This window comes from Stenella coeruleoalba, assembly GCF_951394435.1.
Source record: "Stenella coeruleoalba genome assembly, chromosome: 11".
Taxonomy (NCBI): domain Eukaryota; kingdom Metazoa; phylum Chordata; class Mammalia; order Artiodactyla; family Delphinidae; genus Stenella; species Stenella coeruleoalba.
Genome location: NC_137157.1, coordinates 97,648,453 through 97,717,303, shown reverse-complemented (window position 1 = coordinate 97,717,303; position 68,851 = coordinate 97,648,453). Strand labels below are relative to the sequence as shown.

The 68,851-nt window shown below is 45.2% G+C and overlaps 2 protein-coding genes across 2 annotated transcripts; one reads left to right on the top strand and one right to left on the bottom strand.

Moving 5' to 3' along the window:
* The first annotated feature begins 12,299 nt into the window (after positions 1-12,299).
* On the top strand, positions 12,300-39,950 carry TIGAR (TP53 induced glycolysis regulatory phosphatase). The gene is made up of 6 exons (XM_079937917.1): positions 12,300-12,453; positions 20,711-20,748; positions 24,257-24,378; positions 33,533-33,610; positions 36,927-37,037; positions 37,939-39,950. Exons 1-6 carry the CDS (start codon positions 12,422-12,424, stop codon positions 38,365-38,367), a joined length of 810 nt encoding a protein of 269 aa, XP_079794043.1. The 5' UTR covers positions 12,300-12,421; the 3' UTR covers positions 38,368-39,950.
* A 9,058-nt stretch (positions 39,951-49,008) lies between these two features.
* FGF23 (fibroblast growth factor 23) lies at positions 49,009-56,911 on the bottom strand (the record flags this gene model as incomplete). Its single annotated transcript, XM_079938253.1, has 3 exons — positions 49,009-49,562; positions 50,935-51,038; positions 56,716-56,911. The coding sequence occupies 3 exons, from the start codon at positions 56,909-56,911 to the stop codon at positions 49,128-49,130; spliced, it is 735 nt and encodes a 244-aa protein (XP_079794379.1). The 3' UTR covers positions 49,009-49,127.
* Between the last annotated feature and the right edge of the window lie 11,940 nt (positions 56,912-68,851).

Sequence of the window (68,851 nt, the reverse complement as noted above, 5' to 3'; positions counted from 1 at the left end):
TGGAGCCAAAAGATTACCCCAGACTCTGTCTAAGGCTCTGCAAAGCCACTGCTTCTGTGGGGTCTCGCCACCTCCAGGGGCGCTCTGCCTGGGAAGGGGCAGGGGTTCTGCTCTCCTAACAACCCCGCACACGTATGTCATTTAAAAAAAATCGTATCTTGGGACTTCCCTGGTGGCACAGTGGTTAAGAATCCACCTGCCAATGCAGGGGACACGGGTTCGAGCCCTGGTCCGGGAAGACCCCACATGCCACGGAGCAACTAAGCCCGTGCACCACAACTACTGAGCTGCACTCTAGAGCCCGCGAGCCACAACTACTGAGCCCACGTGCCACAACTACTGAAGCCCGCATGCCTAGAGCCCGTGCTCCATAACAAGAGAAGCCACCGCATTGAGAAGCCCACGCACCAGGACGAAGAGTAGCGTCCGATCGCCACAACTAGAGAAAGCCCGCATGCAGCAAAGAAGACCCAATGCAGCCAAAAAAAAAAAAAAAAAAATCACATCTTTAGTTTGTCCTTATTCCTCAGGGACCCACCAACATCGCTGCTCTCATCATTTCCCCTCCCCCAACAGTCCAGAGAATCTTTCTGGTCCAGGGATCAGGGAAGACCTCATCACAGTCTCTCAAAACTTTGCTCATGTCAAGATTACTTTCTTTATCCTCCAGGAGGTCATTTCCCTGGCTCTCTGTCACCTTCCCTTCCCTGAAAAGGGGACACGGGATAAAGGGCCAAAAATGCAAGGGAAAAATGCTGGAAGAAATACACTGGTACTGTTTCAAAAACTGTATCCTACCATGGATACAATAACCTGAACCCTGCAAGGGCTCCCTGCTGTTCTCAGCAAAGGGTTGCCCAGCAACGGAGGTGTTAACGTGCTGAGGGAGCTCCTGGCTTGTGCAGTTTTCCATTCGTGGCTGGGCTTAACGAGTCTGGATACCCTCTGGATACCTGGGTCAGCACCTTCCTGGAAAGTCTTGACACCTCAGATGTTCTGACAGCAAATCATTCACTTCTGTCTTCCACACATCCCCATAGATCAGAATGAAGAGTCCACAGAAGGTTTGCTTCGGTAGGGCACTTCCTATGGCTTTACCTGCCTCACATCCTACATCTTTCCAGATACTTGGACCAGGAGAACAGGACTCCAGGGTTTTCCTTAGCACTCTGTCAGGTGTCTGGGTGGGGGGGATCCTCCCAATCAATACCCCCCACTGCTTGCTGTCTGTCTGGAGTGTTACTGACAGTGCTGTACATTTATCTGTTACATAAAAATTGTCACAAATATGGTGACAGGGAAAGTCAGGATGCCACAGTGGAGAGGGAATCTCACTTAAGCAAGAAGATCTGTGTTTGAATCCCAGGGCTGCTGCTTGTTAGCTGGGAAACCTTGCTGGTTTATTAAAAAGATTAAATGAGGTAGTCTATGTACAGCGCCTAATACATTGGAAGCTTCAACAAGAATCTGAATACAGTCCTTCCACATCCACAGGTTCAGCCGAAGATTGAAAATGTTTGAGAAAAAATTCCGGAAGTTCCCAAAAGCAAAGTCTGAGTCCGCAGAGCGCCGGCAACTACTTCCATAGCCTTTCCATTGTGTTAGGTATTCCAAGTAAACTAGCGACGATTCAAAGTATACGGGAGGATGTGCACAGGTGACATGCAAATACTGTGCCACCGTATATGAGGGACTTGGACATCCACGGATTGGTATCCGAGGAAGGTCCTGGAAACAATTCCCAGCAGACACTGCCTGCATATGCAAACACATCAAGTACCTTGTTAATGATTTTTAAAGGCGTTCACAATGCACATGTTAATTTTCCAAAAAGGCAGGGGCGGTGGGGGGCAGTGTTTTCCTGTGGATCCTGATGGGGGAGACCGCTCTCATCTACAGCCTATGAAGCGTTTACAACTATGGACGTTGTAAAGGCTCATGAAACCATAAGCACTTACAACTTCCATAGTATCCCCTTCATTCTGCTGCCGTTCTTCCGAACAGCAATGAACCTGGGCTCAGGGGAAGTTCTTTTCCCTGCTAAGTGACAGGCTATAAGGCAAGGCATGAAAAGGGATTATTGGATACATGAATTCAGATAAAAGGGAGGTCCCCAGAAGCAGGCTGACAAGGCCTCCTTCGACTGTCCATCAGCAGAAAAGCTGTCTGGCAGATACGATTTTTTGGAACCAGCAATCATGGGGAACTCTGGGTGACAGATGTCAGATGCTGCCAGAGCGGCTGCCAGAACCAATCTCCCTCCACCTTCAGACCTCAGGCTGATGGAGGACCGGGCGCAGCTGGACCGGCAGCCCCTTCCGGCTCGGATCACTGCTCACATTGTTATTTCTCAGTCGCTGGACAAACAGATGGTTTACCGTGTATTTGTGATTTTTTTTTTGTTGGCCTAGAAATTCTGTTCTTCCATCAGGGTACAGCATGTAATCAATTATGACAGTGGGTGGTGTAAGAAAATCCCTGCCAATAAAAGTCCAAGACCTTCTCTTTTATTAAATTTGCATAAACCACGACAATTTCCAACTTAAAAGCAATAGGAGGAAAAAGCAAAGTCACGGGGTAAGAAATAACTTGGGTAATTGCAAAACCACAATTCTCAGTTGGTCCTGAAGACTCTTGTTAGTTTATACTAATACCTGATGTCTGTTTCGTCTGCCCGTTTTTAGCCTTAAAATCTTCTTGTCTCTCTTCTGATGAGCCTTGACGAGCTTCGTGTTAGAATGGTAACGTAACAATCGTAAGTAAACAGAACAAGTCCCAGGAGCACACACACCCACCGACTCAGACTTCTTTTTGAATATTCAGAGTTTTACTCTAGTAAGTCCTTTTACATTAGAACTTTGGCCTGCCTCAGTATATATGCGTGACCGCATACATACAACAGGATATGCGTTCTCCCCTATCTGCCCTCTGGGTAATTTTCTTTATGAAAAAAATCTTAATTATACGCATACAGCTGAAAAGTTCTTTAACCGTAGAATAGCAGAAGCATTTTTAACGTTATAAATATCACCTAGACAAACCCCTGACACAACCTATACGTTTCTTCTTATCTTGTTATAATGTATGTGTCTTTTCTTATAGCATCAGGCTCACAGTGAATAGTTTTCTATCCTATTGAATAGTTTTTTTTTCCTTTTTTTTTTTTTTTGCCATTTAACCACTTACCGGTATCATTAGGTATTCTTTAGGAACATGATTTCTCTGGATGACAAATACTGATTGGGCTTCTACAACGTGACTGTCACCGTTCCAGGCACTAAAGACGTATAAGAGAACAAGAGGGTCCCTTTCTTCAAAAAAACCTACATTCCCGCAGAGAGAGACAGGCAATAAACCTGTGAAAACAGTAAATAGATGATATAATTTCAGGCCTAAGTGCTCTAAGATAGGGTAACACATAGTGACTGGGCGGGGACTGGAAGGAAGGCCTTAACTTCTGAGTTAAGATCTGAAGGCTAGAAGGAGGTAGGCCATGCAAGTACCTTGGGAAAGGGCTTTGTCGGCAGAAGGAACTGAAAATGCAAAGGCCCTGAGGCAGGAATGAGCATGACGTGGTCCAGGAACAGAGGGAAGCCGTTATGGCTGGAGCTCGGTGAAGAGGGGCCATGAGGAGGGAAATGGGACCAGAAACCCAGAGAGAGGCCAAGTCACCTAGGCCTTGGAGGGGCTGGGACTTCAGTGGCAGTGAGAATCCGTGAGAGAATTTTCCAGCAGGGGGGTGACGTGAGATGATTACAGAGCTATCGCTTTGCTGGCTGGGGAGGGGATGGTTTATGGGGTACAAGGGTGCAGGCAGCAGAGCCATGTGAACAGACTCTCCAGACAAGCTATGTTAACAGTTGTTCACACAAGAGATGATGGAGGGTTGGTGGAGGATGCAGTAAAGCCGTAAGAAGTGGATTCAAGACATAATTTGGTGAGAGAGGCCACAGAAACTTCTTTTTCAGGTTTTAAGTTCCTCCCTCCCTCCCTCCCTTCCTTCCTTCTTTCCTCCCGCCCTTCCTTTTCTTTCTTATTGAAGATTTGAACAACACAATTAACAACACAATTATTTCAGACACATATAGAACTCGGCACCATATAATGAGTGAATCCACATTCTTCACAAACATACATGAAACATTTACACCACAGGACTGGGGACAAATTCATGGAACAAGTCTCTGCAAATTTCAAAGACGTGTATCTTTAAAGAGCTCTCAAGTCCTGGAGATTTAAGACTGTATATATTTTAGTCTTACTATCAGAAAGAGGAAAAACCTTCAGTTTAAAAATATATATTTATAAACAAGAAGAATAGAAATTTCACTGACTCTGAGTAACCAACAGGCCAACGTTTGGTCGCAATAGAATTATTCTCAGCCCCAATTCTATTGTTGAAACCATTTAGATGCCCTGCAAATGGACTCCCACCCTCACTTGCCTCCCCTATCCCACCTTCCAGATAGATCAGGTATTTTCACACTTGGCTTATCCTCAGTGAAGACTGGGATTAGATCTTTATTTGAAAATAAAAGCAAAAGTCCAGCACTCACTGTACTATTGAACGTACAGAAATTTGTGATGACACTGATGGGGAATGTAAGGTTACAGTGAAGAATCAGGATTATGTGAGCAATGGTAGAGGCATTGCCATTTACTGAGATGAGAGGAGTGGGCCGTCTTTGGAGGCAAAAATCAAAGGTTCTGCATGGATAAAGCTAGCTTGAGATGCCTACACTAGAGATCCCAGGGAAGATGCTGAGCAGGTCACTGGATAAATGAATGAGCAGAGGAGAGAGCAGCCAAGGTGGCAGAGTAGGAGGCCCCTGAGCCCACCTCCTCCCAGGGGCACACCAACATTACAACTATTTACAGAGCAACTATTGATGAGGAAGATAGGAAGACTACAGAAAAGATCTTCCACAACTGAAGATTTTAAAAAGGACCCAGAACAAAATGGGTGGGAGGGGCAGAGATGTAGTACAGTCAGGACCTATACACCTGTGAGGGAGTGACCCACAAACCAGAGGATAGTTACAATTGCAGGGGTTCTCCCCAAGGAGCGAGTGGTTTGAGCCCCACATCAGGCTCCCCAGCCCAGCACCAGGAAGACAAGGCCCCAGAATGTTTGGGGACACAGACAGTGGCAGCAGGCATTCTGGGGAGTTTGTTCTACCACGTGGACACGGGCGCTGGCAGCAGGCATTCTGGAATCCTCCCTTGAGTTTATTACCCTTGGGACTCAACCACACCCACCAGCCTGCAGGCAACAGTATTGGGATGCCTCAGGCCAAGCAGCTAGCTAGGCCCAGGACCCCTGGGCCCTGCAGCCAGAGATTCTTGGACCTGGCTCCACCTACCAGCAGGTCAACACAAGCTCTGGAACCCCAGGTCCTACAGCCAGAGACTCTAGGACCTATCTTCCTCAAACTATTCCAAAAAACTGCAGAGGAAGGAATGCTTCTGAACTCATTCTGTGAGGCCAGTATCACCGTGATACCAAAACCAGAAAAAGATATCACAGAAAAAAAAAGAAAATTACAGGCCAATATCACTGAGGAACAGAGATGCAGAAATCCTCAAGAAAATATTGGCAAACTGAATTCGACAATACATTGAAAGGATCATAAACCGTGATCAAGTGGGATTTATCCCAGGGATGCAAGGATAGTTCAATATCCACAAATCAATTGATGTGACACACATTACAAATTGAAGAATAAAAATCATATCATCGTCTCAATAGACGCAGAGAAAGCTTTTGACAAAGTTCAACATCAATTCATGATAAAAACTCTCAACAAAGTGGGTATAGCGGGAACATACCTCAACATTTAATAAAAGCCATATATGATAAGCCCGCATTTAACATCATACTCCAGGGTGAAAAGCTGAAAGCATTTCCTCTAAGATCAGGAAGAAGACAAGAATGCCCACTCTTGACACTTTTATTCAACATAGTATTGAAAACCTTAGCCATAGCAGTCAGACAAGAAAAAGCAATAAAACGAACCCAAGTTGGAAAGGGGAAGGTAAAACTGTCACTGTTTGCAGATGACATGATACTATGCATAGAAAATCCTAAAGACACCACCAAAAAACTACTAGAGATCATTGACGAATTCAGCAGGATACAAAACCAATATACAGAAATCTATTGCATTTCTATACACTAAAGATGAACTATCAGAAAGAGAAATTAAGGAAACAATTCCACTTACCATTGCATCAAAATAAATAAAATAACTAGGAATAAATCTAACTAAGGAGGTAAAAGACCTGTACTCGGAAAACTGTAAGACACTGATGAAGGAAATTGAAGTCAACATAGACAGATGGAAAGATATACTGTGTCCATGGGCTGGAAGAATTAATAGTTAAAATGACCATACTACCCAAAGCAATCTACAGATTCAATGCAATCCATATCAAAATACCAATGGCATTTTTTCACAGATCTGGAAGAAATAATTGTAAAATTTGTATTGAATCACAAAAGACCCTGAATAGCCAAACAATCTTGAGAAAGAAGAACAAAGCTGTGTATTATGCTCCCTGATTTCAAACTATACTACAAAGCATGAGTAATCAAAACAGTATGATCTGGCACAAACACACACACATAGATCAATGGAACAGAACAGAGAGCTCAGAAATGAACCCATACTTATATACACAATTAATCTATGACAAAGGAGGCAAGAATAGACAATGGGAAAAAGACAGCCTCTTCAATAAATGGTGTTGGGTAAACTGAACTGCTACATGCAAAAGCAGCAAACTGGACTGTTCTCTCCCACCATGCACAAGAATAAATTCAAAATGGATTAAATATACAGCTTAATTATATGACCTGAAGCCATAAAACTTCTAGAAGAAAACATAGGCAGTAAGCTCTTTGACATCAGTCTTAGTAATATTTTTAATTTTTTATTATTATTTTTAATGGCATTTATTTGAAACATATTTTTTTAAGTTTATTTATTTATTCTTTTAGGCTGTGCCAGGTCTTATTTGCGACAGGCGGGATCTTCATTGCGGCATGTGGGATCTTTTTTTTAGTTGCAGCGTGCGGACTTCTTAGTTGCGGCATGCAGACTCCTTAGTTGTGGCACGTAAACTCTTAGTTGCGGCATGCATGTGGGATCTAGTTCCCCAACCAGGGATTGAACCTGGGCCCCCTGCAGTGACAGGGTGGAGTCTTACCCACTGGACCACCAGGGAAGTCCCATATTTTTTAGATATGTCTCCTCAGGAAAGGGAAACAAAAACAAAAATAAACAAATAGGATTACATCAAACTAAAAAGCTTTTGCACAGCAAAGGAAACTATAAACAAAATGAAAAAGGACATCTACTGAATGGGAAAAAGATATTTGCCAATGATATATCCGATAGTGGGTTAATGTCCAAAATACAGAAAGAACTCATACAACTCAACATCAAAAAAAAAAAAAAAAAACCAACCCAAACAACCTGATTAAAATGTGCAGAGTATCTGAATAGACATTTTTTCCAAAGAAGACATATAGGCCCATGGAAAGATGCTCAACATCACTAATAATCAGGGAAATGCAAATCAAAACCACAATGAGATATCACCTCACACCTGTCAGAATGGCTATTATCAAAAACACGAAGTGTTGACGAGGGTGTGGAGAAAAGGGAACCCTCCTACACTGTTAGTGTGATGTAAATTGGTGCAGCCACTATGGAGAACAGTATGGAGGTTCCTCAAAAGACTACAAATAAAACCACCATATGATCCAGCAATTCCACTGCTGGGTATATATCTGAAGAAAATGAAACCACTAATTTGAAAAGATACATGCACCCCAATGTTCATAGCAGCACTGTTTACAATAGGCAAAATATGGAAGCAACTCAAATGCCCATCAATAGATGAATGGATAAAAAAAATGTAATAAACACACACACACACACACACACACACACACACACACACACACGCATTGGAATACTACTCAGCCATAAAAAAGAATGAAATCTTGCCATTTGCAACAACGTAGATTGACCTAGAGGATATTATGCTAACTGAAACAAGTCAGACAGAGAAGGACAAATACTGTATGATTTCACTTATATCTGGAATATAAAAAAACCCAATGAACAAACAAAACAAAACAGAAACACATTTATAGATACAGAGAACAAACTGGTGGTTACCAGTGGGGAAGGGGGTGCTGGGAGGAAAGCATAGGTGAGAGAGATTAAGAGGTATAAACTTCCAGGTGCAAAATAAATGATTCATGGGTATAAAATGTACAGTGAGGGGGACTTCCTTGGTGGCCCAGTGGATGAGACTCTGTGTTCCCAAGGCAGGGGGCTGGGGTTCGATCCCTGGTCAAGGAACTACATCCCAAATGCATGCTGCAACTAAGAGTTCACATGCCACAACTAAGGAGCCTGCCTGCTGCAACCAAGACCGGTGCTACCAAATAAATAAATACATTTTTTAAATGTATGGTGTGGTGAATATAGGTGACATGTTTAAATCACTTATCTTGGTGATCACTTTGAAATGTACAGAAATATTGAATCACTATGTTGCATAACAGGAACTAACGCAGAGTTTTAGGTCAATTATACTTCAAAAACGAACAACAAACTCATAGAAAAAGGAGATCAGATTTGTGATTACTAGAGGCGGGGGCGGGTAGGGAGGGAGAATTGGATGAAGGCAGTCAAAAGGTACGAACTTCCAGTTATAAGATTAAATACTAGTGATGTAGCGTACAACAGGATGAAGATGATGAGCACAGCTGTGTTATATATGAAAGTTAAGAGAGTAAATTTAAGAGTTCTCATCACAAGAAAAACAACTTTTTCTTTTTCTTTTATTTTGTGTCTGCGAGATGATGGAGGTTCACCAAACTTCTTGTGATCGTCACTTCATGATGTACGTAAGTCAAATCGTTATGTTATGCACCTTAAACTTACAGAGTGCTGCTGCATGTCAGTAAAATTGGAAGAAGAAAAAATGAATGAGGAGATCAGGGGAAAGTTGCAGACCAGAGGCACAAATAAGACCTATACACTGGGTGAGGTCACCTGGGAGACTCAGACATGCATGGTCCGTGTGGCATTGTCCACACACTAAACATTTATGTGTTCCCCCATACTCCCCATCACCTTTGCAGTTAGCTGGGTTGTGTGAGTAGCTCTGGACAGTGAATGGAGGAAGCACCTAAGAACTGGTTCAAGACCCTCAGTTGTCCTCATTTCCTGCCACAGTTATCATGAATCCATGTACTAATGTCATTGTTAACTCCAGTCCCTGAGGGGATTTGCAGAGTAAATTCACAAATTTACTCCATGTCCCACACGTAGCATGAGAGAGAAATAAACTTTTATGTGGTAAGCCATGGAAATTTCGGGACGAATTTGTTACCTCAGCATAACTTGGCCTATCCTGACTAATTCAGAATTCCATCATATAAGCTGCCACAACAAAGCATCCTCTTTCATTAAAAAAGATAGCATATGTGATTTGATATGTTTTCAGCAAAAGTATAGCAGTGGTTATTTCTAGCTTCTGTCTAAACAACATTTAAATGAACTCCTTGTTCATTGTATAAGCTGAAGGGTAATCTCTGAACTGTTGAGTGAATAATGAAGGATAACGTCCATTCTTTCAAAGATCCTCATTTCTCAACTGTTTTTTCCTGATTGTTAAGGTTTATGAAAACATCGTTTTTATACATCGTTCTTGGATAATTAAAAAAGTAATATTGATGCTTTATAATAATTTTCTAAATTTCTCCAAAAACAATTCTCTCCCCTTATATCAGCTAATTTTTTAGATGTTTGATTCATTTGACAAATTGACGATAAAAGAGATTCCGCATTCATTCATTTCACAAGTTTTAATTGAGCCCCTACTTTGTTCTAAACATTTTGATAGGAGCCAGGGAAATAAGGAAAAGATCCAGTACTTACCCTCATAGTTATGGTTTTTTTTTTTTTTTTTTTTTTTTGCGGTACGTGGGCCTCTCACTGTTGTGGCCTCTCCGTGGCTCACGGGCCCAGCTGCTCCGCGGCATGTGGGATCTTCCCGGACAGGGGCACGAACCCGTGTCCCCTGCATCGGCAGGCGGACTCTCAACCACTGCACCACGAGGGAAGCCCATAGTTATGGTTTTGATACCACCTGGAGCATTACCTACGGCCAAACTCAGTTCTGAGATCCTGAGAGATGGGAAATTAGTTAACCTCTGTGTGCCTTAATATCTTCATCTGTAAAATGGAAATAGTAACTCATTCCCTCCAGAGGTATTGCAGTAATAAAATGAGACAAAGTGGAAGGCTATTTTTAGTTACATTTAGAAATGCACTCAGACCATCTTAACACAAAGGGGTTTTACTGGAAAAACCAGAATCTACAAGGTACCTGGTGCTCGGGCAGCTGGAGAGAGGAAGTAGGGACCAGGTGGTCTCTGCATTGCTCACTGTGTCTTCTTTCTGTCTGTCTACTCAGTTCCCCCACTATCTTTGCTTGCTCTTACCTTCTACTCCGTGATTTTGCTTTCAAGCTTGTATTGCTGGTGGTTTCCGTTTCTTCATAGCTTCAGTCTACACACTGCCTTGAGCTCTATCTCCATGCTTTCTTTCTTCTTTCGCCCTCACAGATAACTACCTTTAATTTTTCAGTTCAAATTTCCAGAAGAATCTGTTTGATCGATTTGTTCATTCAGGCATTCAGAACACATACATGGAGTATCTACTAAGGACAGGCAGTGGACGCCCGTGGTAATCCCCACCCCCTGTTAGGAACCTGTTAATGATCCCTCCAACCTCATCCTGAAGATGGACTCTTTCCCTGGGACCTTGTTAGAGGTGCTGAATTTGTCCCCCACTCCAGATCTACTGAATCAGAATCTACATTTTAACAAAATCCCCAGGTGATTTGTATGCACAGTTCAAGTCTCAGAAGCACTGCTTTAAACTTCTAGCTCAAAACTGGCTGCACACTGGAAACAGCTGGAGATTTAAAAAATTACTGATGCCTGGGTCCCTCGCAAAGGGATTCCTTTTTAATTTTCCTGGGGTGCAGCCTGGCATTCAGAAAATCCTAGATGATTCCAATGTGCAGGTAGGTTTGAGAATCTCTGAACTAGTCCTGAGTCACCACAATCAGCTGTGAACCTGGACAAACTGCTTAGTTTCTCTCTAGGCTAGACTTCTCATCTCTTAAGTGAAGATAACCTGTGGACCTCAGAGTTGTTCTGAGGGTCCCATCTTCTCTTATACAATTGGGGATTTAAGGAAACAAATGCATTATTAAATATGAGAATATAAGTAAAAATACATAGAAGATAATTGTAAAGCTTACATGATTACACTCTACCTGTGTCATGGCTGAGTACCGTTATCCCATCTTACCTATCACGTAATGGAGGGTTAGAGAGGTTAAGTAACTGTCTCAAGGCCCTGAAGGCTGTTAAGGAGAAATTATTCACCAGATTCTCTTTAAAAACCGGCGGGGAAGACTTTACTACAGACTACTGCGATGGGGGAAACAGACCGAATGCAGCTCTGAACACAACTGGGACCAACGGAGATTTACAGCCAGGGGGCAGGGTGAAGGAGAGAACGGAAAAAAACGACCAAGACGAACTTGGTGAGATATTGGGGGGTAGGGTGGCGGGTGGGATGAGGAACGTGATTAGAAATCGAGAGCGGAGGAAGAGGAGCTTGATTAGGTACCAAGGGTGGGGGGGATTCTCGATCGAGTGGCTTCGCAGGATTCTTTGGTAAAATCAGGCTCAGCAGGCCAGGCACGAGGCCTAGTCTACACGAGGGCTCCAAAGGACCAGACCAGAGTTTGCTCCCGGAGCGGGTCTAGGCGGAGTTGGGGGCTCAAGCCGGGCGAGTCTAAGCGCGCAGACACTGCTGACCCTACACGCCCCCAGTGCCGGGGTTAATGCAAACCTCACAGGACCGAACGTGTCTGGCGCTGTACACCCACGAAGCAGGACTGCTGGCTGCCCTCCAGCTTCCAATCAGACCAACCCCAATCGGAGCGGCGGTCCCTTAGCTGCTCGTAGCCTACAGGACCGGGTTTCCCCGGGCACGCCCCGCCTCCCGGTCCGGGGCGGGGCCGCCGCACCTGCCGCGCACCAATCACGGGCCGGCGCGTAGGGGCGCACGCGCCACGGCCCTGGGCGGGGCCTCGCCGCACATCAGTCTCCGCGACCTGCCGGCCCCCGGCCTCCCTGATTGGCCGTCCTGGAGTGACGTGACGGCCGCCTCGGCCTATGGCAGCGGAGCCGGCCGGTGGCGGGGTGCGGAAGCTGCGGGGTGCGGCGGGCGCAGTGCCGGTTGGCTTGTGCGGAGTGTGGGAGACGGTTCGGGCGGCGTGCGCGGCCTTTGCTTTGCTCTGTCCCGGCGCCGGCGGGATGACGCGCTTCGCTCTGACAGTGGTCCGGCAGTGAGTATGGCCTGCGCGGGCTGCCCTTTCCCCTCCGTGGAGTGTTGCGGGCTGGGCTGGGGGACCGAAGATCTGCACCCGCCCCGCCCTGCCCGTCCCATTTGCTCCTCCGAGGCTCGGCCTGGCGATTTCTAGGTGTTTCCTGTGAGTTACCCCCTACCGGCCCTCCTGCCCCAGCGAAGCTGAGCGAGAAGCCAGGTGTCAGATGGCAGCGGTCCCGCGTTCGATGGGGACAGGGAGGTCGGGAGGAGTGAGTGTCAAGGGCCCCCGTCTCCGGGTGGCAGCTGAAGCTGAAGAGACAGCCCTGTCGCCGCACCTCCCGGGCCCCGCGTTTGCCCCCGGCCGGTCCCCCAGGGTCTGCAGAGTGACTGGTCCGGGGCCCACGTTTCCGCTCCAGGCTCTGCGACGGCTCCGTCCCTGTCCCCTCGGTCGCCTCGGCCCCCCAGGCTTGTGTCTGAGATTCGCTTCTTCTCCGCAGATCTTCTGTCGCTGGGGGAGGAGAGGGGGCCTCGCCCTGCTCTCAGCCGCCTGCATCGCCCCGAATAAATATGTTTATCATATAACGTTACAGGGAGCTAAATGCTGACAAGTCGTTACGTCTCTTCCTTTTTCCTTCTCGACTCTTCTTGGCCCGGTGTTAATGGGAGGTGGAATTCAGGGAGGTCAGGAGCACAGATTTTTCGAGAAAGATCGACGTAGGTTAGAATCTGGGCTCCAGCTAGGAGCCTTGTAACCTGGGCTTCCTTTCACCGACTTAATCTCTACGACCTCAGTTTCCTGATTTATAAAATGGCGTTAGTGATAGGACCCACTTCACTGGGTTAGTGTGATAATGAAATGTCAGAAAGGTGAAGCGTATAGCACAGTGGAGGGGGAGAAATATATCTGAGAATTAACTAACTTTTGTTTCTGTAAGGACAGCTCTGATACAGATGCAGGGAGTCCTCCAATTTGTGTGTTAATGGGACCAGCATTCTGAGCGGGTGCTGTGTGTCAGCCCGTAACTAAGGGTTACAGGGTTACAGGGAACTAAGATGCCGTTTTTGACATCGTGGAGCTTGTGGAGAACAGCGATATGGTCTAACCTTGCCAAGCTGACTTTAGCTGCTATCGTCTTTGGTCCTGTTTTTACTTTATAGGAAGATTATCTTGGCAACCATCTGAAGTTGTTCCGTTAGGATTCACAGGATTTTAATGACTGAGCTAGAAATCGAGCTCCTCTCTTTCCGCCCCACCCCTCTCCATTTTTAGAAGGCTTTATGACTGTCGTGTGACCTTCTTAAGGTCATCCAGCTAGTCAGTAGCAGAACAGGGATTAGTGTCTTGATTGCCCTCATTTTCCTCTGAAGTTTCTGGATGCCTTGACACAGTGCCTGGCGTGTAATTGCCACTCAGAAGTCGTAGAAAATCTGGGCAAAACCACCCCTTGAAAAACAAGATGATCCCTATTTAGTTTCTTAATAAACAATAGTTACATGAGTTCGGATTTTATCCCCTCCCTGCTTCTTAAAAAGGGCTTGATTTTTAAAATGCATTCATCACAGAATTCCTATGAGGAATTAATTTAAAAATAAGTCTTAATAAATTAGTATGTGCCAGGCACTGTCGTAATTAAATTCTGACAACAGTCTGGTGAGGTAAAGACTGGCTTCTCAATTTGCCGGTGAGGAAACAGACACGGAGGGCATGTGACTTGCTTATAGTCACATGACAAGTTGGGGTGGTGGCCTTTAAACCAAGGCAGCAGATCTGCGGCCCATCCTCTTAACTATATACTATGCCCTTCTGCCTCCAATTTTACAGAGTTGAAACCTAGTGTTTGTAGGTTGCTTAAATATCATCAGCCATTTCAGAGGCTACTTTTTATTTCCTGTGATATAACCATGAAGAGTGATAAGAATAGTTTACTTTGCTCTGTTTTATTCATGGGAAAGTGCAAAGGAAGTACTGAAATAATTGATAGGGTTAGTTTTCTCCTTCAGAGTTCTCAAAGCTAAAAATGGATGATTCTTTCAGGAAAAGAAACAGTTTCAAACTTGATTGATCACCAGAGTTCAATGTAATGACTCTTACTGGAATCAGCAAGATTGAATCATTGAGCAAAATAGTGGGAGTTTACCTTGAGTTGTCTCTTACCTGACTCTGTCAAACGCTTTGCAACTCAGTGTGTTTAAGAGTTGGATAATTTTTGGATAATGCAAGAAAACTTTTTAAATGCAGTTTCTTTAAGTTCAGTCAAATCCTTTATGAATCTGTGCTGTTACCATCTGTGTGTTGGTCTTCATCATCATACTTGAAAGGGAGAGTTACCAGTTGTATCATTTTTGGAACAGAATACCCCACCTTTCAAACTTCAAGTCTACTAGTCTGATTGAGCTGTAGCGTCTGGTGGCATTAGAGCAGCATGGTTGAAAACCCCAGTATATGCAGATCGGCACTGCCATCACCCACACGGCACATCGAAGGCCCTAGTTCCCTTGAAAGGTTCTTTGTAGGAGTTTGCAGTTGGTTGCCTGCAAAACCACCCCATTTCACTTCCGTTTTTAGCTAGCTCTGTAAACATTTTCACAAAGTAAATTTCCTTTACTTTTAACTACTTAAAGATGATGAATCATGGGGCTTCCCTGGTGGCGCAGTGGTTGGGGGTCCGCCTGCCGATGCAGGGGACACGGGTTCGTACCCCGGTCCGGGAGGATCCTACATGGCACGGAGCGGCTGGGCCCGTGAGCCATGGCCGCTGAGCCTGCGCGTCCGGAGCCTGTGCTTCGAAAAAAATGATGAATCAGTGTAGGTATTGACAGCAAAACTGATTGGTTTTTCTTACTCTGCCTCTGTCGACACTTAGTCTTCATGAATGCTAGTCATTGTTCTGTTTGTTAATAAAGCAGAGGCCAGATGAATATTGGATCATCTGTCAACTTCTATCAAGATGCATGTAATCGTTATGTTACTGTGATATTTGTTTTCTGGGAGTAGGGTTGATTAACTGGGAGAACCTATGCAACTAGGCCTAATCTACATATAGACAAAAATATATCATGAATTGAGTATTTTACATTTTTGCCCCCAGACCATCTGGTGAAACTCTCCATGTTACTAGTGCTTGAAATCTTCTATGTTTTCAAATTATTAATCCATTTTCAAATGAATTAACTGGTGTGGAGGAATTAGGATGAAGCTGTATATGCATGGTTAACTATCAGGTGAGTACACTCCATTCCTGTGTCCACCAAAGCATATCTATTTTGAAAACTTGCCCCAAGTATATACTGACTTCCCATGATTTGTCTCTGCTGCAGCAAACCGAGTCCTGGTCCGTGGAATTTGAATTATTAAAAAGGATGTGATTGGGAAATTAAGCTTTCTATATGATTTCTAGAGAGACGCTGTAGAATACAAACCAGAACTAACAAAATAACATGTCTTTTTAAGGGGAGAAGAGCATGATTATCCACAAAATAAATGGTGCATATCTGTGGGCCTTTAGACGGCCGGTCACAGACATGACTTCCTGGCCTAAGTGTTTGCGTTCTCGCGGAGTCGGGCGTCCGTCTTGGAAGTGAGTCACACTGCAGGTTTTGAGAATCAGTGCTGTTATTCCTGATTCCTTTAAAATACACTCCTCTGACCTTTCCACTCCCCCTGCCTTCCCCGCCACTGCCACAAGCCGAGCTTCGGTTAGGGAAGTAGCTTCATAGTAAACCTATTTTAGCCACCCACTTTCCTCTCCCACTCCCCAAACAAACTAAACAGTGGCTTCAAGCATTTGTACAGACCTCTCGAAAAAGCTGATAAAAGCTGTAAAACTAAATATTTGTGCACATTTTTGGAAAAAAAATTCTCTTTCTAGATTCTTACACTATAATGTTTATAAAGTGATTTGAAAGCAAAATATGCCCAGTAGAACAGCAGTGATTATTAATAATGCACTAATGTCTGCAGCAGTCTCGACTGACTTACAGCTAAAGGAAATCTTTTATTATGTTACAGCTATTTTTTCTCCTTTTGCTGGAATTGGTGAGATGCTGGGGCAGTACTGTTACAAATTATCAAAGTACTGGGATTCTGTTTTTTAACAGGATGACATTTTGATGATATAATGTGTTCTTCTGAATCCGTGATCAAATCAGCTATTGGGATTAAGTTAAAATCTTGAGCTACCTTTTCAGTAAGCATACAGAAAGTTATCGTCTTGGCATATCATTTGTGTGATTTGTGAAGACCTGGTCCAGCGTAATTATTAAATTTCTTCTCACCCTTGATTTTAAATCTGTGCAATGAGCAAGAGAGCTTGTGATCCACAGTAAGTGGGCAAAACCTTCTGAGGTTCCCATATAAAAGTAAATATGGGATTGGGGGCCAGGGAGGCGTTATTTGAATTTTGCTGGTCATTGAATTGGTTACAAAGCCATTGTCTAAAGAGGACGTCACTCGTACAGAAGTGAAGTACAGCCCTTTTATTCTTGGTCTCGGCAAGACTGTGAGGCTGAGACAGACAGGAAGTGGATCCTGTGTTTGGGAACTGTTTTCTGTATGAGAAGCAGTGCCTTCCCCATCACTTCCCTGGATGCTTTGTTCATCTGAACCGCAGAGCTTAATCTCTTTCCTATCCATTTCATACGATTCTGAATGGGTTTTGGAATGCTGCAAGACATCTTTTATTAATACTCACCTCAAGAACGATAATACTGGCAAGTGAGTGGCTAGTAGTGCTGTGTAATTTCACTCACTTGTCGTATATTTTTTAAGCCGCTACATCCACACGTTTAGAAATCAGAACAGTTCTCCTGAGTTTTCTGTCCTCTCCCCCTGCAGGTGACCACAGCCTCTGCGTCCTCCCGGCATCTCTCGTGCAGATGCAAACGTTTACTTTTGCGCCCTGCCTTTCTTGTTCTTTCCTTCTTTCTTTCTTTTTTTAAAAATTATTTTTGGCTCTGTTGGGTCTTCGTCGCAGTGCTCAGGCTTCTCCTTGCGGTGGCTTCTTTTGTTGCAGAGCACGGGCTCTAGGCACGCAGGCTTCAGTAGTTGTGGCACAAGGGCTCAGTAGTTGTGGCTTGCGGGCCCTAGAGCACAGGCTCAGTAGTTGTGGCACACGGACTTAGTTGCTCCACGGCATGTGGGATCTTCCCGGACCAGGGCTCGAACCCGTGTCCCCTGCATTGGCAGGTGGATTCTTAACCACTGCGCCACCAGGGAAGTTCCTGTCCTGCCTTTCTAAAAAGGTAGCAGTCTTTGTATATTATTCTGTACCTTGCTTTTTCTGCTGAATATGTCTTGGTGATTTTTCCATCTCTTTACGTAAATCACTCTCCCGCAGACACAGCCGCATCGAATTCCATCAGGTAGATATCCCACTGTTTATTTGTTAAAGTAACGGGTTCCCTGCTAAAGGGAATTTAGGTTATTTACCATCTATCGCTGTTAGAAATATACTGTAGCAAATATTCTTTTAAATCTAGATGAATGCAAGCATTTCCAGTAACAGGGCTGCTGAATCAAAGGGTAAACAGACTTGTCATTTTGGTGGATATTTCCAGATGACCCTCCATCCAGAGAGCATGTACACTGAGCTTCTGTTATTTCCCAGGATTTTCTCCAGGGACCAGGCATGTTAGGGTGATGCAGCCTCTGGCCGTGCCTTTTAAGGAACTGGGGCCAGGATAGATGCATGACTACAAAAGTTAACTAGCGTAGTACAGAAGTACAGTAACTAACTACAGTAGTGCCGGGAAAAATGCGAGTGCAGAGTTGGGGTAGTTAAAGGGGATGGGGCGGTAGGGAACGGTGCTGGAGAGGGAAAGCTACTTCAAGGAGTTATCTGGCTGTGTTGGGTCTTGAAGAATGAGAACACTTTGGCCAGGTCCAGCGGTCTCTGTTTTAATAAGACCCCTAGGGGATTCTGAGACACACTCAAGTTTGAGAACCTGTGCTGTAGGCGAGGTTGAAAAACCCCTGTTTTTATAAACGAGGGGCAAGGTATAAACAAGGGGCAGAGACACGAGTTTGTGATCACGACCAAGGTCTGGTGGCATTCCTTTCTGGATCTGAGTGAATCAGTCCCACGCGAGATATTTTTCTTTTTAAACTACTGCTTCACGTAAAAAACAAAGCAGGAGTGATGAGCCATCATGGTAATCAGGGAAACACCAATTAAAGTCAAGGTGAGGTAAACTGTTCAGGTTCCGTCTTGACACAAATTGAAAGCTGTCACATTATAGTGAGGATGTGGAACGCTGCAGAGGGGTTGCGACTGGTATAACCACTTGGCCTTATCGAATAAAGCTGGATGCGCCGTGGCCCCGCAGTTCTAGTGCTAGGCACGGGTCCCTAGGCAGGGGTCAACAGACCCCTGAGAGCGAATAGTTTAGGATTTGCAGGCCACATGGTCTGTCTGAACTGATCATTTCCACCATTAGAGTGTGAAAACAGTCATAAACAATAAATAAACGTATGGGTATGACTGTATGCCAACAAAGCTTGGTTCACGGAAAGACTTGCTTACCAGTCCTTGAGCGGATCTCAGACATGAGCACGCAGCAGCATCGCTTGGCGGGTTTATTAAAACAGACTCTGCTGGCCGCCACCTCAGAGCTCCTGAGTCAGTGTGTCTGGGGGCAGGTGGGGCCTGAGACACTGCATTTCCAGGCATTGCCAGTGATGCAAGTCCAGGGACCATGCTTTTGAGAACCACTGCCCTAGAGAGTCTGCTGCGCTCTGACAAACATGTTCATGGCAGCGTAGCCCGGAGCTGGAAACAGTCTAGGTGTCTGTCACAGTGGACCATGCACTACATCGTAGCAAACCCTTACAGTGAAGTTTACACAGTAAAAACGAGAATCGAGTGCGGCCACACTCAGCAACGCTGGTGCATCTCCCAAAATGTTGAACAAAAGAAGCAACACAGAAAACCACGTAGAGTAAGAAGCAAGTCACTGTAAAGTTCAACAACAGGCAAACTAATCTATGCTGCACGTGGGCAGGAAAGCGAAGAGGAAGGGTGAGCACCGGAGCGGGCAAAAGTCCCGGCAGGGCATCCACTGGGGAGGGAGGACATCGTGGTGGACAGGGACGGGGTCCTGGAGGCCGGCAGTGATCTGTTAACGTGGGTGGCGTTACGTGCCTGCTGGCTTTATCATTATGTTATTTACTATTTGTTTCATAATTTTTAAAAGATTAAAAATGCATTAAGTCTTGGATATCTATATAGTCTGTCCAAAAATGGCTTATAAATACAGCTACTGAGTGCTTCCTACAGCCAGGCAGTGTCTGGGTGCTTTACCTGTGTTCATCCCATCATCCCGAGAATCTTGTGAGGTTGGGACCGTCTATTATCCCCATTTGACAGATGAGGAAGCTGAGGCATTGAGCTTAACCCAGCAGGTGAGTGTAGCGCCAAGCAGTCTTGCTCCTGGGCCCGAAAGATGGCAGCGAGGTTTCCCCTCACGGATTTTCACCTCTCGCCGACCTGAAAGGGTGTGGACGTGGGCTGTGGGGACAGTTGATTCCAGATGAGGCGATAACTCGATCTGAAGAGGCCTGTGGGGTGTTTCCCCCCACCGTTTCCAGTTTTCTGTCCAGTGTGCGCACAGCACACGCCAGCTCCCACCTGCACTCTGTTGTCTGGTCTGGTCCAGGTGCCCTCACCCTCCCCTTCCCCCTCCAGCCTCAATCCAGTTGCTTTGGGGCACCACTTCCCCCCGTTGCTCTCTGGGTTGCTTCAGAGTGGGTTGGGTTTGCTTTTGTAATTCCTTGGTGTTGCGAAGTGGAGCAGCTTTGAGCAGCTCCAGGACCGAGGAGGCAGGGCCGGGGTCTGCGGGTCTGCGCTCCGCTCTCCGTCCCTCGCTCCTGTCCGCTCAGCGCAGCGGATGGACGGATTGACCAGCTGTTGTGTTTTGGTCCCGATGCCTGTGGGAGTAGTTTTGATCAACATATTTAAGAAGATTATTTAACAAAAATTTTTTATACATACATATACTACTTTTGAAATAGCATTTTCTACCTTTAGTTCACTTAAGATTGTTGATGTATACATTTGAATTTGGGGCAATTTGAAATTTTTAGCTTATCGATTAGGCACATAGAACAGATGATTGCAGACAGTAGTTTAGAATACATTTTATCTTTACAGGTTAGATTCTGACGCATGTACAATATGCTGTCTTTACAAGTATCATTACCTTTCGTTGCTGATTTTTTTTTCCTCATTTCAAAAATAACCTAATTTGGTAATAAAGGCTTTTTTCCCTCCCTGTTTTAGTGGAGAAACAAGACTTAACAAGGAGAAAATCCTTCAAGGTTGGTATGCTCTGACTCGTATTTTAGCTCTCTCTGTTAGTATTAATGTGAAATATGGGTTAATCAGATCTGGTGGGGTAGGGTGGACCGGGGGCCGCTCTGGACTGTGAACTGGGATTACGGAATTAAATCATCATGGTCACAGAAATACGATCAGAGCAGATGGTAACCAAGAGTCTCTTGAGTGAATTAGATGTAAAGAACAGTGCTCCAAGTTGTTCGTGGGCAGCTTCAAAGCTGATTAAGGAGTTATATTGAGTCTAGTTGTCTTAAAATGTATCTGCCAGGATTTTAAATGATTTCATATTTGGAAACAAAAAATTTACTGGCTGGTGTTAATGGTATTTTTCTGCTAAGATACTTATATTATTTTTAGTAGTAACAAAGAAATGGTTTAAAAAGAGAATTCCTGTTCTCACATGGGGTTGTTACTTTATTCTGAATAGACTCTCCTCTGCCCCCTGCCTTGTTCTGTTAATTTGGGTTCAGATCTTTTAATCTCCCTGTGATCCAGCTGGCCTGGCTTTTAAAGAATGTCTTTCAGCTAGACGTGCTGTTTCTCTGCTTGGATTATACAAGCATTTAGTTTTATATTTTTGGGTTAGGGACATCTGGGGTTTGCAGAAGCTGATTTTCATACCCTGTGTGCTTGCCTCCCTCTTCTGGAAATCAGTCTGATAATTAAACGCACCTCTATTTCCCATTGACCTGGGCCCCACCCAGAGCATCCTCTGGGCTCATGTACAGTACCGCCTTGTCCGTGGGCCCTGCTCCTTGGTCTCATTTCATTCGAAGCTGACGGTAAAACATGAATAAAATTTTCACGTTCACACCTGTTTTTTAGGTCTGTTTTGTGTTTTCCTAACTTTGGAAGTTAGATGCTTAGTTCTTTAAGTTATAGCCTCCTTTTTATTTTTTTTAAAGCCCTCAAGCCTTATATGTTTCTAAGTACCATTTTTTTGTCACATACCTGCAGTTTTGATTTGTAGTAATCTGGTAAGTATTCAGCACCAAGTATCTTAAATTTCCGTTACGATTTCTTCATTGACCCATGAGTTATTTAGAACTGTTTTTTAAATTTCCAAATGAATGGGCTTTTTGGTTTTGTTCTTCATCTTTTGTGATTGGCTTCCACTGTAATTGCTTTGTGTTCTGACAATATGGTTTATTTGATAAGACGTCTTTGAAATTGGTTAGCATGGTCAGTTTTTATAAACCTACTACTGTGTGTTTGAGAAAAAAATCTGTTTTCTAATTGTTGGGTGTGGAGTTCTGTATCAAATACTTGACCTTGATTTTGTTGTTCAAATCTTCCATACTTTACTAATTTTGTAAATTTACTCATTTGCCTGTATGAGCTAAGCGTCAGTTTGTGAGTGAGATATGTTGAATTTCCCGCTGTGATGGCCAGCTCATCCTTTAATACCTGAAGTTCTGTCAACTTGTGCTTTATGTGTTTTGCTTTTATGCAGCTAGAGGCTAATTTATTAGGCACAGACAAGTTTTAAAATTGCTCTGTCTTCGTGGTGCATGGGAACGCTGATTGTTTGTAGTGATCTTTACAATCCTTACTAAGACTGTTGTCATAAAGTCTGCATGTCTGAGAGTGATACGGCAGCTCCGGCTGTTTGGGGTTGGGATTTGCCCGGTATAGATCTTCCTGTCCCTTTCCGTTCAGCCTCGCTGTGTACTGATGTCCTAAGTGTTACCTTGTAAAGGGTAGGCAGCTGATTCTGATTCTTAAAAAAAAAAAAGGAAAAAAAAGAAATATGATCTTTCTGTTAACTGGTGAGAGTGGTCTGTCCACATTGACTCTGGTTTCTGGTGTGTTTGGACTTTTCCTTTGTGGTTCTTTTCTCCCTTCTTTATCTAGTCCTTTCCTTCTCACTCACCTTTCCTTCTTAGGTGCCTGCTTTTCCTTTTCTTCTCTTTATCCAGCCCACTCTTACTTTCCCTACTGGCCTCAGAATAAGCCATCTCTATCCTTTTGATGGTTGCCTTTATACCTTTACCATTTGTGCCTAACAAGGTGTAAGAGAAATATCATCTCTCCTGAAAAAATACAAAGTGTGTGCTGCTGTTCCGTATCTCGGTCCTGTCCTTTTTTAACCATGCAGTGTAGGCATTATGATTTAATCTGTTACCTAGTGTTTGTTTAGATTGCCATCGGTAGTTGCCAGTTTCTCTCCTCACCATTTCTTTTGCGTCTCAGACCTTCATTCCTGAAACATCTTTTTTGAAAAGTCCTCTTGTGTAAATCAATTTGTGGTAAAGATAGTTTCAACTGATTCTGTTCCAGACGATTCTGTTTTTATTCTCCTCCATCTTTTTTAGTCCAGACAGTTCTAGACTCACAGTTCTCTTGGCTCCTGGGAGCTATTCATCTGCTGCTTTTTGGCTTCAGGAGTCTTCTCTCATCCAAATGGTGTCCCACCGTGGGTATCTGTCTTTCTCTGTAACTGCTTTTAAAGTCTTTGTGTTTTATTTTGGTATTCTACAGTTTCTCTTACTAAATCTAGGAAGGTACTTTTTTTTTTTTTAGTAATTTATCCTTCTTGGTGTACACTGTGTTCCCTTCATCTGTAGTTTTATGTGTTCCCTCACTTCTGTTCTCCATTTTCTCTCGCCTTTCTGGAGTTCCCACTGGATGTGCTCAGGAATCCTCGTCCTTGCTCCATGTCTCTGACACATCTGCGCTTCTCCGTCTCCTCGTGTCTGTGCCAGGGGCCAGCTTCAGCCCCTGCCTTTGGGCTCGTGAAGCTTCTCAGCTTAATGAATCTCCTTTTATCCACTGAGGGATGTTTTTTTCCCCTCCTCAGCAATTCCATTTTTCACTGTTAAAAGACCTGTCTGGTTCTTTTGGAAAGCTGTCTGGTTTTTGATCGCTTGTTGTCGCTTATTTTTGTGACTCTGTTTATAGTCTCTGCTGATTTACACGTCTGACGTATTAGTGGTTCCAAATCTGTTACTTGTTGTTTCTGCCAACTCTCATTCATGACAGATTATTTTCCTGTGTGTTGAGTCATTGGCTGACCTGTTACTTGCTCTAAATTAGTAGAAGACTTGTCAGCGTTTATTGAGGATGACTTGCAATACCGAACGTTCCTGAATTCAAACAGTGGAGATAAAGAAGGAAAACTTTTCTAGGTGATGATCCGACTACCCAAATGCAGCAGCTGAGCTGAAAACGTGAGGTTGGGGGCAGCATTAATAAAACACGTGGTGAAGTGATGGGCGATGTGGGGGCAGAGCTCGGGGCAGCCTCCTCATTACCCAGTTCTCGCCAGACACACATTCTTCTGGGAGATACAGAAGAGCTTTTCCAGGATCCTAGCTGAATTTTGCTTGCTTTCAGTTCTCTGAAAAGTTATGTGGAAAAGTACCCAAGGAACTCTTTTAATAAAGTATAGATAAATGCTCTGTATATTCTCTTAGGTGTGATTTTTATTGCATCCCATGTATATGTATATATATTTGAATGTTACTCTTCTTTCTCTTAATACCACAGGACAAGGAATAGATGAGCCTCTTTCAGAAACTGGATTTAAACAAGCAGCTGCTGCTGGTATATTTCTTAATAACGTGAAGTTTACTCACGTTTTCTCCAGCGACCTCATGAGGACAAAGCAGGTGAGCTTAGAGTCAAGGTTGAGGCTGATGAGTCAAAAGTCTCAGCAGTCGTAACCTTGAAACATTTGCTGCCAGAGTCCGCAGGGAACTAACTCACACGAGACGTCATCCCCAGCCCTCCTCTCCCTGACAGAACTTACTTCTTCTCCCTTCATTTTACTTTTGTGCTTTGTTTTATTGTGGCAATTTTTAAGTTAGAGTAGCTTGGGGAAAATGTCTAACAAAAGGCCTATAAAAAGGCAAAGAAGGTGTCGTGAGAGAGAGCCAGTGGAAACAACACAGAGACGTCAGATTTTAGAATCCAGATACAGTTTGAAAAACAACTGTGTTACTCTAAAGAAATAAAAGACGTGTAAAATATCTTTAAGGAACAGATTACTGTAAAAATGATCCCAGAGATTTAAGAAAGAACCAAATCAACTTCTAAAAGGTCGGTGGAAGGAGACTTTTGTGGCAACCATGGGGGAATAACAGGGTTGGAATGTAGCCTCCCCCCATAAACAACTAGAAAACAGGACAAAATCTGTGAAGCAACTGTTTTCAGACATTGGACTCCAGGCAGCGTGGGCTGCGATCCCCAAATGAAGTGGAACAAAACAGGTGAGCCCTTGATCGTCCTGGTTTTCCAGCTGAAGCAATTCCCAGACTCTGGCAGAAGAAGCCAAATAGAGAACAGTGGTCTCAGTGACTGAGGGGACAGAGCTTGGAATTTGGGGAGTTTAAGTAAGTAAAATTTGTGGGGAAGAGTGCTGGAGAGAGAGCTGCACAGAGAAAACTCTATAGACATGTGTAGGGATCCCCGTGATTCTTTGTTGGACGGTTGGTTAATCTGCACACGTGTGGCTGAAACTGCACGAGGGCAGAAAACACGGCTTCGGGCGGGAGGGCAAAGGTCCCTGGCGGGTGGCGGTCATCCACTCAGTTCCTGGGGCTCACACAGGGTGCGGAGTCAGAATTCCCACCAGCGCAAGGGGAGGCTTTGCTGGATACAGAGAGCATGTTACACCTTAATAGTGAGGCTAAACTGTCCTCAGAGGAGCATGAGGTGAGAAGTAGGAGGCAGCAGAACCAAATTTCATCTTCTACAGGTGAAAAATGCAGTATTCTGAAATGAAAATTTCATAGGGTGGGATTAACTGTAGGTTACACTGTAGAAGAAGACATCAGTGAACATGAAGACATGGAAACTGAACATTCCAAAATTAACTGTGGAAAGAAAAAAGACTAAGAAGGGAAAGTGAAGAGTCTCAGTGACGTGGAGGACAGTATCAAGCAGTGCAATGTACATGCAGTTGAAGTCTCAGAAGGGAAGTGGGGAGAAGGGTGAGGGTGAGTATGAGAGTAAAAAGACAGATTTTGAAGAACTAATGACTCAAAAACCTCCAAATACATACCCAGTGAAAATACTTTCAAAAATTAAGGCAAAATAAAGACTTTTTCTTTCAAGCACAAGTTGAGGGACCCACACTTATATAGTCAGTTGTTTTCGTTTAGTCTTTTTGGTCAGTTGGCTTTTGACACAGGTGCCAAGGTAATTCCGTGGTTGAAACGATGGTCTTTTCAATAAAGGGTGTTGAAACGATGGACCATCCAAGCAGGAAAGCATGACATGTGACTCTTACCTCACACAGTCCACAAAAACTAACTTGCAGGTGTTCGTAGAACAAATCTAAAAGCTAAATCTATGAAAATTCTATAAGGAAACGGGGAAGATCTTTATAAAGGCATCTTGGGACAAAGTATAAACAAGACACAGACTGGGAGAAAATTGTAAACGTGTGTTACATGTATGTAATATATGTGTATATATCTGACACATATGTCAATATATATCTCTTAGCTGTATAAACATGTAAGATTCTTCCAACTCAGTAATTAGACAAATAGGCAAAAGGTTTGAATTTGACCGGGCGCTTTACAAAGTGAGATACGGGGAAAGCCAGTAAACAGATGAGAAGGTGCTCAGCATAACTGATCGCGACAGAAACGCACATTAAAACCACAGCAAGATACCGTTACACAACGTGTGCGTGGCTAAAATTAGAAAGCTAAAGGATGTGGAGCACCTGGAACTCAAGGCGTTGCTGGTGAGAATGTAAAACGGAACGCCTGCTTTGGAAAACGGCTTGAAAGTTGAACACACACTAACTAGGATCCAGCAGTTTCAATCCCAGAAATCTATCCAAGAGAAGTAAGAACATATGTCCACACAAAGACCTGTACACAACTGTTTAATGGCAACTTTATTTGTGATGGGCAGAGAGTGGAAACGACCCGTGTGTTGATCAGTAGGTGAATGGATAAAATGAACATGGTATATTCATACAGTGGAATACACCTCATCAGCAGCACAGAGGAGTCCCCAGAACAGGATCTGAGCAAAAGAAGGCAGATGTGGAAGAGTGCAGACTGTGTGATTCCATTTACATGAGACTCTAGAACACATAAAGCAGGTAGTGCGGGCCGGGGGCCAGGAGTGGGAGGCATTGGCTGGCAAGGGCACGAAGGAATCATTTCGGCTGATAGACTTCTTCTCTGCCTTGATTTTGGCGGTACTTAGATCTGTCACAGCTCGGTGACCTGTACACTTGAAATATACTTCAATAAAATTTACTTAAAATATGGAAAAAGTTTATCCAAAAATGAAAACTTCAGTGGCTGTACTAAATTATAGACTAGATGTAGCTGAAATGGTCATTTGCTTATAGATAAATGTAAGATAGCAACTGAAGTGTAGCGCAGTGTGATAAAATAGGTTAAAAATAAGACTAAGACAGAAGGATGTGATGAGAAGGTCTGTCGTCTTTCGAGAGGAAGTATCAGAGAGAATGGGAAAGAGGCAATATTCGAAGAGGTCACAGTTAATAAACTACAGAATTATTGAAAGATAGCAAAATATCCGATCCAGAAAGTATAAACAAATCCCGGTCAGAATTAAAGAAAGAAACCCACACATCTACACTTACAGCAATATTGCAAAACTCCAAAGACTATGAAGGAAAAAACATTATCCATTAAAGACCAGTATTAGACTATAAACAAATGTGTCAATATCAACAATAATTTGATGTGCTGAGAGATAATAAAGATTAATCTAGAGTTTTATACCAGCAAAACATTTTCCAGAGAATAGGTGAAGACATTTCAGACAAACAAGCTAGAAAGAAACTTTCAAAGGATAATTGAAGAAGGAAAGAAATTCCAGAAGAGATGTCTGAGATTCAGAAAAGAATAGTGAGCGAAAGAAATTGTTACAGGTATAGGTAAATATAAACAAATATTGACGATGTAAAACAGTGTCTGATTTTTGGAAGGGAGTTAAAAAACAAGGCAGACTATGGACTTTAATGATTTCTACCGTTTTGCAAATACAGTGTCTCTTGTCAGAGTAACCAGGTACACAATGAGAGAAGGAAACATGAACAAAAATGAGCAAAAGCAAAAGGCAGCAGAAAGAGCCACAGGAGTTATCTGGTATCTGGAGTTATCAGATGTAGCCTTTAAAATAATCACTGAATGCACAGATAAAAATGACATGGAGAATCTCAGCAAAGAACTGGAAATTATAAAACAAGAACCAAATGCAAATTCTAGAACTGAAAAGATAACTGAAATTAATATTCAGTGGATGGGTTTAAAACCAATTTAGACACACCTGAATGGAGAACTAATGAACTAGAGCCTTTTTCTGTAAAGGGCTAGTTAGTTAAATTTTTAAGTTTTGTGGGCTGTATGGTCTGTGTCACAATTGTGAACTCTGCCGTTGTACTGTGAAAGCAGCCATAAATGATACATAAATGGCTGAGTTCTAATAAAACGTTATTTACAAACAAGCCATTTATTTATTTATTTATTTATTGGCTGCGTTGGGTCTTTGTTGCTGCACCCTGGTTTTCTTTAGTTGTGGTGAGCGGGGGCTACTCTTGTTGCGGACCACGGGCTCTAGGCACACAGGCTTCCGTAGTTGTGGCACGCGGCCTCAATAGTTGTGGCTCGCGGGCTCTAGAGCTCAGGCTCAGTAGTTGCGGCACATGGGCTTAGTTGGTCCGCGGCATGTGGGATCTTCCTGGACCAGGGATTGAGCCTGTGTCCCCTGCATGGGCAGGTGGATTCTTAACCCCTGTGCCACCGGGGAAGTCCTACCACATCTTCTTTATCCATTCATTTATCAGTGGACACTTCGGTTGTTTCCATATCTTGGCTATTGCAAAGAATGCTGCAATGAACATAAGGGTATATATAGCTTTTCAAATTAGTGTTTTTGCGTTCTTTGGATAAATATTCAGAAGTGGGGGAGTTCCTTGGTGGCCTAGTGGTTAGGATTCCGGGCTTTCACTGCCATGGCCCAGGTTCAATCCCTGGTCAGGGAACTGAGAATCCTGCAAACCACATGTCACGACCAAAAAAAAAAAAAAAACAAAAACAAAAACTCAGAAGTGGAATAGCTGGGTGATATGGTAGTTTTATTCTTAATTTTTTGAGGACTCTCCGTACTGTTTTCCATAGTGGCTACACCAATTTACAGTCCAACAGTGCACAAGTGTTCCTTTTTCTCTCCAGGGTTTCTTATCTCTTGTCTTTGTGATGATAACCATTCCAGCAGGTGTGAGGTGATAGCTCATGTAGTTTTAATTTGCATTTCCGCAATAGTGATGTTGAACATCTTTTCATGTACTTATTGGCTATCTGTGTGTCTTTGGAAAATGTCTAATCAGATGCCCTCCCATTTTTTAACGGGCTTGTTTGGGTTTCTGTTGTAGTTGACTGATGTGCATTCTTTATACAGTTGGCCCTTGAACAATGTGTGGCTTAGGGACCCCCACCCTCCTTGCAGTCAAAAATCTGCATATAACTTTGCAGTTAGCCCTTTGTATCCACAGTTCCACATCTGAGGATCGTGTAGTACTGTAGTATGTATTTTTAAAAATCCATGGATACATGGACCTGTGCAGTTCAAACCCATAGTCAAGGATCAACTGTATATTTTGGATATTAATCCCTTAGATATATGTTTTGCAGTTATCTTCTGTCATTCAATAGGTTGCGTTCTCATTTTGATGATGGTTTCCTTTGCTATGCAGAAGCTTTTTAGCTTAATGTAGTCCCACTTGTTTATTTTTGCTCCCTTGTCTTTAGAGTCAGATCTACAAAAACATTGCAAATACTAATGCCAGTGAAGTTACTACTGCCTGTGTTTTCTTCTAGGACCTTTATGGTTTCAGACCTTACATTCAAGTCTTTAATCCATTTGGGGTTAACTTTTGTGTAGGGTGTAAGATAAGTAGTGTAGTCTCTTCTTTTGCATGTAGCCGCTTGGTTTTCCCAACACCATTTGCTGAAGAGACTGTCCTTTCTCCATTGTATGTTCTTTGCTCCTTTGTTGTAAATTAATTGTCCATATATACATGGGTTTATTTTTGGGCTGTCTATTCTATTCCATTTATCTATGTGTCTGTTTTTATGACACTACCATACTGATTTGATTACTGTAGCTTTATAGTATAGTTTGAAATCAGGGAGCATGATTCCTCTAGCTTTGTTCTTTCTTAAGATTGCTTTGGCTATTTGGGATCTTATGAGATTCTGTGCAAATTTTAGAATCATTTGTTCTAGTTCTGTGAAATATTGCCACTGGAATTTTGATAGGGATTGCATCAAATCTAGATTGCTTTGGGTAGTATGGGCATTTTAACAATATTAGTTCTTCCAATCCATGAACACAGAATATCTTCCCATTTATTTGTATCTTCAGTTTTTTTCATCCGTGTCATAGTGTTCAGTGTACAGGTTTCACCTCCATGGTTAAATTTATTCCTAGGTATTTTATTCTTGTTGATGCAGCTGTAAATGGGACTATTTTCTTAATTTCTCTTTCTTTCCTAATTGCTGTGACTAGGACTTCCAAAACTATATTGAATAAAAGTGTGATGGTGGGCATCCTTGTCTTGTTCCTGATCTTAGAGGAAAAGCTTTCAGCTTTTCACCATTGAGTATGATGCTAGCTGTGGCCTTGTCATATATAGCCTTTATTATGTTGAGGTATGTTCCCTCTATACCCACTTGGTTGAGAGTTTTTTTTTTTAAATCATAAATGGGTGTTGAATTTTGTCAAATCCTTTTTCTGCATCTATTGAAATGATCATGTGATTTTTATCCTTCAGTTAATGTGGTGTACCATGTTAGTTGATTGCATATGTTGAACCATCCTTGCATCCCTGGAATAAATCCCACTTGATCATGGTTTATGGTCCTTTTAATGTATTGTTGGATTCGGTTTGCTGATATCTTGTTGAGGATTTTTGCATCTTATGTTCATCAGGGATACTGGCCATAGTTCTTTCTGTGATGTCCTTGTCTGGTTTTGGTGTCAGGGTAATTCTGGGTTTATAAAATGTGTTTGGAAGATCTCCCTCCTCTTCAGTTTTGGGGAAGATTTCAAGAAGGTTAGGTATTAAATCTTTGAATGTTTTGTAGCGTTCCAGGTGGTTAGTGAAGCCATCTGGTCCTGGGCTTTTTTTTGTTGGAAGATTTTAGATTACTGATTCAGTCTCCTTACTAGTAATCAGTCTATTCATATATTTTATTTCTTCATGATTTAGTCTTAAAATCATTGAAATTTCTAGGAATTTATCCATTTCTTCTAGGTTGTTCAATCTGTTGGCATATAATTGTTTGTAGTAGTCTCTTACAGCCCTTCATATTTCTGTGTTATCAGTTGGAACCTCTCCTCTTTCATCTCTGATTTTATTTATTTGGGTCCTCTCTTTTTTCTTGGTTAGTCTAGCTATAGGTTTGTCGATTTTGTTTATCTTCTCAAAGAACCAGCCCTTATTTTCCTTGATATTTTTCCTATTATTTTTGGTCTCTATTTTATTTATTTCCACTCTGATCTCTATTATTTCCTTTTGTCTATTAACTTTGGGCTTTGTTCTTTTTTTTTCCTAGTTCCTTTAGGTGTAAAGTTAGATCATTTGGGGTTTTTCTTATTTCATAAGGTAGACCTGTATTGCTGTGAACTTCTGTCAGAACTGTTTTTTGCCGCATCCCATAGATTTTGGTATGTCGTATTTCTGTTTTCATTTGTCTCTAGGTATTTTTTGATTTCTCCTTTGATTTCTTCGATGATCCATTGGTTGTTCAGTAGCATGTTGTTTCACCTCCACATTTTTGTGGTTTTTCCTGGGTTTTTTTCCCTTGTGCTTGATTTCTAGTTTCATACAGTTGTGGTCAGAGAAGGTGCTTGTTATGATTTCAGTATTCCTGAATGTATTGAGACTTGTTTTGTGACCTAATGTGTGATCTGTCCTGGAGAATGTTCCATGTGCATTTAAGAATATTTTGCTGCTTTTGGATGGAGTGTTCTGTTTTTATCTATTAAATCCATTATTTAAGACTGATGTTACTTACTGATTTTCTGTCTGGATGACCTACCTATTTGTGTAAGTGGGGTGCTGAAGTCCCCTACTATTATTGTATTGCTCTCAGTTTCTCTCTTTAAGTCCATTAATATTTGCTTTAATCTTGGTGCTCCTCTGTTGGGTGCATATGCATTTATAAAATTATATCTTCTTGCTAGATTGACCCCTTTATCATGTAATGCTCTCTTTGTCTTTTATTACAATCTTTGTTTTAAAGTCTACTTTGTCTGATATGAGTGTAGCCACTCCAGCTTTCTTTTCATTCCTGTTTGCATGGAGTATCTTTTCCCATCTTTTTACAGTCTGTGTGTGTCCTTTGTTCTGAAGTGAGTCACTTGTAGGCAGCCCATAAATGGCTCTTTTTTTAATCTGTTCAGCCACTCTGTATCTTTGATTGGCATATTTAGTTGAGTTACCTTTCAAGTAATTATTGAGAGGTAGGTACTTATTGCCATTTTGTTCATTGTTTTCTGGCTATTTCTGTAGTTTCTCTCTGCTCCTTTCTTCTCTTTCTCTCTTCCTTTGTGGTTTGGTGGTTTTCTTTAACGTTATGTTCAGGTTCCTTTTTCATTTTCTTTTGTGTATCTAGTGTAAATTTTTCTTTGTGGTTCCTGTGAGGTTCCCATATGACATCCTATATAAGTAGCAGCCTGTTTTAAGTTGGTAGCAACTTAAATTTGAACACATTCCAAAACTAGCTTTTTACCCCTCCCTGCCATGTTTTGTACCTTTTGTGACACATTTTACATCTTCTTATTTTATGCGTCCCTTAGCTAATTATTGTAACTTTACTGCTTTTGTCTTTCATCTTCATCAACTGATTGATCTACTACCTTTATTATATATTTACCTTTTCCAGTGAGATTTTTGCTTTCATATGTTTTCTTATTATTAATTAGTGCCATTTCTTTTCAGCTTAAAGAAGTCCCCTTAATATTTCTTTTTTTTAAAAAAAAAATAATTTAATTATTTATTTATTTTTGGCTGCGTTGGGTCTTTGCTGCTGTGGGCGGGCTTTCTCTAGTTGAGGCGAGCGGGGGCTACTCTTCGTTGTGGTGCACGGGCTTCTCATTGCGGTGGCTTCTCTTGTTGCAGAGCACGGGCTCTAGGCGTGGGCTCAGTAGTCATGGCTCGCAGGCTCTAGAATGTAGGCTCAGTAGTTGTGGCGCACGGGCTCAGCTGCTCCGGGGCATGTGGGATCTTCCTGGACCAGGGCTCAAACCCATGTCCCCTGCATTGGCAGGTGGATTCTTAACCACTGAACCACCAGGGCATTCCCCCGTTAATATTTCTTTCTTTCTAGGGTTGGTTTAGTGGTGATGAACTCCTTTAGCTTTTGTTTCTGGGAAACTCTTGATCTCTTCTTAAATTCTGAATAACCTTGCTGGGTAGAGAAAAGCTTCTTAGTTGGAATTCTCAGCACTTTGAATATGTTACGCCACTCCCTTCTGGCCTGTAAGGTTTCTACTGGAAAATCTGCTGTTAGCCTTATGGGGTTTTCCTTGTCCTTGGGAGGAGGTGAGTTCAGTGACCTCCTATGCTACCATCCTGAACACTCCCAGAATGATGTTTTTTTTGGCTGCGTGTGCAGCTTGTGGGATCTCAGTTCCCCGACCAGGGATCGAACCCAGGCCCCCTGCAGTGGAAGTGCAGAGTCCTAACCACTGGACCACCAGGGAATTCCCCAAGAATGATTATTTTTATGAGAAAAGAGATAGTTGTCTTTTGATTTGCAGACCGTGCATGGAATTTTGGAGAAGAGCAAATTTTGCAAAGATATGACAGTAAAGTATGATTCAAGACTTCGAGAAAGGGTAAGTAACTTAGATATTGTTCTTTTACCATAAATTATCAATAAACCAACTCAGTTTATCCCATGGCTAGAAATTAAATGCCTACCTGCTAGGGATGTGATATCAGCTATTACGTGAAGAATTACTGTGTGGCAGTACTGTTACTTACTCTCATAAATAGTGTCTTTTTTGATCATTAAAATCATAGGAAAGAGGCATCTTAAATTATAAAAGCAAGGCATACTTGTGAGAACTTAGTACAGAAGAGTTTAAAGTTAAAGGTGAAACGTTCTCTTCCCAGTCTCCTAATCCTACCCCATAATTATAAGCATGAATAGACTTCTTTATGCCAACTTTATATACTTTACCAGAAATGAATCTTCCTGAAACGGTGATTTAGCTAAAAGACGGCAATTTCAGATCTGAGATTTGGCCCCAAGTCTCCTCCTCGAGCAGTGTTTTTAGTGCACTCTATAATACTAACGTGTAAGCTGGTTGCTGTCCTGCCAGCCCTGTGATTTCCTCTACCCCTGGAGGGAAATGTAACAGAATGGCCAGCGCATCTTCAAAGAACTGCTTTTCATAACTTGCGTGTGTTCACTGTTATAGTTCAGCGTATAGGCTAGAGCTCCAGCATAAACTGTCCCTGGAAAGGCTCACTGTGTGCCCAGGAGCCAGTGCTCGAACGTTGTTAAAGAAAAATGTCTTGGGAGCTCCCTGGCGGTCAAGTGGTTAGGACTCCACACTTTCACCACTGAGGGCGCGGGTGCAATCCCTGGTCGGGGAGCTAAGATCCCGCAAGCCGCGCTTTGTGGCCAAAAAAATAAAATAAAGCGCGACCAAAACAAAACGAAAAATACACCTATCCCCAAAACTAAATCTGAATAGATTAAAAGAAGAAAATGTCCCGAGTTCAGTGGAACGCTGCCCAGGGCCCGCCATCACGTGAAGGAGAAAGCGCTGTCATCGGCCGGGCCGTCCCTTCTCCATCCGTGCTCTCTCCTGAGTAACTTCATCCTCTGCAGTGATTTCAGTCCATGGCTCTTCCCTGAGCTGCACACACACACCGAGCCGCCTGTGGCTCAGCTGCCCCGCGGCCGCATCCGGCCAGTGGAATGCGCCCCCCTCTCCACGTGGCCCTGCTTCACGCAGTGGCTGAAACCCTCCTGCCGGCTCTTCACCGTCTCTCGCACTGCGCATCCTGTCCTCGTCTCGTCCGCTCAGCCTCTGAGAAGTTCCTGAATGCTTCATGTCTCTGCGAGCCCCCCGCTGCCCTCCTGCTCGGCATCCTGTCGCCTGGGTCACTGCGAGCCCCCCCGCTGCCCTCCTGCTGCCGCTCGGCATCCTGTCGCCTGGGGCACCGGGACAGCGAGTCTCCTGCTTTCCCAGTCTGATCTGCACGCTGCAGCCAGGGTAATCTTGGCAGAATTTGGTTGCCACACCCCTGTATAAACGGGTTCACTGCTTCACTTCTACCCTCAGGAGTTGTCATAACTCTGACCCGGCTCTTGGGAGCTGCGGGGTCTGATCTGTTGCCTCCTGCCCCTTGCCAGGTGCTCGGTGCCTGGGTTTAGCGGTCACATGAGTGGGCATTGGCGCTGCGCTCACCGCATCCCACCACTGTTCCAAGAGCCGCGGGTTTGTTCATCTTCACAAGAACCCCGGTGCCGGGAAGATGTAAAAACCTCATTTCTTAACCCCCGTTTTACAGAAGCAGAAACCGAGGCACATGGAGGTCAAGTCCAGGCCCAGGGTCCCAGAGCTCATTCGTGGCAGAGTTCAGATTCACACTGAGGCCTCTGGGCCTGGAGTCCCTGCTCTGGACCGCTGGTCACTCGCTTCTCAGCCTCTTCCCGGAATCTCCCGAACACCCTGTGCTCACTGAACCTCTGCATCTGTCCTCCATTCTCCCTGGAATGCTTGCTCCCAGGCCTGGCCAGCTTCCACTCGCCAGAGACTATGGCCCTTGGTGGTTTCCCGAGTCCAGATTAGACATCCCTGCCGTATCTGTCAGTCTCTCTCCATCTCGGCACTTTTCCACTTGCAGTTGCTTGGTATCCCCACCACCCCGCGGTCTCAGCAAGGGTGGGAGCTGTGCAGCCGCCTGTCCTCTCCTCCTAACTGCCCCAGCAAAGCCTTTGGAGTATTCAAGAAAGGATGCTTCCATTCCTGTGAAAACAAAACAACTGATGGCTTTTAATGGCCCTCTTTGTAATAGGTTGCTCCAGATATAATTAAGAGTGTAAGAAATTGGGCTTGAAGGTTGGAAGAGCAGCTGGTAAAGTGTGCATGTATTCTTATAAAAAAGTGATATTTCACTATTGGATTTCTTATCTGATGGTGGTGTTAGAATCTGTTGGCATCATCAGTGCAAACCCTAAGTGACAATTTGTCTCTTTCAATATTTTCTTATGCAAGTAATCCATTGTCATTGTAGGGAATTAAAACTAAGAACACTTTGGAAAAAAATACAATTAAAATTTCTACCACACACAAACACTGAATATTTTGGTATGTGTGCTCCTGGCTTTTTCCTTCTTGTCTGTTTCTATCTGTCTGTCTGTTTGTGTATATGTTTTTCGAAATGAAATCCTACTCTGTGCATTGCTTTTTAACTGGCTTGTCTCACGTACTGTGTTTTTCAGTGCCCATAAATGCACCTCAATATGATCACATAATTAATGACTCTGTACTCTTCAGATATTGCTGTTGCGTCATGTGTGTGACCAGGCTACTACTGACCTAGTTTAGGACATCTAGGCTGTGACTAGATTTTCCACTGATGTAAATAATGTTAAAGTATAAACATCTTTGTAGTTGATCCTTCACACACATATCTCATACATTTCCTAGAAACGGAATTGCCGAGTGTGTACTTTTTAAAAAGACTTTTGTATGTCTTGCTACATTTCCTTCCAGAAAATCTGTGCCAATTCATACTCGCATGAATGATCTAGGAGAGAGTTTTTCCCACATCAACACTGGCTGTTAGTGATCTCTGTGGTCTTCTGATTTAATAACTTACGAAAGGTGTCATTTTAGTTTTCACTCTCTGGATTCCTAGTGAGGTAGATTTCCCACGTTTATTGGCCATTTGCATTTCCTTTGTGACTTGCGTGTCCTTTGCTGAGACTCAATTTTTATGACTCTAAAAAGCGAATGAGCTTTGAAGTCACATGGATCTGGGTTTGCATTTTCTCCGAGGAGACAGGCTAAAGTAAGCCAAAGAAATCTAAGCTCATCCCCAGAATGATTGTTCTGAATTTGCCACAAACATGTACTTAGTTGTTGTATTGCAAATTCCTCTGAGGCCTTTTTGTCTGTTGGATCATTGCAGAAATATGGGGTTGCAGAAGGCTCGCCGCTGAGTGAGCTAAGGGCCATGGCCAAAGCAGCTGGGCAGGAGTGCCCTGTGTTCACACCACCCGGAGGAGAGACCTTGGACCAGGTACGTAGCCCTGGGGAAAGTCGCCGCGTCCATGAGCGCGCCAGCGTCAAAGTAGCTGCAATCTTGACTCGTCGCGTAAGCAAGATGTTTCTGAATTGTAGCTAAGCGGTTTGGAAGTTGTTTGGTTCACAAAACAACTCTGCATCATACCATTTTTTCCCCTTCTAAGCTGTCCTGTCTTTCTCGTTTATTAAGTCATTACCGATAATGGATTTGAGGAAATGGGTTATTAGAGGGGTCTGTTAAGAAAACTCCTTGAAAAGGGAGCAGAGTAGCCTTCGCAGTGGCAGTGGAGTCGGTGAAGCAGGCATGGTGCCGGTCAGCGGGATGGTGGGCAAAACCCAGCAACTTGGGCGGCAGACCAGCAGGCCTGTCCTGCGCCTGCAGCTCTGAGTGACATTGTAGCCCTGCTCGCGTTGCTCTGGAGTGTTCTGCTTTTGATTGTGTCATTGGTGATTTCCCCCCCCCCACCATTTTTAATTTTCATAAATTTCTTGTAAAGACTTTGTATCAGTTTAGTGAGGGAAGGCTTCTTATCCTGGTTGTTCTAATTGAATGGAAGTGCCCGAGGCAGCTTCCTAGGTATTCCTAGTTTCCCGCTATTTTATGGGCTTCTGTTTGCCTGTAGATTTCCCCAGCTAGACTCCGAGTGCTTTGAAGTCAGGAATTAGTCATTGTATCTTACTCACCTTTGTCCCCAAAATGCTTTCATGGGTCCAGAAATAAGGTGGGCGCTTACTTACCAGTGTCTGTGGAAGTACTGGTTGAATGAATAGAAACACAGCGTTTCATCTGCTTCTGTAGTCACGGACGCTGACGTGCAGAAAAACTCAGTTCCGTTTACGTCTTAAAACAGTCATGAATGTCACTTTATTTCACCTTTTCTTTTCTTTCCTTGTAGGTGAAGATGCGTGGAAAAGACTTCTTTGAATTTCTTTGTCAGCTGATCCTGAAAGAAGCAGGTCAGAATGAACAGTTTTCCCAAGAAGCCCCGAGCGACTGTCTGGAAAGTTCTTTGGCAGAGATATTTCCTTTAGGGAAAAACTGTACCTCCACGTTTAATTCGGACAGCGGCGCTCCAGGGTTAGTGGCCAGTGTCTTAGTTGTGAGTCACGGCGCCTACATGAGAAGCCTGTTGGATTATTTCCTGACCGACCTTAAGTGTTCCTTCCCGGTGACCCTGAGCAGGTCCGAACTCACATCAGTCAGCCCCAATACAGGGATGAGTGTCTTTATCATAAACTGTGAGAAAGGAGAAGTGAAACCAACCACGCAGTGTGTGTGTGTGAACCTCCAGGGCCACCTGACCGGGGTGACCAAAGTTCACTAACTTTAAATCTGCATCGAAAGCTAACAAATGTGAACCTCTGAGGGGGGCCTTTGACGCTATTTCCACTCTCTGCTAATGCAGGCTTGGGAACAGTTAAAAAGCTGTCCGTTAGAGCAGGTTATAAAGCTCGGGTGGAATCAGAGCCACATGAAACACTAATGGAAAACCATTGAGAATTGACTTCTTCTTTGTGAGTACGGTTGGAATTTTCCAGGGTAATCTTACCGCCCTGCAGTGACACCTCTGGATTGTAAATGGATGAAGGAACTCAGTATTGCAAACTGGGGGAGTAATAATCCTGTTACTGTGGTTTTTTTGCTTTTTTAGTGTCCTGGTTTTTTTGGTATTTTTCTTTAATGTCTGAAAAATCTGGCCTGTTTTATTGGCTCTTGGTAAGACACTGTATGTTTTCTTTTTTACTGTCTCATCCAGTCCTTGGAAGAGGGAACTATTTGTAATTTCCACTCCATATTTATGTGAAAATATGTTATATTCAAAAAGTCCTTTAAAGGAGAAATGCTTGCCGTCATAGTTCATGTAAAAGCAAACGACACTGAATGTTTAATACAGAAATCAGCTGTTGGAATTGTTTACTCTGGAGGGTTTGAGATGCAGATGAATGTGGATTGTGGTTGCAGAACGGTCTCGTGAGGAAGAAGCATCATCTGATTACAAAATTTTTAGAGAAGGAATCTGAGCGGAGGAAGAGGAAAGAGCAGATCTTTCTCATCTAAGCTGTAGGCTGAGGAATTTAGTTTGAAGGTGGCACTAAAGAAAGTAAACGGTTGCTTCACAGTAGCCCCAGAATAAAAGAGGGGCTTCACTGAAAAGAACCGTGGTTTTTTTTGTGGAAGGTACAGATGAGGTTTCCTCTCTTTTCCACCAGATGGCACTGGAGAAAAGGGAGTTTGCTTACCTTAATTCTGTACAAAAGATGGGTCGCTCTGAGGCCCTCATGTAAATGGAGAACGTGTTTTCCATGCAGTTTGCTTTGAAATGATCATGTTGATGAATGCTGTGAGTCTCAGCTCACAGAGGGTAGGACTGAGGCTGTCAGTTAAGGCTAAAATCACGTGTAGTCATATTTCAAGTTCAGGATCCTGCTGTCCTTAGTGTGTCCAGCGCTGCCAGTGCTCGTGCCAGTGCTGGAGCAGAGCATGTGGCTGAGCGCAGAGGAAGTTCACTGCAGACGAAAAGTTGGAAAGTAACCAGAAAGGACAGATAATAAACGTCCACATCCCTGCCATCCAGAAGTAATATTCCCCCCCGCTTTTTTTAAAAAAAGAAATAACACACTGCGATGTAAGCCAAGTTCCTTTAAGCAGCTGTTGCTGTCCTGTTCCCTCCTGTTCTCTACAGAGACAGCCAGCACCGCGAGTCCATATACCCATCCGTCCTTCACGTGGCCACCTAGTGTCATAAGGGAACAATGGTATTGTTCTGGTGTTTCTGGTCTTGATACAAAATATCGCGCTGTCTGTATTCTGTATTCTCGCTTATCACATATATCTTGGGGCTCTAGATTGGTATGTATAGATAGGTCTGGTTACTTGTAACCACTGTATCGTACAAAATAAATGTAGTACCTTTTATTTCTTTATTCTCGTATCAGTGGGTGTTTCAGTATATTCACTCTTTTCTTATAGAAACAATGCTTACATGGAATAGCCCTGTGCCGTGTCATAAAGAATGTGCATCTCCAGTTTGGCAAGAGCCAGTGGCTCTCTAGAGCGGGCTGTACTAGTTTGCAGTCTCGGTGGAAGTATTTGAAAGTTCCTGGTTTCCACGTCTCTGGAAATCTTGTCTGATGACCTTTTGTTGATCTGATGAGTGAACAGTATGTCACTGTTACAACGAGCTTTTCTGTGACTGCTGGAGTCTGGGCAGTTTTTTCACGTGCACGTTGACAATGGGGCTTCCCTCCCTGGCGAGTCACCACCGTACCTTCTTGGTCTGGTTTTCTGTTGGGCTGTGGGGCGTTTTCTTAGTGAGTTACAGGAGACCTTGCAAATATCCTGCAGTTCACTGATCTCTTGCCTGTGTTACCATCCATTTTTTTCACGTGTTTTTTATTTTGAAGTCAAACTGCCGATACACCTTGTCCTTTATGGTTTGGGGGGAGTTGCGGGTGTCTTTAAGAAGCCTTCTTTACCATGAGGTCATATCCTAATCTCCTTTCCCTTACAGTGTTACAGGAGTTTTTTAAATGTTAAATCTTTAAATTATCTGGAATTTATTCTTGTATAAGGTCAGAATTCAATCTTTTATTTTTCCGTATGGGGAAACAGTTACCCCAGCATCACTATTAGGAGTCTTTCTTTTCCCAGGTGTCTGGTGAGTCTCGGTCAGACCCCCACATACCCACATTTGCCGGAGTGTGTGGACTCTGTTCTGTTTTACTGCAAGCTCTGGGTTCCCGTCACACTGGCATCCTCAGTTACGTTCGCTTTGCAGCTGAGTACCTTGTAGGGTGAGCACCTCTATTCTATACACATGTTAGAACCAACTGGTCAATCTCCAGAAAAATTCTGTTGCACATTTAATTGGAATCACATGCCTCTATTCATTTGTTTAGTCATTTGGTAAATACATTTTGAGCATGGCACACACATGCCAGGCTATTATAAGAACTATTAGACTATTACACGAACTGCGAATATATGGCAATGAACAAAAAATAGACCAAGTCCGCATCCTTGTGGAGCCTGTACCCCGTCAGGGAGGATAAATACATGACCTGTCTTTGTGGTCGATGCAATGGAAGGGAGTGAATCAGGCGCGGAGGGAGGCGTGCTGCTTTCTTTGGGGGACGTGCAGAAGGGCTTCCCTGGGTGGGCTTGGAGGACCCAAGGCGACTCTGCTCATCTGTGGGAGGAAAGCAACCCAGATGGAATGGGGGGCGCAGGGGCCCGAGGAGGGGTCGAGCTCTGCGTGTGGGACCCGAGCTTGGGGGGCGCTGGGCAGGCAACAGGAGACGGGGGCAGAGAGCAGAGGGGATGGGGGAGGGAGGCATGGCTCTGTGGCCTGTGCCAAGGGGTTGTCTGTTGATGGATTCATGTCTGGTGGGACCGGGCAGTGACACAGGGAAGGTTTGTGGTCAGAAAACCTGCATCCAAGTTCTTCTAGTATTGTGGCCAAGCAAGTCTCTTAATATCCCCGAGCTGCTGTTTCCTCATGTTAAATGGAGAATAATTAGAATTCTGTACGTGTGTTCTGGTAACCTTTTGGTTTTGATATGTCAGACCTACAGAAAAATGGCGAGAGTGATCCAAGAAACTCCTTGGGTTAATCTCTTTACCCGGATTCACCACTTGCTTACATTTTGCCCCATTTGCTTTGTCGTTCACGCTCGTGTGTGTCTTTTCCCTCAGAAACATTTGAGAGTGAGTTGGAGACATCATGCCCTTTTTCCCCTGCAAAATTTCCATGTGTGTTAATCTTAAGGTCAAAGGTGTCCTTACATACAGCCACAGAATAAATATCAAAATCAGGAAGGTTGATACTGATAGAATTTATTATCTGGGCAACAGACCATATTTAAATTTTGTCAGTTATTCCATCGGTGTGCCTTCTGCCTACTGTTTCCTCACCCCCCAACCCAGCATCCAGTCCGGGACCACGTGCTGCATTTCATTGTCATGCCTCTTCATTCTTCTCTGATCTGGAACTGTTCCTTAGCCTTTCTTTGTCTTTCTTGACCCAGTTGTTAAAAGAAAAATTAGAGGCTACAGGCTAGTTACTGGGTTTTTCTGGTGCTTCTCATTCTTAGATTCAGGTTATGCTTCTTCGTCAGAAGCACCCGAGGAAGGATGTGTCCTTGGTGAGTCTTGTCAGGGGGTGTGTGAGTGGTATCACCACGTCCATCTGCCATGAAATGACTGTTTATCTGGTTCCTCATTAAACTGTCACCCACACTTTTAGCCTCCATTGATTATTTTCTATCTCTATTTTTGTTTATGTATTAGTTGGTATTATACAGTAAGGAAGAACTTTCCCTTCTCCCCTACTTATTTATTTCTATCACTATGAACTCAGGGATTCTTATTCAATGACTTAAATTCCAGTACTCTCATTATTTGGTGCTCAGATTGTCCCAAATTTGTCCTGTGGGAACACTTCGCAGCTGCTTCTTGTGTTCTGTTGGGATATTCCCATCATTCTTTAAGCGCGTCTTTCTTTTCTGACGAACAAGATGCTCCAGAATCATCTTACTCTTTCCCAGCCTCAGTCCTGGGAATCAGCTTTTTCTCCAAAGAGCCCTGGAGCCATTTGCTTTCAGCAGAAATGGTATTTAGAAACCAAGGTCTGGCTGTCAGGTGTGCTCACTGCTAACCTAGGTCTTCCTTGTTATTATTGCATTGAATTCCATTGTGGGAATGAATATACCACAGTTTATCTGTTCTATTGGTGACATGTGGACCATTTCCAGTTTGGGAGTATTTTGAAAAAGCTGCTACAAATTCTTCTTTTTTACAAGTCTTTTTCTGGATATGTGTTTTCATTTCTCTTGGGCTGGTTGTAGCGTAGGTGTGGGTGTATGCTTAATATACAAGAAAGTTGTCAGGCCTTTGCTCCAGGTCTGTGTGTATGTATACACACACAGGCTTTTAGATATTTATAATATGCCAGCCTATATGTTTGTTATAAAATATAACTTTATTTTCTTAACAGTGTTTTTTATGAGAAGTTGTTCATTTTCATGAGACTGATTTACCACTGTGTTTGTTTTGTGGTTATTGCTTTCTGTGTTCTCAGAAATCTTTGCCCACCCCCTAACTATAGAGATACTCTGTTTTCTTCTAGAAGTTTTGTAATTTTACCTTTTTTGTTTAGGTCTTAATCTATCTGGAATTAGTTTTGTTTTTGTTTTTACTGTCAACTTTATTTTTTTCATGATGCAAATTATTTTTAAAAAATTTTATTGGAGTATAGTTGATTTACAATATTGTGTTAGTTTCAGGTGTACAGCAAAGTGATTCAGTTATACATATACATGTATCCACTCTCTTTTGGATTCTTTTCCCATATAGGCCATTACAGAGTATTGAGTAGAGTTCCCTGTGCTATACAGTAGGTCCTTATTAGTTATCTATTTTATATATAGTGGTGTGTATATGTCAATCCCAATCTCCCAGTTTATCCCTCTGGAATTAATTTTTGTGTATGGTGTGAGATGAGGGGTTGAGTTGCATGGTTCTTCCACGTGGTTCTTCCGGTTGTTCCAACAGCATTTGTTGAAGAGACTCCTCTTCCCTTGACTTGCTTTGTTCCTTTGTCAAAAATCAGTTGATCACATAAGTGTGGGTCTATTTCTGAATTCCTTATCTTGATTTTCTTTTGCTGTTACAGGACCTTTTTATCTCCATGTACATTTGAAAATAGACTTTATTTTTTAGAATAGTTTTAGGTTTACAGAAACGTTGAGAATATGGTACCAGGAGTTCCATATACCCTGTGCTCAGTTCCTCTGTTATTGATATCTTAACCTTAGTATGGTACCCTTGTTAACCAATGGATCGGTGTTATTAACTAAGGCCCACAGTTCATTCAGATTTCCTTGGTTTTTACCTCCTTCTGTCCTCCTCCTGTTCCAGGATTCCCAGCCCCATCCCACATGGTGTTACATAGGGTTCCGTCTCCTTAGGCTCCTCTTGGCTGTGACAGGTTCTCAGACTTTGCTTGTGTTTCGGTGACCTTGGCAGTTTTGAGGAGGATTAGTAGCATGTTTTATAGGATGTGTATCTGTTGGAATTTGGTGTTCTTCTCATGATTAGAGTGGGGTTATGGTTTTCTGGGAGAAGACCACAGAAGCAAAGTACCATTTTTTATCACACCATCTCAGGAGTACGCACTGTCAACGGGACTTATTTCGTTTGATTGTTGGTGTTGATTTTGATACTGACCTGATCACCTGCCTGCGGCAGTGTTCGTGAGGTTTCTCCACTGCAAAGAGGCTCTTCTTTCCCCCTTTTCTGACTATACCTTTCGGAAGGAAGTCTGTGTGCACAGTGGGGTTTATGCTCCCTTCTTAAGGACACAGTATCCACATCCATCACTCGGAACTCTGCCTGAGGGACTGTACTCTTCTCCCTATTTATTTATTTATTCAGTCATTTATTTTGCTCTGTAAGATTTTGAACTTTTGAGTTAATTGAGCTTGTTTGCTGGCCTGTATGTGGTCTGTGTTGATGGACATTCCGTCTGTGCAGAAAGTCTGTCTTCTGCAGTTGTCGGGTTTGATGCGCTGTAAATGTAAGTTATATGAAGTTCATCAATAGTGTCGCTTAGATGCCTCTAATCTTTCTGATGTTTTGCCTGTTCGCTTACTCAGTTACTGAGAGAGGAATGTTCACATTGCCGACTCAGATTAGTACTCGTCTATTCCTCCCTTCAGTTTTGTCAGTTTTGCTTCATGTGTTTTGTTACTCTGTTTTTAGAGACATAAACATTTGTGATTTTTATGCTTCCTTATGAATTGGCCCTTTTGTCATTAAGCAACGTTCCTCTTTACCAATGGCAGTATTCCTTAACTTGAAGCCTATTTTGTTTGCTATTTATACAGTAAGCCATACTTCTTATGCTTACTGTTTTCACTGTATATATTTGTTATGGACTGGATTATGTCCTCCCAAATTCATGTGTTGAAGTCCTAGCCCCAAATAACTCAGAATGTGAAAGTGTTTGGGGAGAGGGCCTTTAAAAAGGCAATTAAGTTAAAATGGGGCCAGTAAGGAAAGTACTAATCCAGTCTGGCTTGGGTTCTAAAAAGAAGAGTAAATTTGTTCACACTAAGAGACACCAGGGATGCCTGAGTACGGAGGAAAGACCAGGTGAGGACGCAGCGAGAAGGTGGTGCCTCTAAGCCTAGGTGAGAGGCCTCGGAAGGAGTGAAACCTGCTGGCACCTTGACCTTGGACTTCTGGCCTCCAGAGCTCTGTGAAGATAAATTTCTGTTGTTTAAGCCACCCAGTCTGTGGCATTTTGTTGTGGCAGCGAACTAATATACTATCCTTCCCTTCTTTTCTTTCAAGTCCATCTTTTATAGACAACATGTAAATGGTGTTTTTATTTCATGCATTCTGACCATTGCTGCCTTTAGTCGTGGTGTTTTATTTATATATGATCTAATTATTGATATGGTTGGATTTAGTCTTGTCATTTTTCTATTGGTCCCCTCTGATTTTTCTTCTACTGTTCTTCCTTTTCTGCCTCCTTTTGGGATAATTGAATATTTTTTTTAGTATTCTCTTTTAATACTTTTAATGGCTTTTGTCAACACCCCTTTCATTGTTTTTATTATTGGAGGTACTTCAGGAATTATAATATGCATATATTCTCATCACAGTCTACTTAGAATTCACGTTGTATGACTTTCACATACAGTGTTACAATCTTGCAACCGTCTCCTTCATTTACCCTTCCCATCCCGTGTGGAAATTCTGCCACACAGCACAGTGTTGTAATTCTTGCTTTAAGTGGTATTTTAAAGAAACCGAGAGAAGAAAGTGTATCACATATTTGTAGTTGTTTGAATTTACCCACATTTTTACTATTTCTGCTGCCCTTCTTTGTTTTCTACATGGTGTTATTTCTCTTCAGCCTGGCAACAAGTTCTGTCAGTTTTTACTTCACCTTCGTTTCCCCCTCCCCACTTTTGAAGGATGTTCTTGCAGGATATGTAATTCTGGGCATGTAGCTTTATTTTCTTTCAGCCTTTTCAGCGCCTTATGGCTTCCCTTGTTTATGGTGAGAACTCAGCTGTGCACAGCTGTTCACGTATACCTAAAGTTTCATTTTTCTTCAGCAGCCTTCAAGATTTTATCCTTGCTTTCAGAAGTTTGTGATACACTCAAATCACAGTTTGACTGTGATTTTCTTTGTTTTTATTTTTCTTGAGGTTTGCTGAGCTTCTTTTATCAGTACATTAGTTTTTCATCAATTGGGGGAAAATTTCAGCCATTGTACCTTCAAATATTATTCCTCAACTCTTCCCGCTCCTTTCTTGGGACTCCACGTACACATGTTTTGGACAGTTTGATATTGTCACACAGATCACTGAGACTCTGGTCATTATTTTTTTAACATATTTTTTCTTTCTTCAGATTAGATTACATGTTAACTTTATTATCTTCAATGACTGTTCTTTCGTCTTCCATCTACTATTAAGCACATTTAATAAATTTATTATTTCTGATATTGTATCTTTCAAGTTTTGATTTCTACTTGGTTCTTTTTATTATTTCTTTTCTCTTTTGAGATTCCTGATCTCTTTGCTCCTTATTACCACTCCTTCCTTTAAAACCCTTAACTATATTTATAATAGCTGCTTTAACGTTCCTGCTGCTAATTCCAAGATCTGGGGCATCTAACGGTTGGTTTCTAGCGATTGAGTTTTCTCTTGACTCTGGGCCACTTCCCCTTATTTCTTCCAGAGCCTGGAATGTGTCATCTTTCTTTAGAAGCTTACTGGGATCTTGAGGTGGCTGTGTCTGTGGGTATTTTTCAAATAAAAAAAAAATCCTCTCTTTAAAGGAAACACAAGCTAGAGTGATCAGAAATCCAGCATTAAAATTTTTTCCTTGTTTTCAATAATTCTGTCTGAATTAGGCAAAATTGCTGAGTTCATTTGTGTATGGAAAAAACCTTGACTATTTTAAAATTCTGAAAATTTTCAACTTTGCTCCCTCTAGATTTTCCAATTGCTCCCCTCCCGTAATTCCTCCCGTAATTCCTTTTATTCTCATAGTTCGATGTACTTTTGTGCAGTAATACAAAAAGGAAAAGCTAAGAGAAGCTGAGATAAATTTTATTTTTTTAAAAGAAGAGAGGAAAAAGGTGGTGTTACATTTTTATAAATATCCATCAATATAGAGCGATAGGCAAAAATCTTCCAAATAAATAAATAAATATTGCCACGTGCTAAGTGACATAAGACATTGTGAGGCTCTCTTAGCCCTGCCAAAGAGAAAACCCCAAGGAACCAGTGTTCTGCCGAAGTCCTTTCCATTTAGGTTTCCAGTAGCTTTTATACACTATAATATCTCGAACGGAAAATGAAAACTATAAAGAAAATAGTTGCCGTGCACTGCTATATAGTTATTATACACAGTCTGAGTGTTTTGAAAGAGGAACTCATCCTTCAAGATCAGCCTGAAACCATAGGTGAGAGCAGTCGGCCAATGCTTCTCTCATAAGTAAAAGAATGGATCCGTTTCTAAGGTCGGGTGCGTGATGGCAGCAGGGGGAGGAGGTGACTGGGAGGGAGCTGCTGTTCGCATCTACTCTGCTCGTGCATATTCTGCTGTTCAGGTGGCCATTTAAATAGAGGTAGGAAATGGGGCCCCTGAGGATGACTAAGGTATCAGCCTCCCCCTGCCTGGTGCTCAGCTGTTCTGTAAGTGAGGGTTGGTTTTCCTCAGGGTGGCGCTGGGGCTCCTGGGACTGACAGCTGTCTTCATTTGGTGCCCCCAGAACGTCCAAGTGGAGTAAGACCCAGACACGCCCGCCTAGGAGTGTTTTAGCTAGGCCTCTAGCCACGGCTACAGGGCGGGTTGCGGTCATGGTGAAGAGCTGACAGTGCTGGCTTTTCCTGACTCCTACACTGGGATCCCTGGTGGTTGGGCTTCTTTCCCCGGAATTCCCGATGCCACTTCACAAAAGGACACAATTGGGGCTTCCCTGGTGGCGCAGTGGCTGAGAGTCCGCCTGCTGATGCAGGGGACACAGGTTCGTGACCCGGTGCGGGAAGATCCCACATGCCGCGGAGCGGCTGGGCCCGTGAGCCATGGCCGCTAAGCCTGCGCGTCCGGAGCCTGTGCTCCGCAACGGGAGAGGCCACAACAGTGAGAGGCCCGCGTACCACAAAAAAAAAAAAAAAAAAAAAAAAAGACACAATTGGCACAAAAACCCAGCCCAGAGCAGTCCCCTTGTCACCAGGCCCCTCCTTGCAACATTTGTCTGATTCATCCAGAATGGATCACCACTCAGCCTGAAAGCAGAGGTTTAATTAAGGGCCTCTTGGGAGAGTTTGAATTTATTTCCATTTTGAAAAACAAATCCTAGCAGGGTAGATTTTCAGGAGCCAAGACCAAAACTCCTCAGGCCCAATTCACTCAAGCCAAAGGTAGGGCCGAGAGGCAGGGGCCACGTGGGAAGCCAGCGTCACTCTGGGCCGGGCTTTGGCTGCACAGAGGGACAGAGCAGGGCAAGGGGCCATCCTGTAAGGAGCTCGCGTCTCTAGCTTGATCCCTGCCTCCATCCTCCGGGTGCTCATTCTGGCTAAGTTTTGACCAGCCTACCCCCGGTCTTGTTGACGGCCCTTCTCCAGAGATGCTTAAGGAAGAACGAAGGCTTGAGGTTAGGATTTTCATGGGTTTTGCTCAGTCGAGCTGTTAATCCCCCAGGTCAAGGTTGCAAACTCAAACCCTGCCAACAGGGTCCAGGCAGATGGCACAAAGCAGGGGGCGGTGGAGAAGCCGCTGGCTTGGGCTCCCTGCTTCACCGCCCGGCTGGTCAACTCGCTAAGCCCCTGTTCTTAATGTTAGACTGATGGAGAGGAGAGGAGAGGGAAGAGGAAGGACTGGGGGTGAGGGAACCCTTTCTCTCCCAAAGGAGCGCGTCCAGGTGGGAGGAGGAAGGCGAGGGGCGCCACCGCTCCAAGGGCAATCCCCGGGGACCTCCCGCTAAGGGAGGAAGCGGGGCCGGTTCGCCCCACCTCCAGCCCGCGCCCCAGACGGTTTGGCTTTCCGAGTTGGGCCGCCCTAAGCGAAGCTGGGGAAGGGCCGGCAGCGCTCGGCGCCCCCCGGCCCGGCGCGCGCGTCCAGCCGGTGGCCGCGGAGCACCCCCAGCGGGTCGCTGGCCGCAGGGCCGCTGTCCTCGGCGCTGGGCCGCTCCTGCGAGCAGGAGGCGGGCGCGGGCGTGGCGCGGGCGCGCGGCTTGAGCACGCTCAGCGGGTCCCCGCCGTCGTGCGCGCTGCGCGTGTGGCGCCGGGGCCGCGCGGTGGCGAAGTGCAGCAGCGGGATCTCGTTCCTGCGCGACAGGAACTGCGCGTACGGGGGCGGGTTGGTGCCCGGCAGGAAGGCCCGCTTGGCCCGACCCAGGCTGACGAGGAAGCGGTGCTGCGGCGAGTGGTACACGTCGTAGCCGTTCTCCAGCGTCCGCTGCCGGAACCTGCAGCTCTCGGGGCTGAAGTGATGCTGAAAGCGGGGCGGGGCGACCGGGTGAGGCCGAAGTCCTCGGCGGGCTGGATGGGACCAGCTCCATCCCGGGACCCCAATTCTCCCACCCACTCTCCTGGGGCCTTGCCTTTAACCCCGTCGTGCCCTGCTGAGCAAAAGTGATTTCCACTCATTTCCAAACTGCGGTTACGACTGGCAGGTGGGGACAGGCTTGGGGAGCTCGCGGCCCCGCCTGCGGACCCGCCGCCGGCACTTGGCTGCCTGGGGCCGGGCTGGACGGAGCCGGCGCCTCTGTCTGCTTTCTGGACTGAGGCCTGTCCTCCCTCTGCCTTTTGTTTTTGGCTCGGAGGTGGCTTCGGTCTGTCTCCTCACCTGGACAAAGGTGGGCTGGGCTTTGTAGGGCCGCACATAAGTAAGGAGACTCCCCCTCGGAGGCAGAACAGAGTTTGGGAATTAAGGGACATGAACTTCATCACCAGGTGACCTACGTGAGCCCTCACTCTGCCACTAACTGGTGCTGTGTTTTGCTAAGTGCCTGCTAGGGCCTTTACGTAGGATGTCCTTTAATCCTCAGAAGTCCACGGAGTAAGTATTTTACAGATGAGGGGACTCTGTATATGCCTATATGCGGTCAACAGGTATTTATGTACTTATTTGTCTATATTTGTTCAACAGATATTTATGTACTCTGGGCAGATACTATGGTGGGTGCTGGGACACAGAAGTAAGTAAAACAGAAAGTCATTGCTCTCTTGGAATTGCTGGTGGGAGGAGCTTCTGAGACGCACAGCCCTGCTTCTGTCCAATGCCCCCCCGTGCTTTGGAATATGCTGCGCCCTGTAGTTTGGGAAAGCCCTTGCTCGCCAGTCCAAAAGACCAGCCATCACAGCTGGGGCCGAGGGAGTTCGTTACAGATCTTGATTTGGGGGAGCCCCACAGGGCACATGGTCCATCCCACTTGACTTTTTCCAGGTGAGGAAACTGAAGTTGAGAGAAATAGGGGACTTGCCCAAGGTCAAGGATATCTAGTAACAAGATCATGAGACCCCAGTGGCTTCTCACCCTTTCTTTCTAATGGACTTTCCAACATGAACGTATGTGACTTGAGGACCTGGGCTGCAGACAAGGTGCTGTGCTAGTTAAAAAATGGGGACCAAAGGGCAGGTAGGACTAGAGACTGAGAGCCCAGATGCTCCAAAGCCAGAAGGCTTGGGTTCAGACCTCAGCTGTATAAGCCTGAGCATTTGATACTTAGATGGAAAAAAGTACTCAGTGAAAACATCACCCGGGTAATGTGCAAGTGGAATCTTTAAGCTATAAAATTCTACATTTTGCCAGAGCAATGAAACAATTATCTGCAAAGAATTACCCAGCACACAAAGAAACTCACAGATCCAAAAATGTTGCCTCTGAAGTCCATGCAGAGATACCTCCGGCTCACCACCCCTGTAATCACCACGAATCCCGCATCCTCAGATCTGATCATCAGGGCACCTATGGAGAAAATCATTCAAGTCAAAACCTGGCTTCACATCCCGCCCCTACCTCCAAGGACCCTCCCTTGATTGATCTAAAGGGTGGTGATGATTTCACAGAAGCCTCCTCTTGTCCTTGTTCAGCCTCTTTCTTCTGACTTCCCCTCCCCCGCCCCTCCCCCCTCCCCCCTCCCCCCCTTGCCTCCTGCGTGTCGTCCTGCCTGTAAGGAGCGCCCTGAACTCCCAGCTTTCTTCCACCTGTACCAACGTGTTTCTCTCTCTGCTTGGACTCTCTTTATTTTCCCCTTTGCCTGTCTCATACTTCTTAATGTCTGTGGTGGTGGGCACATCCTCCCGAGCCTTCTGCTTTTGTGATGTTTAAATCTATGCCCAGATGTCTTTCAAGCATCCAGCTTGACCCTCCACCCAGGGAGCCGTGCAGGAGTCAGTGATACAGCAATCAGCACCCTTTATGTGTCAAGAACTGTATTCCGATGGTTCTCCTCCCGCCTCTGCTTATCGAGGTCACTCACGCTTCAAGGCCAGGCTCAGAGGTCACTATTTTATGGAGACTTTCCTAATCTCCCTAATCAGAATGACCTGTTCTTCTCAGCCGCTCCGACTCGCCTCTCTCAGAGCGTGTATCTCCTCACCTGCCTTAATAAGTTCACATGTCTGGTGCCTCCCTGGGGTGAGCCACTTAGAAGCAGACGGTGTATCTTTCCGTGTCGAGTAGATCCTGGGACGCAGGGAATTACTTCTTGCTTCTTCATCGCTATTCTTGGTCCTTTTCTCACTTGGTGGTGCCCCCACGTGCAGCCCCTCTCAAAAACTAGCCCTGGACAAAGGCCTGAAACCCATTCACACTACCTACACCCTGAGTAACTGACAACAGTTTTAAGCGTGACCCCCCCCCACCCCCATGGGGATGTGCAAGTCTAACAGGTACCAGTGAGTAGTTTCAGTTTCTGTTTTGTAGCAAGGGCACAGTGAGACCAGAAGAGGCGTGGCGTGCGTGCTAATTCAGCAAGACTCCTCCCCAGATGCTGTTTAATTACCTGACATTTTCTACTAGAATCACCTCTTCAGGTCTTGGGGCCTCTTCCCTTTGCCGACCACAGAATTTCCCCACACATCTCATTTGGCCTCACAGTTCCCAGGCAGGTAGCCCAGGCAGGGGGTCGAGTCTTGAGCCTGGAGAGGGTGGAAACGCCAGGCATCTGTGCCCAGTAAGTGATGGTGCCTCGTGGGGTGACTCATAGCCCAGATCTACCCCCACGGAGGCTCAGCACAGAGCCCTCCAAGGAGAGCGGCAGGCAGTACTAGACACTAGCTGAGCGCAGAGAAGCCAGAGTGATGTGGGGCAGAGGCCACGAGGCTGGGAACAAGCCCAGGCAGAGGGCCAAGAGGAGAGGTCACTGGTTTCCAAGTTTGGCTAAGGATTAGGCTTGAGGGAAGCTTCTGGAAGTGGGGTGGGGCATGGGAGGTGCGGAAGATATTAAATGCTCCGTAACGGGGTTTGCCTGTGAGTCTCAGATCTGTGGCTAATGTTGAGAGAAGGCCTGAGAGAGACATAAGGAACATGGAAGAAACTGTTTCCAGCCTGATGAATTTTCAGTCTACTTGGGGGAAAAAAAAATTACACTTCGTAACTGTTTTGAGATGTTGCACTCTGCGTATTTGACACATTTAAACTCTCAAAATAGCTGCTGTGGGACTTCGCTGGTGGTCCAGTGGTTAAGACTCTGCACTTCCACTGCAGGGGCTGAAGGTTCAGTCCCTGGTCGGGCAACTAAGATCGCACATGCCATGGGTCGCGGCCAAAAATAAATAAATAAGAAAAGAATCCCACCTCCGAAAACCTCCCCCCACAAAACCAGCTATGTTGTTAATGTCACCAGTATTAATATTGGAAGTAGCAGCCTCCCAATTTAAATCATGAGGAAACCAAGGCACGATTCAAACTCAGGAAACTCAGGTCAGTGACCCTAACATCTTCTGCCCACAGCCCTGGAGCTCGTCTCCAGCTGACGTCACGACAAGCCTCAGAAGATGAAGTCAAGGGCCGAGATCCAGGCCACGGCCATGAGGCCCCCAGGTCACGGTACCCCCGAGGGGGTCAGGGGAGAGGGGCTGAGCCAGGAGCCCGGAGCTGGGGCGCTGAGATTCTGGTCCCTGTTATGCCCTGTACTACCTCTGTAGCCTTGGGCAGCTCATCACTCGAGCCTCAGCGTCCTCAGCTGGGAAGAGAGAAGAAGCACAGCTGTCCTGCCTGCTTCCCAGGGTTGCAACCAGGATCAAATGGGATGATGCTGTAAAAAAGGGCCTTGAAAACATTCAGCAGATGGAAGGCCCTGTGGAGGATGGCTGGCCTGCCCCTGACGATAAGCCCACACCCTGCCAGCTGCCAGCCGATGCCTGGGTCCCTGTGAGCAGTGTGCGTTGTCTCCAGGGCCAGTGAGGACAGAAGACAGCCTTCAGGGGCACCGGGAGCTGCTGCCGTGAGGACGCACAGGCTTGAATCAAACCCACAGGAGCCGGTGCAAAAGTCCAGCAAATGGAAGAGCCGATTGTCCTCCCCGTGCAGGTGACTGAGGCAGCTCTGCACCGACCCAAGGGCAGCATCTGGCAGAAAGAAGGCACCAACCGCTGGCCGCTGGGACCACACCTGTTGGAGCCCGGCAGGCGTAAAGGACATTTCCTTTCGTGATGCCGTGTCTGTGCACGTGATACAGAAGAAGCAGGGGACCCGGGTCCAGGTCTCCCCGAGGTCATTTACCGCCTATGTGACCACAAGCCAGTTATCTGAGTCCTTGAACCTCTGTTTTCTTATATGCAGTAGAATCATTTATTTCATTTGGTCATCTTTGGGGTGTAAGGAGATAATATTTTTATCTGCTATAAACCCACTTTCTAAATGCCGGTGATTGTTACTATTATCACTTTGCCTCAATCTCTGCTATAAAAGTAGAAAATTATCTGCCCTATTCTAGTCTCATGGTCAATAACTGATAAATAAGATGATGGATGTAAAGGACTTCGAGCTCCCCAAAAGAAAGATAACATTTTGAAGGGTTAGAGAGCCCAGGGATAGTTCGGCTTCAAGTTCGGCACAAGAAAGTGACGTTGGGGAAGGAGAGGAAATAAAAAGACCAGGAGCCAGGGAGTAATAGTAACCAGGGGTAATAAGCATCTCTTTGCTGCTGTTGCCACAAAGCGGGGCTCATGGAGAGTGGGAGGGTAGCCTTGTTCATAGTAGGAAGGATGGGAGGGTAGCCTTGTTCATAGTAGGAAGGAGACAGACATTGGAGACACACTCCCTGACACCAGCTGCAAGTCACGAGGGTATTGAATCTTGTAGGCAGATAATTTTACAACGATCAGCAAACCAGAGATGGGCTGAGCACTCAACTATTAATCAAGACTTTAGTAGAGCACAGTAATCAAGTGAACCACATTTCACTGGAAATCTGTAATTAATTAGGAGGGGAAGAAACACTCCACGCCTTTCCATCAATGTGAAACCGTTGCTTTGCGTTCATCGGGGAGGTCATTACAAATCCTTCTCCAGCCTGTTACTTAGTTGTCCTACGGAGCTACAGGCATCCGTGTTTCTTCTTTCCTTTTGGGGTAACTTTTGTCTTAGTATGTATATCTGTCTGTCTATCTATATATATAATGCTCATGATAACTGATCTGAATAGTATAAATGTTATATAAACGAGCAAAAGTGTCTCTCTCTCGCCCCTGACTCAGTCCCTTCCCAGGTTCCTTAATTGCCAGAGACACAAGGCTTAGTAGGTTCTTTATATGACAAAACAAAATCACATTTCTGTAAAAAAAAAAAAAAAAAATCTGAAATCAGTTCAGTTCACTTTGCTTCCTCTCAGTCATTTTAATTCATTCCAGCTAGCGCTCTGTGCCTTCTCGGGGCCCGAGGTCGGTGGATATAACAGGGAAAATTCTATGATTCATGCTGCAAACTCAGTGGGCTGAGCCCTACCCACTCCGGGCACTGCTCACAGCCCTCCCTCTCCCCCCACCAGGCCGTGTCTTCGGGGGCTTCCTTTCATCAAAAGGATTCTGTGATTATAGAGAAATTTTATAAGCATTCTCTAATTATCTGCAGCCCTTTCCATGTAGGGGAATCAAAATAATTTACCATAATCTACCGTCCTGCGTTTTAAATCGCCTCTCATCTTGAAGTGAGGGCGGCCTTCCACGAGAGGGCAAAACTGTGTTTCCTCAAAGCTGGTCATGAGCTGGGAGACACGAAGGTTGGAAACCTGGAGGTGCGTGAAGGGCTGGTCTTCCTTTGAAGCCACAGAGCTTTTCACGATGTCAGACACGTTGTAGGTTCTGCTAAATACCCATTGAATAAAACGGGCAATACTTCGGATGTATCAACTGTATCCAGATTTATTTCAGAATTTTTGCCATGGGACTCAAACTTGGCTTCCAAGATGTTGACTTCTGAATCCACTATGTCCCCCTAAGTTCTGGAACCTGTTTGGCATTTGGGGAGAACTTCCTCCTTTCTTTCACCCCCTGTCACCATCCACTGAGCACCTGAAGAGGTCTGAACTTCTGACTTTGCACATGCCTCTCTCTCACTACCAGCTTTAAGGTCCTTTGACTCTTAGCAGATGAATGTCTTGCGTATAGCAAGGCCACAGCAAAATGACAGAATAATTTAGTGCAACAATAAAGGGCCAGTCATTATTCCTATAAGAAATTGTCTTTAATTAAACAGAGACACTGCTTACTCTTCCCTTCCTCTGATTGGATCTATTTTGAATCGGTTGGCATTTTTCTGGATCCTTAATTTTTACAGTTTTCCTCAAATAGAAGACCTTGTCTTTTTCAATATCCGTCATCCCCCCACCCCATTATTCCTTCTGGGGACGTCGGAAACACCGCTAATGGATTGACTGTTGTGGACTGTGGTCCAACTTTCCACAAACCTAATCTTTAAAAACATTCCGGCTGTCTCGTGTTTTCAGTGAGTTCCCAACCAGATTCATTTGCTAATAAGTGGATCTTCCAGCTCCACAGAGAAGACTCCCCAGCTCACAGCATCCTGGGTTCCACTGAAGCCCTAGTAAGCTTGTTGGATGAAGGGTGTGCGTGGACGGATGGATGGAGGCACTGGGTCAGACTCATCAAGACAGGATTCCTGGACAGTCTAGTCTTTAATACATTTTCCCTGAGAACTTTTATAAGGCCAGCATACTAGAAGCTCTGAGTTGGAAAGGGCCTCTGGGTTTATCTATTCCAAGCCCTGGTCTGGTACAGAAATCTTCACAACCTCTACTGTTAACCCAGTCCAAAGTCATGAGCCAAAACTCAGTGTCTACTGACCGATCTGACTTGTTTTGCTCCCAGCCTCCTTGCCTGTCTTTTGTACGTGTTTTGACTCTTTGGACGGGGCACAGAGAAAGTGGCTGCTGTTGTGGGAGTTAAGATGGAAATTGTTTTTGTTGGGAGAAACCAATACACAGTAATTGGGGAGGCGGCAGAATCTTCTCCCAAGGTTTAAACGCGCGCACACACGCACACACGCACTCACGGATCCTGGGCGAGAAGCTAGGAGGCTGGAGTAGCCCTCTGGTCCAGCCAAGGCCTCCCCGAGTCCCTGCAGGTGGAGACACAGATCCGTCCCCCCTCTTCCCAGCCTAGACGGAGCCCCAACTTACTGTAGATGGTCTGCTGGGGTGAGCCATCCACGTGGCCGTCCCTGTGGATCTGCAGGTGGTAGCTGTTCCTGGCCGTGGCCGTGTACAGGTGGGTCAGGCCGCCCCAGCTGGAGCCCAGCAGCGGGGAGGTGTTGGGATAGGCGTGGACTGCACAGACCAGGGTGCAGACCCAGAGGCCCAGGCAGGCCCCCAGCATCGCGGCTCTCTGGCTGGTGTAGCGTCTGAAACCCGACCCTGGCTCTGCGCCTGGCCTCCCTGGACTGTTTCTCCTCTTCCTTGCTGGTTTCTGGCCTGAGGCTCCTAGGCTGCATTCCCTCCTTTTTTTCCCTCGGACTTTTAAAGGGTAGCAGTGTGACATCAAACAGGAAAAACTCCACCGTCCACATCCTCTGTGTTGTAATCAGCCCATTTGAAGAGAGTACAGGGATCTCTGAGGCTCACGGAAGGCACGTCGGTTCCAGACACACACACACACACACACACACACACACCCCTCAATTTCAAGCCAACGCTCCCAAAAGTGAATGATGTGTGGGCAAAAGTTATCTACGACACTGGGTTGTCTGCTGACCTGCCCCACTTCCACCAGGAAATGCGAAGGCAGCCAGTGGTTCCGAAAAAATCCAGCTTCACTCATGCAGTCAACAGATGCCTGTGCAATTAATCTCCCATCAAGTCCACTCATTTTGTTTTTCTCAGTCTTTTTAATTCCAATCCGGAACTAAGCGCCCAGAGCTTTGTCTGTGCACAGCCCTAAGTGGGTGTTCTGAGGGATACAGAAGGAATCCAGGTCAGTACCAGTCAGTGGCGTCCTCTGAGACCCCCTCTTCGTGAAGATGTGGGAGACCGAGACAGAGGCACAAAAGCAAGGTTGCAGCCTTGGGAGGGTTTCGAGACGGGAGGGAAGGAGAAAGGCCTCAGAGTCCCTGCGCCTTTACGGAATGCTGAGGTTTGATTGCTCGGTTTCCCCGATTTGAACTGCCGAGGGCAACTCCACTGGTATTGTGGTCTCTCCAATAGCGTGGAGGTGAATTCAGAAACCTCATGAAGATGACAAGTCTGCTGGCTAAGCCCAGGGACCGGAGCCCGGGAGGGTCGCGGGAGCAGAGCCGCAGGCCAGGCGTCCCTACGTTTAGTGTCTGTGGGGGGCCTGGCTCCTGGGACTAGATGTGCCCTCTCGTGTGGGGCGACAGTCCTATCACGGGCCACCCCTGGGGGGCAGGCCACTGCACGCCTTCTAGAAAAACATACATGCGAGGGGACTGTCGCGCTTCCCACGTCCCCTCTACTGAGTGCAGACCACGTGCGGGCGGCAGGCTAGAGATCGGGGCTGCTGGCAGAGGGGAGCGATGTGATCTCCGCCCCAGGCGCTCCCAGCTAACACAGAAGGCACCATGGGAAGGGTGGTCACACAGACGCGGGCACAAAGACGTGGCATTTGTTATCCTGCCCATGCACGTGTGTTTATCGTTTACAAAGCATTTTCACGGGTATGAGCTCATCTGAACCTCGCTGCCACTCTGAGAGGTAGACTCCCCAGGTGTCATCCATATTTTAAGTTTAGACACGAAGAAATGGAACTCTTGGGGTTCACACGTCCAGAGTCACAAAACAAACAGGAGAGCTGGGACAGGGTCTTCCGGTTCCCTCCGCTGCCCCTCCGATGATGATCTCAGAGACACCTGGCACTTACGGAATTTATGATGTGCTTTACTTGTAGTAACTTTAAAGTAATTAAAGTAACTTTAAAAGTAACTTAAAAACTTAAAAGTAACTTAAAAGTTACTTAAAAGTAATTCACTTTTCATAATAACCCTTTGGAGAGGTACAGGTACTTCCTCTGTATAGATTAGGAGGCCAATGTAGACAGTTTAAATAATGCACCCAAAGATGTGCAGCTCATACCGGGAGAGGTTGGATTTGAATCCGGGTGTCCTGAGCCGTCCCTGTGTTGGGGCTGAAGCCACAAGAGCAGGAGAGACAGGTCCAGGAGCAAAGGGGCATAGTGCTCCTTGCCTGGACCCAGGATGTGTGTCTAAGACATGGGGTGCTGCCCCCCAGGTTAGAAGATTTAGGACGCTTCAGTGCTATGTGTGAGACAGCTTTCTTTAGTAACAGCCACAGAATGGTTCGTATGTGTTCACCACAGGATACAAAGCAGCACAAACATCCTCAAGGGGCCCACGATGCGAGTGAGCAGAGAAGACCTTGTTCCATACAAGGCGCCACCATGTGAGAGGCGTTGGGTGACCAGGACGGGTGCGACATACCAGAGCATCCGGAGGACGGACAGACCTCGGTGGTGGACACCGTGGTCAAGGGGGACTTGGGGGCAAAGGGGCTTGAGGGAGACTTGCAGGGTGGGTCAGAGAGGGGTTTCCCAGCGGCTGCCAATGCGCTGCAGGGGGCAGGGCAGGTGTCTTGAGAGAAGGATGTGGTCATGCGCTCTGGTCCCAGACTGGTTGGAGGTGGAACCTCCCTGGCCACTTCCGTGTGTCCTGTTAGGAGACAGAACTGATGTGCCGGCCTACGTCACTTCCGAAGACTCCCCACCAGCCCTGAGTGCCTGGCAGGTGGATCTGAAGGCAGAGGACCGCCCAGGGGAGTAGGCTGATTTCGGGGAGAGGAAGGATCCCCCACTTGGTGAGAGTGAAGGAAGGTGCCAGCAGCTCAGAGTAATTCTTCCCTCCTGAGATAAGGAAACACTGAGCTTGGAGGTAGGGATTTGCCCAGTCGCAGGGATGGCAGACCTTCCAGCTCCTGGAAGACCTTCCAGCTTCCTGCCGGCGGCTCCCAACCTGGCTGCCCGAGAGAACAAACATAACTCCCCCAGGACCATCCTTCGCCCTGCTGAATGAAGGTGAGACTCTTTGCACTTGTTTCCAAAGCTCCCTGAGAGATTGTAACCCCTAAGCCTGACTCTACAGTTCTTATCAAGGAACAGATTTTGCACCCGTCCTGTGCACTGGAGTCAATACACAGGGACCGAGCCACATCTCACTGTCCATCCCCTTCCAGGATTCCAGCCTAAGATGTACATGGGCTTTTCTGGGGAGTCCTAGCACTGAATGCTAAGTCCGTACAGTGCTCTGAGCTTGTCGTTGTGGCATCTCCTCAGACGCTTCCGAGGGTGAGGATGACAGAGCCCAGGGTAAGTGTGCTCCTTTTCTTGACCCCTGGAGGGCATCAGCTGTCACTGCACAGGTCGGAGGATCTGGGAGCGTGTGACCTTGGGAACCAGGTGTGAAACCCTGGTACCAGATGGGAACAGGAAGCTCAGGACAAGACCGGTGGCTTGTGGATTTTGGATATCTCTGTCCATGGATCCCATGTAGCTGCCTGGGATGCAGCAGGTGGGGACATCTGCCCTGGCGTTGGGAGAATTTGCCCCGGGAGCTCTGTGGAGGACTTCCGGTCCAGACCCTGCCTGTACAGTCATAGAATAGAGGCTCTGAATATGGCCTGGGAACTAGACAAATCTGTATTCCCACAAGTTCGTTCCTTCCCCTCATCCCCTGACTTCTCAGAATCCTCTCTGAGAAGGTGCAGAGAATTCTCTCCCAAGGTCGTATTCTCTCCATGTGAAGGTTTTCACCAATTTTCAAAAAAAAAAATGTTGTTTCGACTGTTGTTAAACTATGATGAAAAAAATTTCGAGGAATCTTGGTAAAAGAAAGACCAGGGAATGGGGCGGCGGTCTCAGGATGGGCCACGGTTTTCTTTGCTTTGTTGGACTCTGTCTAAAGTCTCCGTCTGCAGACGGAGGTCTCTGCTCCGTATTCCCACCTCTTCATGATTCTGGCTCCATCATTTCAGCAGTGGTTTCCCTGGCATCTTGCCCATCCAATCCCTGGGGTCAGGCAGATGGATGTCTAAGCCTCCAGGATGAATGGTCATAGGGGAAGAGCTACAGCCTTCCTGAAAATGCCACCCTGTGTCTTCTTCTCCTGACGATGAAAGCTCCACTCCCAATATCCAATCCTATTCTCTCTTCCTCTAATGCGTCCAATCAACCCACACGTAACTGTTTATGGAAAGTCTATTCTGTGGCTAGTGTTTGCAGAAAGTCTTTAGGGAAGCCTAAGAATGAAAAAGCACAGTCCTGTTCTTCAAGGTGCTGACGATGCTCTGGGCAGAAGACCGTTTGCTTCTGTCTGGCTCTTCCCAACCTACGATGCACACACACACCCAGCATCCCATCTGATGCTCTGACAGTCCTGTGAGGAGTCACAGGACTCCTAGCAGGTCACTTCAAGAACTTCACTACTCAGAACTACAATGAGGTATCACCTCACACTGGTCCAAATGGCCATCATTAAAAAGTCTACAAATAATAAATGCTGGAGAGGGTGTGGAGAAAAGGGAACCCTCTTGCACTGCTGGTGGGAATGTAAATTGATACAGCCACTAGGGAGAACAGTATGGAGATTCCTCAAGAAACTAAAAATAGAGCTACCATATGATCCTGCAATCCCACTCCTGGGCATATATCCAGAGAAAACTACAATTCAAAAAGATACATGCACCCCAATGTTCACAGCAGCACTATTCACAATAGCCAGGACATGGAAGCAACCCAAATGTCCATCTACATTTGAATGAATGGATAAAGAAGAAGAGGTACATATATACGATGGAATACTACTCAGCCACACAAAAGAATGAAATAATGCCATCTGCAGCAACGTGGATGGACCTAGAGATTCTCATACTAAGTGAAGTAAGTCAGACGGAGAAAGACAAATATCGTATGATATCACTTATATGTGGAATCTCAAATATAACAGAAATGAACTTGGCGGGAGGGGCTCTGCTAGACGGTGACCGAGAGGAAGCTGTCGTGAGAACGTGGAAGGGGGAGTGGCTGGAGGTGAGGAGAAGCAGGAGATGGAGGTCTTCCTAGGACAAGAGCATCTCTTGGGAGCAAATTCTTTAGTGGCAGGACCAGCCCTGCAAGTGTACCGTGCACGCACTGCACCCTGTTGTCTGGGGCTGGTGGTACCTGGCCACCGTCTGAGACAGTGAGGGGAACTGTGCACTGGGAGGACGCCCACAGCCAAGAACTGGAGTGCAGGGGCATTTTAGGGCAGTGAAACTGTTCTGTAGGAGACCGTGATGATGGAAACGCAACACGGTGCGTTTGTCAAAACCCACAGAACTCACGACACACTGTGGACCCTCACGTAAACTCTGGACCTTTATTAACCATCACGCGTCACTATTGCCTCATCGACTGTGACAAACGTACCACTTAATGCAAGATGCTGGTAACAGAGGAAACTGTGTGTAGGGTGGGAAAGGGGGTATATGGGAACTCTCTGCTGTCTGCTCGAGTTTTTTGTTAACTTATAACTGCTCTAAAAAAGAAAGTACATTCAAAAGAATGAGAACAAAACTCGGCCACGGTGTTTGCCTGAATCAGTGTCAAAATCACTACCTGGAATAATTCATTCCAGGGTCAGGGAAATGAAATGTGCCAGCACAGCATCTATCTGCCTGTGTACATTAGTTACCTTGCGTTCCTTTAGATAAGACATGAGCAGATCCCTTACCCGCCCCCGTCATGTGTATCAGCTTCCCCGTCAAAGGGAACCTGTTTCTTTTGAAATCTGTGCGTGCAAACTGAGGGACCATGTCCTCCCTCTGACCTGTTTCCCCATCTGTAAACTGGGGAGGTGGTGGATGGTGAATGAAACAGTCTCTGGAGTCCGTCCCGGATGCCTTAGTCTGAGAGTTTCTCTGAGGGTTGCACACTGTCTTGTCCTCCAACCCCCTCCTGCATTGTTTGCTTAATCACCTGCTACACTTGACCTGATGGACTGGGAGTTGCCCACCTGTAGACAGTGACTGGAAGTGTTTACATTCTCTGCTGGTGGCCTTGTTTCTCTCCCACTGCCTTGCTTATAATGTCCACAGTGGATGAGGGATCAGCTCAAGCAAGGCAGACGCCTTTAATCTCTATTTTATTTATTTCTCTATTTTATTCATTTCCCCTCTGATCTGTATTATTTAGTTTTTTACATTACAGATTCTAGTTCACTTCCAGTGATCGGTCTGTTCAAATTATCCATCTCTTCCTGATTCAATTTGGTGGGCTGTGTGTTTCTAGAAACTCGTCCGTTTCTTCTAGGTTGTCGAATTTGTTGACATATAATTGTTCATAGTATTCCCTTATGGTGTTTTGTTATCTGTGGTATCAGTTGTTATGTCTCCTTTTTCATTTCTTATATTGTTGATTTGGGTTCTCTCTCTTTTCTTGGTGAGCCTGGCCAGAGGTTTGTCAATCTTGTTTATCCTTTCAAAGAACCAGCTCTTGGTTTTGTTGATTTTTTTCTATTGTTCGTTAAATCTCTATTTTATCTATTTCCTCTCTGATCTTTATTATTTAGTTTTTTAATTACAGATTCTACAGATGCTTCTAATATTTAATATCATACATAGGACTGTGTTTTTTTATAACTTAGTATTATAGGTCACTATTATAATAGAGGTACTCAGAAGGAAACCCAAATATATAAATAAAACCCTCATTATACATTCCCCAATGAAATACAGGGGCTTCTGTAATATCACAGAATTCCTGCCTCTGCGGTCTCTCCTTTGGCGCCAGAACAAAGTTTATGCTGCAGGAGAAAGAGGGCTAAAGCCCTGCAGATGCCTTCTCTGGGGACCCCGGGTAAGGGAAGGTCACAGAAGAGCCTGAGAGCAGAGGACAGAGAATGACCAGTGGCTGCAGCCTCAAGTCCCCTTTCCTTCCCTATGTCTTCCCCCGCCTCTTTTCCGCTAACACGCTTCTTACTGGAAACCCTCTCCTGGCCTCCACCACTACAGCTCGGGGGAGATAAGACGACGCTGTGTGTCCCAGGCTGCGGGAGTGATTTCACAGAGGGTTCACTTTGGGTGAAAAGAACAGGGCTGTGCTGGTTCCGTTCAGAGTAAAGTCAGAGACTTAGGTCAGACTTGCTGGGGAAGCATGGGGGTGGGGACGGAGGAAGCGGGGACACAGCTTCTGAATAAGGATTCTGTGTGAAGTTTATCCATCTGTGCCTCCCACACCTCCACCAACCAATCTCACTTTTTTTTTTAAAGAAGTTTATGATTCGAAGTGGAGCTTTCCTGAGCTGTGCGTCCTGTAAGTCCCCAGGGGTAGCCGGTGTGCAGGGCCGTTGACTCCTGGCTGCAGTGGCAGGGACCTAGGAGGATGGGCGTCCAGTGTGCCGACAGGTGTCACCTTCTATGTCGGCCACCATGTGAAGACAATTGGGAAGCCCTGTTCCGAGGTCACCAGGTAGGACCTTGCCCCGGGTATAAAACAACCCCAGTGACAAAGTGCTTTCTCACACCTACTTGGGCCCACGTGTAACCCCAGGGAGGAGGCCAGGGCAGTGTCACAGCAGGAGACATTTCAGCGGCGTTCCCATGGTGATCTGAACTGAAGCCAGGACTGGTCCCCGTGCCCCAAGTCTTGTGTAATAACAGAAGCCCCCCTGACATTTACAAAGAACTTTCCTAACGGAATACTCTTCACGGAACATCCTCACGTGCATTCTCGTATCGGATCTTCCCAACCACCCCGTGGGACAATAAGAATCCCATTTTACGTATGAAGAAACTGAGGATCAATCTGGGATTTGTGCAAGGTTCTGCGCCTCGACTGTGGTAGAACAGGGAGTCAGACCCCGGCCGTCTTGCTTTGAATTCAGAGTTCTGCCAACGACACCCCCCCTGTCCTGTGAACATTCCTGTTTTCAGGGACTGAATTGCTGGGATGGGAACATGGTAGGCAGAGAACAACACCAGGGGAGAGCTGGGAGGACGTGGTACGCTGGGAACAAGCTCTACAGGGTGAACTTTGGAGGTTTGCTCTCTTCTAGGTGGGGAAGAAGGAGCAAAGTCTAGAACCCTCCGTGGCTCTGCCTGCCGGGCTTTGCCGGGCTACCGCCTTCTCCTAATACCCCACTCTGCTCCTTTGACCAAAACCAGAGAAAAGACAGCGATGCCTGTCAAGCTGGGACTGTTCTCAGGGAAGAACGGTGGGAGCTGTGGACTGCAGAGTCACGTGTGTGTGTGTGTGCGTGTGCGTGTGCGTGTGTGTGTGTGTGTGTGTGCACACACGCGCAGCCTGCCTGATCTGATTGGCGCTCCAGGGCTGCCCATCGGAACCCAGCCCGCCCTCGCAGGATGCCTGGGCCTCGTCACGCAGCCCACGTCGGAGAGCAGACATCCTGGTGCCCACTCACCTCCTTGGAGCCCGTGACCAAGGCCAGCCTACCGTGTTCGGGATGCAGCACATCCGGACCCGTGTTATCTCGGGGTCCTGGGACTCCTTGGACACGCTGCCCTGCCCCCTCCCCTCCCGGTGTACACGTGGCCTCCGCACACTTCTGCGAAGGCTATTTCTAGCTGAGGGGCTGGTGATTCAGCCCCAGCCTGTAAGGTCAGGTCGTCTGCGTGCTGCAGCTGGGAAAGCCGGCCTGACGCGTTGTGGGTTCAGCAGAAAGCAGGAAGCCGGGGCTTCCGGAGGCAGGCATCCCCTCAGGTTGCTGAGGCGTAGGGCTGGGGCAGACAGGATGCTCCGGCCCGCATGATGGGGAGGGGGTGGGAGTCCGCCGGGAGAGGCGAGAACCTAGCCTTCTCGCCCCTCCCGCTGTGCTCCGTGCTCAGACCCCCTGTTCCCTCTCTATCTGTGAGTCACTTGTCTGCAGTGTGGCTCGGAGTAAGCAGAGTCCTGGGGTTGGACAGTTCAGGCCAGAAACGGGGCTCTACCCCATCGAGCCACTTCCCCGCTCTGAGCCTCTGTTTCCTCACCTGTCAGAAAGGAGGTCATACCTACTGTATAGCACAGGGAACTCTGCTCAATATTACGTAACAACCTAAATGGGAAAAGAATTTGAAAAAGAATAGACACACGTATATGTATAACTGAAACAAACACAACATTGTTCATCAACTCTACTCCAATATAAAGTAAAAAGTTAAAAAGAAAGGTCATAATTGTAGCTGCCTCATTAGATAGTCAACCCGATTTAATACTATGACATATGTGGTACTTAATTTCATGGGAAGGGGTCACATAGCCCCGCTTGGTAGACGGTAAATGTTTCTTGTGTTTAGGGTTCCTTTTCCCCAACCTCCCATTGCAGTTTCAGACGATTCCCACATGGCTCTCATCTGCTCTCAGAATTCCTCACAGGTGACCTTCAGAGCCATCGTCATTTCAGAGTTATTTCCGATACCTGGCACGTGTTAGGAGATTATTAAGTATCTACTGAATGAAGCGATGAGTTCTTCCCTGAGCTTGACGTGATGGCAGGACACTGAACTTGGAATGAAAACAAACACAAAACAAAAACCTGGGCTCAAGTCCCAGCCTACCCCACAGCTAGTGGCATCACCAACCATGTCAGCGAGAGCATCCCGTCTCGGTGCCCCTCACTCGGCTCCCTGTCGGTGGGACCACGGCTCGTGCCCAGGCTTCTCCTGAGGGTGTGGGGACACATGGGCGAAGGGTGTGGCTCTGCTTTGGAAGCAGCTCCAGGCAGATTATTCTTTACCTCCAGTGATTTCTGATTCCCACTCCAGGAAGCCACATCTCTTCTGTCGAACCCAGTTTCATATTCTGATGCTCTCAACTAGCGCTGAGGTTTGCCTGAGCTGTTTCCTCTTCCTTCTCTTCCTCAAAGCACAGAGCTCCCTCCCTTCAGAAAGGAGCCCACTCACCTGTAAAGGAAGCCATCCCCACCAGCCTCCCCCAGACCCGAGGGCGTCAACCAATCAGCACTCCAGCCCTCCCTGCACGGATGTGTTGAGTAGCACGTGGTCTATTCCTTTGGCATGCTCGCGTATTTTTGAGGAATTCATCCATTCACCATAACTTTATGGCAGCCGTCAGGCACCCGTCACGCCCATGGTGCCTTTCAAGGCAAGACCACTTGATCTCATAATACACCATATTAACAAGTTGAAGAATAAAAACCATATGATCATCTCAATAGATGCAGAAAAAGCTTTTGACAAAATTCAACACCCATTTTTAAAAAAAATTAATTTATTTTATTTTTATTTATTTTTGGCTGCGTTGGGTCTTCATTGCTGCATGCGGGCTTTCTCTAGTTGCGGCGAGAGGGGGCTACTCTTTGTTGCAGTTCACGGGCTTCTCATTGTGGTGTCTTCTCTTGTTGCGGAGCATGGATTCTAGGCACGCAGGCCTCAGTAGTTGTGGCTCATGGGGTCTAGAGTGCAGGCTCAGTAGTTGTGGCACATGGACTTAGTTGCTCCACAGCATGTGGGATGTCCCCAGACCAGGGCTCAAACCCATGTCCCCTGCATTGGCAGGCGGATTCTTAACCACTGCGCCACCAGGGAAGCCTTCAACACTCATTTATGATAAAAACTCTCCAGAAAGTGGGCATAGAGGGAACCTACCTCAACATAATAAAGGCCATATGTGACAAACCCACAGCAAACATCATTCTCAATGGTGAAAAACTGAAAGCATTTCCTCTAAGATCAGGAACAAGACAAGAATGTCCACTCTCACCACTATTATTCAACATAGTTTTGGAAGTCCTAGCCATGGCAATCAGAGAAGAAAAAGAAATAAAAGGAATACAAATTGGAAAAGAAGAAGTAAAACTGTCACTGTTTGCAGATGACATGATACTATACATAGAGAATCCTAAAGATGCCACCAGAAAACTACTAGAGCTAATCAATGAATTTGGTAAAGTTGCAGGATACAAAATTAATGCACAGAAATCTCTTGCATTCCTATACACTAATGATGAAAATTCTGAAAGAGAAATTAAGGAAACACTCCCATTTACCACTGCAACAAAAAGAATAAAATACCTAGAAATAAACCTACTTAGGGAGACAAAAGACCTGTATGCAGAAAACTGTAAGACACTGATGAAAGAAATTAAAGATGTTACCAACAGATGGAGAGATATACCCTGTTCTTGGATTGGAAGAATCAATATTGTGAAAATGACTATACTACCCAAAGCAACCTACAGATTCAATGCAATCCCTATCAAATTACCAATGGCACTTTTTACAGAACTAGAACAAAAAATCTTAAAATTTGTATGGAAACACAAAAGACCCCGAATAGCCAAAGCAGTCTTGAGGGAAAAAAATGAACCTGGAGGAATCAGACTCCGTGACTTCAGACTATACTACAAAGCTACAGTAATCAAGACAACATGGTACTGGCACAAAAACAGAGATATAGATCAATGGAACAGGATAGAAAGCCCAGAGATAAACCCATGCACATATGGTCAACTAATCCATGACAAAGGAGGCAAGGATATACAATGGAGAAAAGACAGCCTCTTCAGTAAGTGGTGCTGGGAAAACTGGACAGCTACAGGTAAAAGAATGAAATTAGAACACTCCCTAACACCATGCACAAAAATAAACTCAAAATGGATTGGAGACCTAAATGTAAGACAGGACACTATAAAACTCTTAGATGAAAACATAGGAAGAACACTCTTTGACATAAATCACAACAAGATCTTTTTTGATCCACCTCCTTGAGTAATGGAAATAAAAACAAAAATAAACAAATGGGACCTACTGAAACTTAAAAGCTTTTGCAAAGCAAAGGAAACTACAAACAAGACAAAAACACAACCCTCAGAACAGGAGGAAATATTTGCAAATGAATCAATGGACAAAGGATTAATATTCAAAATATATAAACAGCTCATGCAGCTCAACATTAAAAAAAGAAACAACCCAATCCAGAAATGGGCAGAAGACCTAAATAGACATTTCTTCAAAGAAGACATACAGATGGCCAAGAAGCACATGAAAAGCTGCTCAAAATCACTAATTATTAGGGAAATGCAAATCAAAACTACAATGAGGTATCACCTCACAGCAGTTAAAATGGCCATCATCAGAAAATCTACAAACAACAAATGCTGGAGAGGGTGTGGAGGAAAGGGAACCCTCTTGCACTGTTGGTGGGAATGTAAATTGATACAGCCACTATGGAGAACAGTATGGTGGTTCCTTAAAAAACTAAAAATAGAACTACCATACCACCCAGAAATCCCACTACTGGGCACATACCCAGAGAAAACCATAATTCAAAAAGACATATGCACCCCAATGTTCATTG

Coding starts and splice junctions, on each gene's coding strand:
- TIGAR (XM_079937917.1), top strand. CDS start 12,422: ATGACGCGCTTCGCTCTGACAGTGGTCCGGCA. Junction 20,749..24,256: donor CAAGGAGAAAATCCTTCAAG/GTTGGTATGCTC, acceptor TTAATACCACAG/GACAAGGAATAGATGAGCCT. Junction 33,611..36,926: donor ATTCAAGACTTCGAGAAAGG/GTAAGTAACTTA, acceptor GGATCATTGCAG/AAATATGGGGTTGCAGAAGG.